This window comes from Triticum urartu, chromosome 7, assembly GCF_003073215.2.
Source record: "Triticum urartu cultivar G1812 chromosome 7, Tu2.1, whole genome shotgun sequence".
Taxonomy (NCBI): Eukaryota; Viridiplantae; Streptophyta; class Magnoliopsida; order Poales; family Poaceae; genus Triticum; species Triticum urartu.
In genome coordinates, this window is record NC_053028.1 from 82,542,420 (window position 1) to 82,614,508 (window position 72,089).

The 72,089-nt window shown below is 45.9% G+C and overlaps 1 pseudogene; it reads left to right on the top strand.

Moving 5' to 3' along the window:
* The first annotated feature begins 46,919 nt into the window (after positions 1-46,919).
* On the top strand, positions 46,920-49,055 carry LOC125518428 (annotated as a pseudogene).
* The last annotated feature ends 23,034 nt before the right edge of the window (positions 49,056-72,089 follow it).

Consider the following 72,089-nt stretch of genomic DNA (forward strand, 5'->3'; position numbering starts at 1 on the left):
TCGGACGTCATCATGCGAATGTTCTCGCAAACATAGTATGCACATAAATCATTCCCCGACTCCTGCTTCATGGCCTGTACGAGAATAGAGTTCAATCAGATAATAATTAATCAAGCATGATAATTAATGGTATTGAAACTAGAATTAAAGAGATTGCATGGTAGCTAGCTAGCTAGTACTACTTAATTAATTACCGTGGGTCGATACCAATACAGATTTTCTCTGAACAGGCCTGGAACATCTTTGATGAACTTTTGCCAAGACCTGCCGGCCAGCCGGCAAAGAAAATGAATAAAGGAGTTATTAATTAGTTGATAGCAGGACATATATATAATGATTGAAATTACCTGTTGACTATCCCCATCACGATTGAGTACTCTTTAGGTTTTTAAGCAATGAGTTCAGTACTTCAACTTTTCCTTCTTTAACTTTAATGTCTACCAAGATCCAGTGGTACCTGCATGCGCACGTTTGCATGTATAAATTAAGCGGGTATGTGCATAACACTCATCAACTAACCCTAAACCCTATACACTTATTAACATCTAGCTAGTAACAAAAACAGAATTTGTAGTACAAGACAGTGTGACTCACTGGAAGTTGTAAGGAAGTAGTATATCTGCATTGGTATTGATGCGCGTCAAGAACTCTATCATGTTATTCTCTACTTCTTGTTTATAATATTCATATGACCATGTCTCTTCATTAATGGTATTTGGGTCAATAAACCCAATGTCATAGCGTCCAGCTTTTCTCATTTCAGACATCTTCATCCTGCATAATACCACAGAAAAGATTATAGTGAGGATAATTGCAGGTAATGATCAACGAGAGCACTACAGCTAGCTTGAGACTTAAATTACAAAAATAAATCACTTACAAACAATAGCAACTGACGAAAGATTTGTCGAGTGCATCATAATTGAATAATTGAAACAGTTATGTATACTCAATAGACAGAGCTAGCTTATGGAAGTAATCCTCTTCCTTGACTTTCACCATGAGGGAATCTAGATTCTGGGTCTTGCAAATTTCCATGTACCATTGATGCAATTCATACATTCTCATTGGGAGGTTCTTGACCTCCTCGGGCTCGACCAAAGGTTCGCCGCGAACATATTTCCATTTTATTTCCTCCTCTCTAAGCGGAGACATGGGCTCGATCTCGAGGAGTTGTCCAACAGTCATACCGAGCATTTCAGCCTGCATTATATGCTCCTCAGTTATTACCAGATTGCCCAGCTGGGGAACGGTTTGCCCACATATATATAGGGCGCCAGTACTCTTATGTGTTGTTGGCACAACAAGGGGGGGATCGATTGCGCCGACTGTTCTCCCAGCTGGGAAACGGTTTTCCCGCATTTTTTGCCAGCTGCTTGGCTCGAGCTCGAGCTCGACTCCTTCCGTACTCGTGCTCGATGTGCCTTCCGGATTTGGCGCTCATAGTCTGAGTCAATAGGCTTGGGAGCTGGTGATCTAGCCATACGAATAAAGTGGTCAATCTTTTCCTCAGGCACTTTCTCCCTTGGTGACAGTGCCGGTTTCAGTCCAAAATGGGCATCCACTTGGGCCTTCACTATGGCCGCGTTTTGCTCCTCGGTCATGTCGAAAGGCCTCTTAGGAAGAGGAGCGAGGCTTGGACCATATTTATATCGCTTGCCTCCGCCTGTACCTCCTGTACTACCTCGACTCGTACGGCTACGCACCATAGTTGCAGCGGCTCTCTTCCCTGATTGCTGAGGTGGCGGAGACGGCTGACATGGCTGAGTTGGAGCAGGGGGAGTGGCCTGACGCTATGCCGGACTTGAAGCAGGAGGAGTGGCCTCACACGGTGTCGGACTTGAAGCAGGAGGAGTGGCCTCACGCTGTGCAAAACATGAAGCAGGAGGAGTGGTCTCGCGCGGTGTCGGACTTGAAGGAGGAGGAGTGGCCTCGCGTTGTGCCGAACTTGAAGCAGGAGGAGTGGCCTGCTGCTGTGCCGGACTTGGAGGAGGAGGAGTGGCCTCACGTCGAGGAAGAGTCGGATGACAACGCGGTGTCGGTGGCCTTCGAAAGATGATTTAATCCTTTCTCCATAGGATGATACGTTGTATGGCCTCTCCTAGTGTGTGCTCCTCGTCACCTCCAGGAATGTCAAGCTCTATCCCCGAATATTGGTCCACCACCTCATCAACCACGACACAAGCATAGCCGGCTGGAATCGGGTTGCAATGGAAGGTTGCTTCGGGGGGATTTGTATAAGCAACGGCGTCCGCCACCTTCATGGATATGTTCTTCATTTTGAAGTGTAGCTCACAGTTAGTGCTCTCCATGATGTCATCCACAGGGTATCTATCTAGCAGTGCGTCGCCCGGGGCGGAACCAACGCTACTTCTCGGCATGGATGGGATGGTGCTATCCAATGCTGGATCATCCGCTAGCTGCTGCCGCTGCTGAGACCCCCTTTCCGGGCTAAGTGAGTCGATCTGCTACTGCTGCTGCTAGAATTTGAGTGCCAAGTCCGCGTGCGCTGATTCTAGGCCTTGAAGATGTTCTGCTTCCTGCTTCCTATACTCCTCCTCCAGCTTCCTCTTCTTCTCCTCCTCCATCTTCCTTCTTGCATGGCTTCTGTAGTCGGCGTTCCATTCCGAAAAGCCCTCATACCACGGAACAACCTTCTTGCCTCGTGTTCTTCCTGGGTGTTCAAGATTTCCCAGGGCGCGCGTAAGCTCGTTGTTCTCTCTGTTGGGCGTGAACAGCCCGTTTCAAGCATCTTCTATTACTTCAAGTAACTTATCTTCGGCTCCTTTTAGACTTGCCTTCTTCAAAGCCAGGCCTGTCTTTGGGTCCAACGCCCCCCCCATGCGCATAGAACCAAGTTCTGCACCTGGGGGCCAGCTCTTAGTAACTGGAGTGACCTTTGCATCCAGCATCTCTTTCTCAGACTTATCCCACTTAGGCATTGCCACCGCATAGCCACCTGGCCCCAGCCTATGAAACTGATTCTTTTTTGCGGCATTGTCCTTGTTTTTTCTCGATCGTTCCTTAGATAATTCTGATTCCCTGAATTTCACAAAAGCGGGCCAGTGTTCTGTTTACTTCTCCAGTGTTCCCTTGAATTCTGGAATCTTCTTTCCTCCTTCGACGTAGATGGCCCATACAGTTTTCTTGTGGGTGTTGAATGCAATTTCCATCTTCTTAAGAGCTGCGTCCTTGACTTTCTGCACATCTGCATCAGTGAAATGATCTGGTAGGGTGAAATGTTCCATGAGAGATTCCCAAAGCATTTTTTTTCTCTATCGTCGACCCAAGTAACATCTGGGCGTTTCTTTGCTGGCTCTTTCCATTCTTGAATGGAGATCGGGAGTTGGTCCTTCACAAGAACTCCGCACTGACGAACGAACTTGTTCGCAATGTTCTTAGGCGCTAGTGGTTCGCCATTAGCTTTGATGGCATTGATGTTGTACTTTACGCCCTCCTTCAACTTTTTACCCGGGCCTCGCACTGTCCTGCTGCTTGTAGAAGCAGATTTGCTCAATCCGGAGGGCTGAAAGAAGAAAGATCGATTCATTAATATATCTTCAAATCAATTAAAACATGTGATGATCACCAGATGCCTGCTTATATAAATATACCTCGCCGGTCTCTGTTATTTCAAGATCAACATTGTCGGCCTCATCATAATCATAATCATAGTTCATGACTTCATCAATTCGGTCGTCACGATCGAATATCATATCATCACCCTCCCCGGTATTGTTCAGATATTCGGAGCCGTCATAGTCTCCATTCTGATCATCTGGCCCGCGAGGGCTGCGTATGATCTCGAACAGGGTCTCTTCTCCCTCTCTGCCGGTATTGTCCGCCATAGCTTTTATTTAACTAATCCAGAAGAAATATAAAACAATTTAGTATTCAAATTACAATGCAGGGATGCAATCAATAAGGAAAAACTGAATCATAGTACATAATATGCATCGTCTCGAATAATATATAATCTCGAATACATCGTCTCGAATAATATATAATCTCGAATACATCGTCTAGAATAATATATAATCTCGAATACATCATCTCTAATAATATATATAATCTCGAATACATCGTCTCGAATATTATATATCAAATACATCACTAGCTAGCTAGCTAATAAAGATCGAATACTACAGAAGAATCTAGGCCACTCGCGGTTCCTGAGGCGCGGGCGGTGGACACCCAAAGAGAAGGAACCATCACAGGATCATATCTCCGGTCATCTGCCCAAAGAACCTGCCAGGTATTGGAAAACCTAACGTCCATAGCAGCAATGTAGCGAACGGGTCGGCGGCGAGGATGCGGGCCGGGCATCGTCGAATACAAAAACTATATGCAAATGTAGCATTTTTTAAATTATTGGATTGTGATATCTTGTGTACAAATTCTAAATTTCTATAACTAAAATTATAAGAAACTAAAAAAATATCCATCATCGTCTAACAATTTGAAATTAATCTAATTCATCTAGCTAAAACTAACATTTCTAAAATTTCTAACATTTCTATATACTAAAATTTATAACATCTATTATATATAAAAATTATTTGACAGGTTAACCAAAAAAAGAGAATTATGCTAGAAATTACAACAAAAATTAGAAACATCTGACCGTTAATTTAATAGATTAAAAATCTACATCCATTAGATAATATTTAAGTGGAAAAAATTACCCACCTTTGCCATTACAATGCAAAAAACGTTTCTTCTATCATTTTCTTTTTTTCCTCCGCCGCTTGAACATCGCTGGCACTCAACGCCAGGACGTACGTGCACATTGATGCCTTTCTTATGCATGTGTAGAGGAATAGGATGCAACTCTCAATGTATTGATAGGTGCATATGCACAAGTATATATAGTACATAGGGCAAGTCATATCCTCAACTATACACAAGGAGGAGACTTGGAGTACAAGAATACATGTGCTAAATACATATCTCAACCCCCCCCCCCCCACAGTCGAAGCGACACCGTTGCTGACGCAGAGACTGGACCGGAATTCCTCAAAAGACGTCGTTGGCAAGCCTTTGGTCATGATGTCAGCAAATTGTTGGGAGGTGGGAACGTGTAGAACACGGACATGGCCAAGAGCCACCTGATCCCGAACAAAATGGATATCAAGCTCAATGTGCTTCGTGCGACGATGATGAACCGGGTTGGCGGAGAGGTTGACGACGGAGACGTTGTCATAGTAGACGATGGTGGCCTTCTCAACAGGACACGAGAGCTCGTGAAGAAGCTGACGAAGCCAAGAGCACTCAGCAACAACGTTGGCCACAGCGCGGTACTCAGCCTCGGCGCTAGACCGCGAAACAGTGGGCTGTTGCTTGGATGACCACGACACCAGGGATGGTCCAAGGAAGATGCAGTAACCCGAAGTAGATCGACGGGTGTCCGGGCAGCTAGCCCAGTCGGCGTCGGAGTAGGCGACCAGATCAGTGGCAGTAGAGGCGTGCAGAGTAAGACCAAGATCCATAGCACCACGGATGTAGTGGAGAATCCGCTTAACAGCAGTCCAATGAACGTCTCGAGGAGCATGCATATGCAGGCAGACCTGCTGAACCGTGTACTGAAGCTTTGGTTGAGTGAGAATGAGGTACTGGAGAGCTCCAACAATGGACCGGTAGAAGCCAGCATCTGGAGCAGGAGTACCATCAGTAGCAGAGAGCTTGGCCTTCGTGTCGACAGGAGTGGCGGCCGGTTTGCAGTTAAGCATGCCAGCACGGTCGAGGAGCTCATGAGCGTACTTCCATTGATGAAGAAAGAATCCATCAGGACGACACACCACCTCAACACCGAGGAAGTAGTGCAACGGACCCAAGTCCTTGATGGCAAACTCAGCACGGAGACGATCAGTAAGCCGACGAAGGAGCTCAGAAGTGCATGCTGTAAGGATGATGTCGTCAACATAGAGCAGCAAATATGCCGTGTCGGTGCCCTGGTGATAAACAAACAGCGAAGCATCAGAGCGTGTAGAGCGGAAGCCGAGTTGGTGAAGAAACGCTGCGATGCGCTGGTACCAGGCACGAGCAGCCTGCTTGAGCCCATATAATGAGCGTGAGAGCAGACACACATGATCAGGACACAGCGGATCAACAAACCCCGTGGGCTGCTGGCAGAAGACCTGCTCCTCAAGATGACCATGGAGGACGGCGTTGGAGACGTCCATCTGATGAACCGGCCAGGCACGAGAGACCGCCAACTGTAAGACAGTGCGGATCGTCCCGGGCTTAACAACCAGAGCGAAGGTGTGGGTGAAGTCCACACCGGCGCGTTGCCGGAAACCACGAACAACCCAACGCGCCTTGTAGCGATCAAGAGTGCCATCGGGATGAAGCTTGTGTTTGAAGACCCACTTCCCGGTGATCACATTAGCGTGCCGGGGACGGGGAACAAGCTGCCAAGTCCGGTTCCGCTGCAAAGCATCAAACTCCTCCTGCATGGCGGCCATCCAAAGAGGGTCACGGAGAGCGGCCCGAACCGAGGACAGCAGCGGGGAAGGAGCAGACGTCGAGGCAGTGCAGACGTAGTCATCCGCATAGCGGGAGCTCGGGCGAAAAATACCGGTGCACGAGCGTGTGACGGGGCCGGCCGTCATGGCAGCCGCGGGTGGCGGCGAGGCCGTGGCATCCATAATGTCCACAGGAGAGGCGGTGGCCTCCATGGCGTCGACGGAGAGGCAGGCCGGGCGGAGGGCGAGGCCGCGGCATCGGGAGAACCAGGCGACATCGGGGCCACGATCGCGCCAGCAGGCGACCGAGGCGGGGTCGGCCTGGGCGACCGAGGCAGGGTTAGCCTGGGCGACCGAGGCGGGGTCGACATGTCTCCAGGAGAGGTCGCGCCAGGGGAGGCCACGCCAGTGCGGGCCGGTCCAGCCGGTGGCCCAACATGCGGCCCAGCATGCATGGTGGAGGACCGGGGTGACGTGGGCGACGTCGACGCGGCTCGAGGCGACGAGGGCGTCGAACCGGAGGAGGGAGCCGCAGATGGCCCCGATCCGGAGGAGGGCGCCACGGGCGGGCTGGCCGGAGCACCCAAGGCCGGCAGCGGGTGGCGGCGTGGAGGACAACCCGCCGCAGGAGGGGAAGACGGCGCCACCTGTTCCTGTGCAAAGGGAAACACAAGCTCATCAAAGGACACGTGCCGGGAGGTGATGACATGGTGATACACGGGGTCATAGCAGCGATAACCCTTAGTGTTGGCCGGGTAACCAAGGAAGACACATGGAATGGAACGAGGAGCGAGTTTATGAGGTGTGGTGGCGGTGGTGTTGGGGTAGCAACGGCAACCGAAAATTCGGAGACCATCATAGGAGGGAGGAGTGCCATATAAGAGATGGTGAGGCACGTAGTTCCAGCGCGGACGGCATGGCCAAAGGTTAAGGAGGAGGGTGGCAGTGGCGAGGGCATCTGGCCAAAACCGAGAGGGCATGTAGGCATGGAAAAGAAGGGTACGCACACATTCATTGAGGGTGCGTAGGATGCGCTCGGCACGGCCATTCTGCTGGGAGGTGTATGGACACGTGAGACGAAACACGGTGCCGTGGGAGGAAAGAAGATGGCAGATGGTGAGATTGTCGAATTCATTCCCGTTATCGGTATGAAATGCGAGTCTGGGTCGCCCAAACTGTGTGGAGACATAAGCATAGAATGCAATGAGAGTGGCGGCAACATCGGATTTCCTACGAAGAGGAAATGTCCATGCAAAGTGAGAGTAGTCATCCAGTATAACAAGATAATAAAGATAACCAGAATTACTAGGTATTGGAGATGTCCATACATCGCTATGGATCAACTCAAACGGAAAAGATGCAACTGTGGAAGAGGAACTAAAAGGAAGGCGAACATGTTTGCCTAACCGGCAGGCTTCACAGGAGTGAGCGGCCGTTTTATTACATGAAAAAGAAAATCCTCTCATTATTTAACGAAGTGAAGAAGTGCTAGGATGCCCGAGATGAGCATGCCAAAGATCAACGCCGGCGGAAAAAGCTCGAGGACCACCTGGAGATGACGGCGACTGAACTAGGCAGAGGTCGCCGGGACTATCACAGCGGTGAAGAATCATCCTGGTGCAAGCGTCCTTAACAGAAAAGCCAACTTTGTCAAATTCCACAGTTACAAAATTGTCACGAGAAAGATTATGAACGGAAACTAAGTTCTGAATAAGATGAGGAGAAACAATCACATTATTAAGAGAAAGAGGTCGAGAGTTAGAGGGAAAGGGCGCAGAACCGACATGAGAGATGGGAAGACCAACACCATTATCGATGATGATGCGGGAGGGAGTGGAAGTGGGATGGACGGAGGAGAGGTTACTCGAATGAGCAGACATATGAGCGGTGGCACCAGAGTCCATAATCCAATCGCCGCCACCACCAGAGTAGGGCAGCGGATGCTGCAGTGCCGCTAGAAGGGCCGGGTCGTAGTAGGGGGCGCCGTACGCACCGTAGGAGGGCACGACAGGAGGGGCGCCGTGCGCGCCGTGGGCTCCGATAGGCGCGGTCAGGGGCGCCTGGTGAGTGCTCGGGCGAGGGCCAAGGATGCCCGGGGCGGGGGGCCGCGGCACGGGCATACTGTATGCATGCACGAGCCCCGTCCAGGGGTTATAGCCGCCAGCCCAGGGTGGCGGGGGCTGCTGCTGCGGAGCTTGACCGCCGCCTCCCCCCCCTTTGCCTTCACTGTGGCATTGACCGCCGAGACCGCGGCGACGGTTGCCGCCGTTCCCACCGTTGCGCGGTGGTTGGGGCGGCTACGGCACCGGCGTAGGGTGCGGGACGACCGGAGGACAGGGCGCCGAGGGTGGTGTAGAGGCGCCGGTGGAGAGGCCGGCGGCGAGCGCGGTGTGGACGGCGCGGGTGCGGAGGTGCTTCATTCGCCGCTCCTCAAGGCGAAGATAGGCCACCGCCCGCTCGTAAGTAGGGTTGGCCATGAGGGTGAGGTTGGAGGCGGTGTTGCCGAAGTCCTCGTTGAGGCCGGCAGTGAGCGTCAAGAGGAGAAGCTCGTCGCCCACCTTGAACCTGACGTCGTTGAGCTCGTCAGAGAGGGTCTTGAGCCGGAGACAGAAGGCGTCGATGGTGGAGTCATTCTGGTGACACCCAAAAAATTCCTGCTGCAAGAAAACAATCTGTTGAAGCTTGTGGTCTGTGAAGAGGCCATTGATCTTAGTCCACACCGTGTAGGCATCGTCCCCATTGCGAACGATAGTGTGGAAGATGTCCGGAGAGACGGTGAGGAAGAACCACCGGATGAAGGTGGCGTCGATGGCGAGCCAGTTGGCGTCGTGGGCGCCGGCAAAGAAATTGGCGAGACCATCCACATGATCACGAAGGTTGTACTCACGGAAGAGGAGATTGAAGTAGGTTTTCCAGGCATAGTAGTTGGCGGAGGCGTGGGAGAGGATGATGGGGACGTGATCGGAGAGGTGGATGTTGCGGATATCGGTGGCTTGGGGCTCATCGGGCTCGGACCCGTAGGAAGAGTCGAACGGGTTGCTAGGGGGTGCGCTGGAGGAGGAGGAGGTGCCGAGGGCCGACATGGCAGCAGGGGGATGACAGCGTGAGATGGGATCAGGAGGGGGTTTAGGGTTTTGGGAGGGAGGCAGCTCGAGGTGAGTGGCGGTGTGCGGCAGGGAGGGTGGGGGTGCGGCGGGCAGGGTGGAGGCGCAGCGGGAGAGGGTTGTGGTGGAGTGAGGGAGTCCTGGATTAGGGGGTGTTCGGGTAGCCGGACTATACCTTCGCCGGACTCCTGGACTATGAAGATACAAGATTGAAGACTTCGTCCCGTGTCCGGATGGGACTTTCCTTGGCGTGGAAGGCAAGCTTGGCGATGCGGATATTCGAGATCTCCTACCATTGTAACCGACTCTGTGTAACCCTAACCCTATCCGGTGTCTATATAAACCGGAGGGTTGTAGTCCATAGGACATCAACTTCATACACAACAATCATACCATAGGCTAGCTTCTAGGGTTTAGCCTCCTTGATCTCGTGGTAGATCTACTCTTGTACTACCCATATCATCAATATTAATCAAGCAGGAGTAGGGTATTACCTCCGTCGAGAGGGCCCGAACCTGGGTAAAAACATCGTGTCCCTTGTCTCCTGTTACCATCCGGCCTTGACGCACAGTTTGGGACTCCCTACCCGAGATCCACCGGTTTTGACACCGACATTGGTGCTTTCATTGAGAGTTCCTCTGTGTTGTCGCCTTTAGGCCCGATGGCTCCCTTGATCATCAACAACGATGAGGTCCAGGGTGAGACTTTTCTCCCCGGACAGATCTTCATCTTCAGCGGCTTCGCACTGCGGGCCAATTCGCTTGGCCACCTGGAGCAGATCGAAAGCTACGCCCCTAGCCATCAAGTCAGGTTTGGAAGCTTAAACTACACGGCTGACATCCGCGGAGACTTGATCTTCGACGGGTTCGAGCCACGGCCAAGCGCGCCACACTATCTCGAGGGGCATGATCTAGTTCTGCCTCCGAACAGTGTCCTGGAGGCCGCACCCGCACCGGTTCCGACCCTTAACTCGGAGCCTATTGCGCCGGTCGAGGATGAGCGGTTGGACGTCACCTTAGGGGCTGCGATCTCAAAGGCGATCGAGCCGAACGCCAGCCCCGCACTCTGCATGACCCGTGACTCCGAGGATCCGGACTCTCCCCCGGACTCCGACCCCCCTCGCCCCTGCCAATTGAATCTGATTGGGCGCCAATAATGGAGTTCACCACCGCGGACATCTTTCAGCACTCGCCTTTTTGCGACATCCTGAATTCTCTCAAGTCTCTCTCTTTATCAGGAGAGCCTTGGCTGGACTACGGTCAGCGAGGATGGGATACGGACGATGAAGAAATTCAAAGCCCACCCACCACCCACTTTGTAGCCACGGTCGACGATTTAACCGACATGCTTGACTTCGGCTCCGAAGACATCGACGGTATGGACGACGATGTAGGAGACGAACAGGAACCAGCACCTGTAGGGTGCTGGAAGGCCACCTTGTCATATGACATATATATGTTGGACACTCCAAAAGATGGAGATGGCGATGGAACAGCGGGGGATGACACCTCCAAGAAACAGCCAAAGCGCCGGCGTCAGCGGCGCCGTTCTAAATCCCGCCAAAGCAAAAACGATGATTCCGGCACGGGAGATAATACTACCCCGGATAGCGCCGAAGAACACCCAGCCCAGCAAGATTCGGCGCAAGAAGATGGAGAAGCCAGTCCTCATGAGAGTGCGGCAGACCGAGAGGTTGAGGATGATAACTATATGCCTCCCTCCGAAGACGAGGCAAGCCTCGATGACGACGAATTCGTCGTACCATCAGACCCCGCCAAACAAGAGCGTTTCAAACGCAGGCTTTTAGCCACGGCAAACAGCCTCAAGAAAAAGCAGCAACAGCTTAGAGCTGACCAAGATTTGCTAGCTGATAGATGGACTGAAGTCCTTCCGGCCGAAGAGTATGAACTCGAACGCCCTTCCAAGAGTTACCCAAAGCGCAGGCCGCTACCCCGATCAGAGGAGGAAGCGCCTACATCACCAGCGCACGACATGGCAGACCGGCCACCTCGCGGCCGCGACAGAGAGGCCTCTCGGCCCTCCACCCAAGCCATGCCCCGACGCCGCTCAACTAAGGCACGGGAAAATGCGCCAGACCTGCGAGACGTACTGGAGGATAAGGCAAGACAAACAAGATCGATCTACGGATCGCGCAGGCGCCCTACGACACGTGACGATGATCTTCACTCCGGATACAACAAATCCGGCCGGGCCGAACACAACAGACATAGCTCTTCCGAGCTGCGTCGTGATATAGCCCAGTAGAGGGACGCCGCACACCCGCTATGCTTCACGGATGAAGTAATGGATCATAAAATCCCGGAGGGTTTCAAACCCGTTAACATCGAATCATACGATGGCACAACAGATCCGGCGGTATGGATCGAGGATTATCTCCTTCACATCCACATGGCACGCGGCGATGATCTACACGCCATCAAATACCTCCCGCTCAAACTTAAAGGACCGGCCCGACATTGGCTTAACAGCTTGCCAGCAGACTCAATCGGTTCTTGGGAGGACCTGGAAGCCGCATTCCTTGACAACTTCCAGGGCACTTACATGCGACCACCGGATGCCGACGACTTAAGCCACATAATTCAGCAGCCAGAGGAATCGGCCAGGCAATTCTGGACACGGTTCCTAACAAACAAAAACCAGATAGTCCACTGTCCGGACGCAGAGGCCCTAGCAGCCTTCAAGCATAACATCCGTGACGAGTGGCTTGCCCGGCACCTGGGACAGGAAAAGACGAAATCTATGGCAGCCCTCACGACACTCATGACCCGCTTTTGTGCGGGAGAAGACAACTGGCTAGCTCGCAGTAATAACTTAGCTAAGAACCCTGGTAATTCGGATACCAAGGACAAAAGTGGCAGGACACGTCGGAATAAGCAAAAACGCCGCGTTAGCAGCGACAGCAATGAAGACACGGCAGTCAATGCCGGATTCAGAGGCTATAAATCCGGTCAGCGGAAAAAGCCATTCAAAAAGAATACTCAGGGCCCGTCCAGTTTGGACCGAATACTCGACCGCTTGTGCCAGATACATGGCACCCCCGAAAGGCCAGCCAATCACACTAACAGGGATTGTTGGGTGTTCAAGCAGGCAGGCAAGTTAAGAGCCGAAAACAAAGACAAGGGGCTGCACAGCGACGACGAGGAGGAGCCCAGGCCGCCGAACAACAATGGACAGAAGGGCTTTCCCCCACAAGTGCGGACGGTGAACATGATATATGCAACCCACATTCCCAAGAGGGAGCGGAAGCGTGCGCTACGGGACGTATACGCGATGGAGCCACTACAAGAAATATGTCAACTTGTGACCACCACTATTGGTGACTTAAAGGTCACAAATTTCCATTTGCGACCTTTTTGTGACCAAAAACAGAAGGTCAAAAGCTGGCGGTCGTAAACAGACTATAGCGACCTTCTCTGTGAGAAGGTCGTGGACGTTTATGACCAAAATATTCCTACTGTGGCGTTTTGGTCACTAGCAACCTCCCCAGGCCACGTAGGCATCCAGCGTGGCAAGCTGATGTGGCACAAGATTCAGCCCGGTCCGATTCGGCGTTTTACATGGGCCGAGCCCATTAATTTAGCCTTTTAGGGTTTTTTTTCCTTGTTAATTCTGGTCCGCTTCATGGGCCAAGCCCAACGTTGTAGCCTTTTTTATTGTTGGCCCGTGGCCTTTTATTATTTATTGCTTTTCTATTTTCGCCATTATATATTCAAGCTGGTCCCACTAGTCAGATGGGTCCCACTTGTCATGATCATCTCTCAAATTGGTCCCACATATCAGAAATGTACAAATTTGACAGATTATTTTCATAAGTGGACCCAATGGTCAAGTTTCCATTTCACAAGTTTTCAGATCACATACATAATAAAAAAGAACACATAAATTTCATCAAATATACCACTAAATAAATCTATTACAATCTTTACAACACATATATGCTAACAATATGCTACTCTTCACTAACTAGAACTTGACGGCTTCACACATCACGGCTTCACACTTGCTTCACACTTCACACTTGAGCATCTGTAAAAGAGGAACAACCACAAATTTAAATCTCAATTGCAGTATAGGCCATATGCAGAAGCAGTTCAAAGTTGAAACAACATCAATTAAACACATGCGCACAGAAACATAGGAGTCAAAATGCAGTATAGGACCAGGACAAGGAAACTCCTGTTATCAAATCAACACACAGCTTGTAGCAAAACAGCAACAGAATACGTTATAACGAGAGCATCATGCTGGAAAGAAACAGCACAGAAACATGTGGATATCTCATGTGAGCATCATGCTGTGGTTTTATTAAACAATGATACAGCAACAGAATACAATATCTTCAATGCAAATTATGGTACTTGTAGCAAAACAGTTTGAAACAACAACTACACAATACATTATAACGAGAGTAAGCTTGAATCAAACATTGACAGATTGCTGCTAGTGCATACTACTATGATTCACACTAGAGCAAATTTTCAGAAGAACAAATAATGAAAACTGTGCAAATGCTCAAGAACTGGTACTTGCTGTACCAGGAATAGGTACTTGCATACTGAAGTTTTCAGAAAAATAAATAACTGAAGCGATTATTCATGAACATGCATATTAAAGGAACAAGAACAGAAAATTTTCAGTAGCACTTGTCACTGGAATTCAGAAGCATTTATCACACAAATTCAGAACTGGAGGTAAGTGATGAGGCAGTAACGGAATAATGACCTCCTGCCAGCTCTCAAGTGGACGATGATCCATAGACAAGCAAAGTGCCAAGATTCTGGAAGAACAAAAGAATCAGTATAATTAATTAGATTCTGCTGCTAAGTGCCAAGTCTCAAGGAGGCCACCACACGGGAGCAGTCCTGAGAAGGAACAAAAAAATTATTAGTAACATGGCTTGGTTTACTATGCCAACCAAGTATCTCATATAACTGAGTATACTTCTATGGAAACTAAGCTCTTGTTTGACAAGTCCCAGCACCTACTATGCTAGAAAATCAAGGAATTTGTGCAAACGCCACATAGCGCGGTTGCAACTTCTTACTACCATATTTAAAATCCAATGAGTTATTAATCAAAACTAAACCATTTCATCAAAGAAAAGTGGAAACATTGATTAAAGTAGCCTGTGTGGTTATTATACAAATTACAGTCACCTACTTCATTAAGGAAATTATCGTTCTGCTCTGAATAGTATGCGCTTTAGAATTCCTATTTCCAAATATCTCTGTCAGCGTACTAATCACCCATTAGTGCAATAGGTACTCGTTGGTCCATATTTTTCCTTGGATTAAAGGTGACATAAGGAGGAAACATTGCGCAGGCACATGACAGTAGATGACTTAATTAGGTAGTACTAAAACGACTTGCAACACACAACAAGATTTGCATGAACAGGTAAAACCTAGCAAGTACTTGTACTGGGATGTTGTCCATCCAACAGAGACAACAGGATAGCAGTACACAAAAACATAACCATTTATTCAGGCTAAGCAAATCTTGACAGCAAACAATAGCCATGGTGATATGGGATACATCAATGCTTAGGGGATTAAATCATCATATTATTAGCTAGGGAACCATCAGTATCATAGAGAGAACATATATGAGCCGAAAGCTAATTAACCGAAAGTAATGCCCAGCTAGACCAAAAGCTGGATTAGTCGAAAGCACATATATGAGTCGTGCCGTCGAGTCCCGCAGCCACCAACTCGCGCCGCTCGCCGCCGCGGTCACCACCTTCTTCGTCGACGCGGCGGTGCTGCCAGACCTGCAAAAAACAGAGGAGGTGTCTGGAATCAGGCGACGGAATCAGGCGAATGGACATCAGACTTGCCAACTAATTAACTATAGCATGCTACAAAAACATTTCATTAACAAATTTGATTCAGGAACTAGCTTATTGAGTATGACAAAAATGCTTAGAATAAAAATCATTTCAAGAAATGCTGTAGTAGCTAAAAAACAAATGCTGGAAAATAAAAATAACGTATTTAAAAATGAGGCTATGGCTGGGTGCATTGGACCGGAGCATATGGATGTGATCCAGTCAAAAAGACCAGACACAGGCAAGCCATCGCTAGCAACTACGTAGTACTAGCAAATGGTACATGCTTCACATGTGAGAATGTACACAATTTGATAACTGATGTTATGCTCCATGCTCAGCCATTAAGATACATGACCCCTAGTTACTAAAAAAACTCATTTCAAACACAAGAACAGAAGAAAGTTTGGGAGCATGCAGTTGGATTTGCTGTGGAGCATGTGTGTGTAATACGTACTAGCAACGAAATGAAGTGTCGATTGGAAAATTCCCCATCGACGGGTGAGAGCTGAGAGGATGATTTTGAAGGAAATATGCCCTAGAGGCAATAATAAAGTTATTATTTATTTCCTTATAATCATGATAAATGTTTATTATTCATGCTAGAATTGTATTAACCGGAAACATAATACATGTGTGAATACATAGACAAACAAAGTGTCACTAGTATGCCTCTTCTTGACTAGCTCGTTAATCAAAGATGGTTATGTTTCCTAACCATGAACAATGAGTAGTTATTTGATTAACGGGATCACATCATTAAGAGAATGATCTGATTGACATGACCCATTCCATTAGCTTAGCACCCGATCGTTTAGTATGTTGCTATCGCTTTCTTCATGACTTATACATGTTCCTATAACTATGAGATTATGCAACTCCCGTTTACCGGAGGAACACTTTGGGTACTACCAAACGTCACAACGTAACTGGGTGATTATAAAGGAGTACTACAGGTGTCTCCAAAGGTACACATTGGGTTGGCGTATTTCAAGATTAGGTTTTGTCACTCCGATTGTCGGAGAGGTATCTCTGGGCCCTCTCGGTAATGCACATCACTTAAGCCTTGCAAGCAGTACAACTAAATGAGTTAGTTGCGGATGATGTATTACAGAATGAGTAAAGAGACTTGCCGGCAATGAGATTGAACTAGGTATGGGATACCGACGATCGAATCTCGGGCAAGTAACATACCAATGACAAAGGGAACAACGTATGTTGTTATGCGGTCTGACCGATAAAGATCTTGGTAGAATATGTAGGAGCCAATATGGGAATCCAGGTCCCGCTATTGGTTATTGACCGGAGACGTGTCTCGGTCATGTCTACATTGTTCTCGAACCCGTAGGGTCCGCACGCTTAAGGTTACGATGACAGTTATATTATGAGTTTATGCATTTTGATGTACCGAAGGTTGTTCGGAGTCCCGGATGTGATCACGGACATGACGAGGAGTCTCGAAATGGCCGAGACATAAAGATTGATATATTGGAAGCCTATGTTTGGATATCGGAAGTGTTCCGGGTGAAATCGGGATTTTACCGGAGTACCGGGAGGTTACCGGAACCCCCCGGGAGCTATATGGGCCTTAGTAGGCCTTAGTGGAAAAGAGAAGGGGCTGCCCAAGATGGGCTGCGCGCCTCCCTCCCTCCCCTAGTCCTATTAGGACAAGGAGAGGTGGCCGGCCCCCCCTCTCTCTTTTCCCCCTCCGCGAATCCTATTCCAACTAGGATTGGGGGGGGGGAATCCTACTCCCAGAGGGAGTAGGACTCTCCTGGCGCGCCCTATGTGGCCGGCCAGCCTCCCCCCTTTGGTCCTTTATATACTGAGGCAGAGGCACCCAGAAACACACAAGTTGATCCACGTGATCTATTCCTTAGCCATGTGCGGTGCCCCCAGCCACCATAGTCCTCGATAATACTGTAGCGGAGTTTGGGCGAAGCCCTGCTGCTGTAGTATATCAAGATCGTCACCACGCCGTCGTGCTGACGGAACTCTTCCCCGTCACTTTGCTGGATCGGAGTCCGGGGATCGTCATCGAGCTGAACGTGTGCTCGAACTCGGAGGTGCCGTAGTTTTGGTGCTTGATCGGTTGGACCGTGAATACGTACGACTACTTCCTCTATGTTGTGTCATCGCTTCCGCAGTCGGTCTGCGTGGGTACGTAGACAACACTCTCCCCTCTTGTTGCTATGCATCACATGATCTTGCGTGTGCGTAGGAAATTTTTTGAAATTACTTCGAAACCCAACAGTGGCATCCGAGCCTAGGTTATTTATGTTGATGTTATATGCACGAGTAGAACACAAGTGAGTTGTGGGCGATATAAGTCATACTGCCTACCAGCATGTCATACTTTGGTTCGACGGCTTTGTTGTACGCTTACGCGAGACCGGTTCCCCCGACGTGCTTTGCACATATGTGGCTTGCGGGCGACTGTCTCTCCAACTTTAGTTGAACCAAGTATGGCTACGCCCGGTCCTTGTGAAGGTTAAAACGGAGTCTATTTGACAAACTATCGTTGTGGTTTTGATGCGTAGGTGAGATTGGTTCTTGCTTAAGCCCGTAGCAGCCACGTAAAACTTGCAACAACAAAGTAGAGGACGTCTAACTTGTTTTTGTAGGGCATGTTGTGATGTGATATGGTCAAGACATGATGCTGAATTTTATTGTATGAGATGATCATGTTTTGTAACCGAGTTATCGGCAACTGGCAGGAGCCTTATGGTTGTCGTTTTATTGTATGCAATGCAATCACGATGTAATGCTTTACTTTTATCACTAAACGGTAGCGATAGTCGTAGAAGCACAAGCTTGGCGAGACGACAACGATGCTACGATGAAGATCAAGGTGTCACGCCGGTGACGATGGTGATCACGACGGTGCTTCGGAGATGGAGATCACAAGCACAAGATGATGATGGCCATATCATATCACTTATATTGATTGCATGTGATGTTTATCCTTTTATGCATCTTATCTTGCTTTGATTGACGGTAGCATTATAAGATGATCTCTCACTAAATTATCAAGAAGTGTTCTCCCTGAGTATGCACCGTTGCGAAAGTTCTTCGTGCTGAGACACCACGTGATGATCGGGTGTGATAGGTTCTACGTTCAAATACAACGGGTGCGAAACAGTTGCACATGCGGAATACTCAGGTTATACTTGACGAGCCAAGCATATACAGATATGGCCTCGGAACACGGAGACCGAAAGGTCGAGCGTGAATCATATAGTACATATGATCAACATAACGATGTTCACCATTGAAAACTACTCCATCTCACGTGATGATCGGTTATGGTTTAGTTGATTTGGATCACGTAATCACTTAGAGGATTAGAGGGATGTCTATCTAAGTGGGAGTTCTTTAATTAATTTGATTAACTGAACTCAAATTTATCATGAAACTTAGTACCTGATTAGTATCTTGCTTGTTTATGTTTGATTGTAGATAGATGGCTCGTGCTGTTGTTCCGTTGAATTTTAATGCGTTCCTTGAGAAAGCAAAGTTGAAAGATGATGGTAGCAATTACACGGACTGGGTCCGTAACTTGAGGATTATCCTCATTGCTGCACAGAAGAATTACGTCCTGGAAGCACCGCTGGGTGCCAGGCCTGCTGCAGGAGCAACGCCGGATGTTATGAATGTTTGGCAGAGGAAAGCTGATGACTACTCGATAGTTCAGTGTGCCATGCTTTACGGCTTAGAATCGGGACTTCAACGACGTTTTGAACATCATGGAGCATATGAGATGTTCCAGGAGTTGAAGTTAATATTTCAAGCAAATGCCCGGATTGAGAGATATGAAGTCTCCAATAAGTTCTATAGCTGCAAGATGGAGGAGAACAGTTCTTCGCGATGCTGAAAGCTGCGGAGGTAGAAATCAAGAAGGAGCATCAAGTGTTGATGGTCAACAAGACCACTAGTTTCAAGAAAAAGGGCAAAGGGAAGAAGAAGGGGAACTTCAAAGAGAACGGCAAGCAAGTTGCTACTCCAGAGAAGAAACCCAAACCTGGACCTAAGCCTGAAACTGAGTGCTTCTATTGCAAGCAGACTGGTCACTGGAAGCGGAACTGCCCCAAGTATTTGGCGGATAAGAAGGATGGCAAGGTGAACAAAGGTATATGTGATATACATGTTATTGATGTGTACCTTACTAATGCTCGCAGTAGCACCTGGGTATTTGATACTGGTTCTGTTGCTAATATTTGCAACTCGAAACAGGGTCTACGGATCAAGCGAAGATTGGTTAAGGACGAGGTGACGATGCGCGTGGGAAACGGTTCCAAAGTCGATGTGATCGCAGTCGGCACGCTACCTCTACATCTACCTTCGGGATTAGTATTAGACCTAAATAATTGTTATTTGGTGCCAGCGTTAAGCATGAACATTATATCTGGATCTTGTTTGATGCGAGACGGTTATTCATTTAAATCAGAGAATAATGGTTGTTCTATTTATATGAGTAATATCTTTTATGGTCATGCACCCTTGAAGAGTGGTCTATTCTTGTTGAATCTCGATAGTAGTAACACACATATTCATAATGTTGAAGCCAAAAGATGCAAAGTTGATAATGAGAGTGCAACTTATTTGTGGCACTGTCGTTTAGGTCATATCGGTGTAAAGCACATGAAGAAACTCCATTCTGAGGGACTTTTGGAACCACTTGATTATGAATCACTTGGTACTTGCGAACCGTGCCTCATGGGCAAGATGACCAAAACACCGTTCTCCGGTACTATGGAGAGAGCAACAGACTTGTTGGAAATCATACATACAGATGTATGTGGTCCGATGAATATTGAGGCTCGTGGCGGATATCGTTATTTTCTCACCTTCACAGATGATTTAAGCAGATATGGGTATATCTACTTAATGAAACATAAGTCTGAAACATTTGAAAAGTTCAAGGAATTTCAGAGTGAAGTTGAAAATCATCGTAACAAGAAAATAAAGTTTCTACGATCTGATCGAGGAGGAGAATATTTGAGTTACGAGTTTGGTGTACATTTGAAAAATTGTGGAATAGTTTCGCAACTCACGCCACCCGGAACACCACAGCGTAATGGTGTGTCCGAACATCGTAATCGTACTTTACTAGATATGGTGCGATCTATGATGTCTCTTGCTGATTTACCGCTATCGTTTTGGGGATACGCTCTAGAGACGGCCGCATTCACGTTAAATAGGGCACCATCAAAATCCGTTGAGACGACGCCTTATGAACTATGGTTTGGCAAGAAACCAAAGCTGTCGTTTCTGAAAGTTTGGGGCTGCGATGCTTATGTGAAAAAGCTTCAACCTGATAAGCTCGAACCGAAATCGGAGAAATGTGTCTTCATAGGATATCCAAAGGAAACTATTGGATACACCTTCTATCACAGATCCGAAGGCAAGACTATTGTTGCTAAATTCGGAAACTTTCTAGAGAAAGAGTTTCTCTCGAAAGAAGTGAGTGGGAGGAAAGTAGAACTTGACGAGGTAACTCTACCTACTCCCTTACTTGAAAGTAGTACATCACAGAAAACTGTTCCAGTGACACCTACACTACAAGAAATATGTCAACTTATGACCACCACTATTGGTCACTGAATGGTCACAAATTTCCATTTAAGACCTTTTTGTGACCAAAAACATAAGGTCAAAAGCTGGGCGTCGTAAACTGACTATAGTGACCTTTAACAAAAGGTCGTTGATCCTATGACCTTCTGTTTTGGTCGCTAGCTCTCTCCCCAAGCCATGTCGGATCCGACGTGGCAATCTGACGTGGCAAAATTGCGACCAATTGAAAAGGTCAAAAATTAGAATCGGCCCGGTCCATTTCGGTGCTTTAGATGGGCCGAGCCCATTAATTCAGCCCATTTTATGTTTTTTTTCAGTTAATTTTCGCTAGCTACATGGGCCTAGCCCAACATGGCTTTTTTTTTTCTAAGCCTTTTCCATTTTCTGGGCCTCAGCCTTTTTGCGGTCCATTTTCTATTTTTGAGACTTTTTTTGTTCCATCTTTGTCCAGCATTGTTTGGGCCAAAGCCTCTTCCAACCCATCAATATTTTCAGCCCGCTAATTCATAGGACAACATATAACATACAGGACACAATATTTCAAATAACAACAGGAAGCAATCTGCTACATCATATAACATACATAAAAATGTGATCAGCACCAAGTTTACAATTAGATAACACATACAGCCCAAGTCTATCACATGAGACCTACAAGTTCTGCTACATCATATTACACACAAATAGGATCAGCTCCCAGAACTAGCACACGTACAAGTTCTGCTACAAGGAGTTCGTTACTCCTAGAACTAGCTCAATGAGGTAAAACTATGCTTCATCCAACTTCTTTGTCCTGAATGAAATGCCAGCATCTGCACATTGTAGAACAAAATGTTTAGGGACAAAATAAAAGTAAATCGAACAGCAAAGTATCAAAAAAACCAAAGTATTAAAAACTGCAATAATTTACTCGTAGTTGGCAGGTACACAATACCATGGTTTTAATATAAAATACAGAGCAAGTGTTTGGCTACAACATAGAATGCTGTAAAATTTGTTGACTAGCCCTTAAGCAGTCGCATCTAGCTAGCCGATGTGGCAGCCAATGCAAACCCGAGCTAGCCGGTTGTGTCCTGTTCCTGTTATGTTAATCTAGCTAAGTAGGTTGGCTAGCCCTTGCCATTCAGGTCCATATTAACCGAAGCATACATAGACAGCAGATTTTGGCATGCTAGAATTCTTACGGCAAACAAGATTGTTTGTCCAGTAAATTATTCGTTAGGAACATCTCAGGTATACAAGAAACGGGATAATGATTCATTATCCATATGAGGGTGACCTCTGTGGTGCAGTCTATTGACGGAGGGTCTAGCTTACTACTGCTACTCCACATATTAAATTTTACTTAATAGAGCAAGATGGAGTAACCCAAAAAATTAACAAGGAAAGCAAATGTACTGCAAATGGCAGTTCACTAGAGATTTTGAAGTTAAAAATACTCCCAGGGGTAAACAACAATGACACGGACGGATTAAAGGATGGATGTTGTAAATTAATCAAGTAATTCTTTTTTGTTCTCATATTTTTCACCCTCTCGACACTGCCTAGACCACTTACAAGATGACAAAGTTAATTTTGCATAACACATATATGGATTCTCATCTTCTTCAGTAAGGGGGGCACAATTACAGCTAATTAAGCACGATGAAAGGGATCATCCAATTAAATTCCATTCTTATCTTCTTCAGTAAGGACAGGCAGAACATCCCAGCATATCTCAAGTTGATGAATTATTCTAGCAATAACCAACTTAGAAACATCCCTCGTTGTTCCATTTAATCTTACTACAAGATAGTAGAAGAATCACTCTTGGTGAATCAAATCATTACAAATCGAGCAATAGATACAGGAGGCACATCAAGCCTGGCCATTTTCATTTCAGTAATTTAGAAAGAGGGGCGATGGGGAACAGAACCTTGAGGCCCTGTTATGGGGTTGTGTCTGATGAAGGTTTGCCCTTTGGGGTGGCAGCTGCAGCTCCACCAGATGCAGCAGCAGCACCTCCAACTGGCACAGCGGCGGCAGCACCAATGTTCACCTGTGTGACATTTTAGATCATCTTTACAGAATTTTATTTATTTATTTAAGACACAAGCAACAAAGATCGTGTCTACCTTCGCATATATTTCAATAGCCTACTGCTATTGTCATGTATGTTAAATATGCAAGAGGTAAAAAACGACAGTTATGTACATCCAATGCAAACAGACTTATAGAGAAGAATATTTGGTCTATTTATTGATTTTACCAACAGGGTAAGTTGTGTTCTCTTCAATTTACTGATTTAATCTAACATATGAATGCTCTTCTGCACTGTTCCTAATAGAAAGAATCATAGAATGGTCTATACGGCGTTCATTGATGGAGAGTTGTAGACATGAAATGTGACTGCACTGTACATGGGAGAAGGTCATGTTTCCGTAAACACTCCAGCAACAGCAATGCAGGGCCTTCTTCTCCTGCCCGTTGTTTTTCTCCTGCGCTTGCTCCTTCTTCTCCTGGGCATGCTCCTTCTTCTCCTACAACAGTAGCAACAGCAGGTTAATGACAACAGTAGTTTGACAACAACAGCAGGTCAATAACAATAGCATGGGATGATCAACACTAAGCAGTCTGCTTGAAATCAACACAACAAGTGACTATAAGTATAGTTGTAGGCAATCAGAACTATTTCTATTGAACTTCAATCATAGCGGCGACAAACTGAACTACAATATTTATTTACAAGCGTAAATAATCTAGAACCAGTAGGAGGTTCCTCACAAGCAACAGGACGCACTAATCCTACAGAATGCAGAAACATTTAACCATTTAACCATTTAATCCAATCCCATCCAGGCCAGGGGAAGATTCTTGCAACTAACTTGTGGATCAGCAGGTGCAAAGCAAGCAAACAGCTAAGATTCCCAACATGCACAACTAGACAGAAAAAAAACTAGCATCACCCTGGCATCAGCCTGGCTAGCACAAAGAAGCAAGCTATAAGAGGCCTTGCATTTGATTAGCAACACACCTAATAAAACACACCACAAGTCTGCATTATGATACAGTACAGTAAAATAAAAAGACTGATAAGGAGAGCACAACTTCAATCAGCAATGCAAAAGGACCCCCTTGGATTGAATCGCTTGGTCAACAGCCTCGCATGGAATCTCGATCGATGAGGTGAAGTCGTCAATTAGAATCGGATGATGGATAGGGTCCCTCCTGCAGTCAAGCCAAGGAATTGGATTCAGCAGTCAGATCAGATCCATGGAATCATCCTTTTCATGTTGACAGTCAGAAAAGAAGAGAAAGGTTTGGAGTTTGGACAGAGACGGACCTCGGAGATGTAGATGTGGTCGTCGCAGTAGTCGGTGAGGCTGGCGAGCTTCTTGGGGTCGAGGAAGCGGGAGAGGACTGCGACGGCGACGTCGATGTCCTTCTTGGGGTCGAGGATGAATCACCTCTGTTTGGTCATGCCATGGGTGCGCCGCCACCGACCGGCACGTGATCGAGGACAGGATCCGCTCGTTCAGAGCCGGCGTCTTGGTCTTGGGGGCGGCGGCCGTGCCGCTGCCGTTGTTGGATGGCTCCTTGGTGGAGGCGGCGACCGCAACTTCTTATGAGGGAGCCATGGATGAGTGGTGGGAGGGAGTGGGGAGGGGATCGAGGGAGAGGCAGATGCATCTCACTGCGCGCACCGGATCTCGCCGGACAGGGGTCTTCGATTCCCGCCTGAGGTCGCCAGGATCGGGCGCCGGAGGTGGCAGCGGCAAGGGAGGAGTGGAGCGCTAGTGGATTGGGGATCGGGGAGAGAAACCCTAGAGGCGGCGGAGGGAAGAGAGAGAGGGAAGCGGCAGAAGGAAGGGTGGAGAGGAAGCCGATCTGGATCGGGGAGGGAGGGTTGGTGGGAGAGGGACGAGAGGTGAGCGAGAGACGCTGGATCAAGGGACTCACGGAGAGTGTGGACGGCTCAGATCGACTACAGGGGGGTGATCCGTGGGCTGCTTCCTGATTGGTTCAAAACATGAGGTATTTATTAAAATTAGCTCTTAGTGCTAAAAACAGGGGGTTTTGTGAAGCAACTAGCAAAATTATTTTTCAAATGGCATCACTAAAATTTTCACTTAGTTTATACCACATTTTACGGATGATCACCAATTTGTATGCAGCTTCGGTCCTTCTAGCTATTTTTGTTCATTTATACAAATTTCCATCGATTCGGCAGGAAGCGGGTAAAATTTAAACTGCAGGTGCCTCATATTTTGCTCTTTATTTTCTTTATTTTTTACAAAATTCATTTCTAGGTACATGGATATCTACTTAATCAGAGAAACACCAAAAAAAATCCAAGATTCCACCACTAGCTTGGAACGGTCATTCCCGTCGTTTTGACCGCGTTTTGATCAAATGATCAATCTTATGGCCACATCCATGGCATAGTTTGTTAAAATGATCTCATATTGTGCACAAGGGTGCATATTGGAATGGCAAACAATGTTGCCTAAGGAAGTTTTCATTTTCTTTGGACGAAAAAACCATTTTCCATTTTTCGAGTGCCCAAAAGGAGGTTTTTTTGTGAAGGACCTCCAAAATAATTGTTGCAAAATTGGACCGAATCATTTTTCTAAAATACTAGGCCATATTTAATGCACAATTGACCAAATGGTTGGGTGTCAAAAGTTTTGATCCACCTCTCGTGAAAAAGACAAATTTCCGCCGATTCAGCTGGAAGTGGGTCAAATTTGAAATGTAGCTGCCTCATAGTTTGCTATTTATTTTTTTAAATCATTTCTAGGTACATAAGTATCTATTTAATCAGAGAAACACCAAAAAATTCCAAGATTCAACCACTAGCTAGGAACGGTCAAGCCCACCGTTTTGACCGCATTTTGAAACGGGCATAAAAAAATCAAAAAAATTCAAAAAACCTTCGCATTGTGTCATTATATGTGGCCATGTTCCCAGGAAAAATAACAAACTTGTAATACGGCAATTATTTTAAAAAAGTATTCTCAGAAACGAGCTATCGCGTGTGGAGATCAATGGCTTTCAAGCCAAATGATCAATCTTATGGCCACATTCGTGGCATAGTTTGTTCAAATGATCTCATATTGTGCACAAGGGTGCATATTGGAATGGCAAACAATGTTGCCTAAGGAAGTTTTCATTTTCTTTGGACGAAAAAACCATTTTTCATTTTCCGAGTGCCCGAAAGGAGGTTTTTTTGTGAAGGAACTACCAAATAATTGTTGCAAAATTGGACGAAATCAATTTTCTAAAATACTAGGACATATTTAATGCACAATTGACAAAATGGTTGGGTGTAAAAAGTTTTGATCCACCTCTCGTGAAAAAGACAAATTTCCGCCGATTCAATTGGAAGTGGGTCAAATTTGAACTGCAGCTGCCTCATAGTTTGCTATTTATTTTTTACAAAAATCATTTCTAGGTACATAAGTATCTATTTAATCAGAGAAATACCAAAAGTTTTCCAAGATTCAACCACTAGCTAGGAACGGTCAAGCCCGCCGTTTTGACCGCATTTTGAAACGAGCATAAAAAATTCAAAAAAAATCAAAAGATTGGGAAACCTTCGCATTGTGTCATCATATGTGGCCAAGTTCCTAGGAAAAATAACAAACTTGTAATAGGGCAATTATTTTAAAAAAGTGTTCTCAGAAACGAGCTATCATGTGTGGAGATCAATGGCTTTCAAGCCAAATGATCAATCTTATGGCCACATTCATGGCATAGTTTGTTCAAATGATCTCATATTGTGCACAAGGGTGCATATTGGAATGGCAAACAATGTTGCCTAAGGAAGTTTTCATTTTCATTGGACGAAAAAACCATTTTCCATTTTTTGAGTGCCCGGAAGGAGGTTTTTTTGTGAAGGAACTACCAAATAATTGTTGCAAAATTGGACCGAATCATTTTTATAAAATACTAGTCCATATTTAATGCACAATTGATAAAATGGTTGGGTGTAAAAATTTTTGATCCACCTCTCGTGAAAAAGACAAATTTCCGCCGATTCAGTTGGAAGCGGGTCAAATTTGAACTGCAGCTGCCTCATAGTTTGCTATTTATTTTTTCCAAAAATCATTTCTAGTTACATAAGGACCTATTTAATCATAAATACATGGTTGGTGGCGATACGTCGAGGTTTGGGCGGTGGCCGAGGGCCCCAACTCTAGAGCGCGTAAACTCGCATGCCCGTCGCGTGGTCACCGTGTGACCGTAATGTTGCCATGTGTTCTGGGCGGCTTAGGCATGTCTAGTGGGTTGGGCACTCCCCAGGTTAGTGCTAGGAAGAAAATTACAACATAAGATTCTCACGAGAAGACCGATCGATGCTCAAACATGAATTAGCAGCCAAGTGTTTGATTAGCGGTACGGGAAATGCACATGGCCAATGGGCGTGAGTTTTGGCTGAGGATGATCATCTACTAAGGAGAATGTCTTCACAAACTTTTAGCTCAAAAGGAGGATCCTAGGTGGTACTTTCTTTGCAAAGTACCACGCTAGACAAAAATATGAATGTTGAAGTTGGGCTCAAAATAATGAATGGATTGAGCTGAAATTTTGTGGAGGATGGTTATTTGGGCATAGGAAAGCATTGTAGAAAATTGATACCATTTGGACATGCCAAAGTAGTACTTCCTTCACAATGCTCTTCTATGGACAGAAACTTGGGAAAACTAGTGAGAGAGATTGGTTGAATGAAATGAGCTCAAAATTGGTGTAGGTAAGTTAATTAGGTATGGTCATGCGCTGGTCAAATTTCAGATCATTTGGGTAAGCCTAGCTACTACTTACTTCACAAAGCTTATCTCGAGGTAGAAACTTTGGAAATTTCCCGAGAAAGATTTACTAGGAAAATTGAGCTGAATATTATCATGTGGCAATTATTTGGGTATGAAAGAGTGCCCGAAAAGTCTGAGGGTAATAAGAGGGGTCTATATAACACTTGCTTTGCAACGTGCCAATTTGGCCATAAAATATAAATTGAACCTGGGCTCACATAGATTATTTGACTGAGCTGAAATTTGGAGGAGGGTGATAATTTGGACATATGAAGGAACTGTATAAATTTCATGTCATTTAGAGATATAAAAAAGGTACTTCCTTCACAATGCTTCTAGGTGGACAAAAACTTTGGAAATTTGCCGAAGAAGATTTGCTAGGCAAATGGAGCTGAATTTTGTCATGCGGTAATGATTTGGATAGGAAAGAGTGCCCAAAAATTCTGAGGGCAATCAAGAATATATCAATAGCACTTCCTTCATAAAGTGTTGATGTGAACAGAATAGGAAAATGAATATTGTTGAATTAGTTTTGAACTAGCCAAGGAAGGATTTTTACATATTTGATGAAGATATGCCCCAAAGAATTTATGAGATTTTTTTGGGAATTTTGGGAATGATAGAAATATAGGTTGCTTCACAACCTAGGGCAAAAACTGCCACATGGACATGACACATAGGCAAAACTGATGAGATGGCGCCTAGTCATCACAACCCACCACAATCTACAAGGCTATGACCATCTATATTGGTCATTAACAACTAGAAATAAGGCAGCGGACTAGCACTGTTTGCTTTGTGACCATTTCGTGTAAGGAAATTACGACCTTTCTGACCAAAATGGTCGCAATGGTTTAGGGTTTGGAGCCCCCTGAACAGCTTTTAACCAATTGGTCTAAAATGGTCATAAATTTATGACCAATGCTTCGAGGGTCACTGACAGAAGGTCATAAGTTGACATATTTCTTGTAGTGCTACACCAGTTTGTGAGGAAGTCAATGATAATGATCATGAAACTTCAGAACAAGATACTACTGAACCTCGTAGATCAACCAGAGTAAGATCCACACCAGAGTGGTACGGTAATCCCGTTCTGGAAGTCATGATGCTAGATCATGATGAACCTACGAACTATGAAGAAGCAATGGTGAGCCCAGATTCCGCAAAGTGGCTTGAAGCCATGAAATCTGAGATGGGATCCATGTATGAGAACAAAGTATGAACTTTGGTTGACTTGCCCGATGATCGGCAAGCAATTGAGAATAAATGGATCTTCAAGAAGAAGACTGACGCTGACGGTAATATTACTGTCTACAAAGCTCGACTTGTCGCGAAAGGTTTTCGGCAAGTTCAAGGGGTTGACTACGATGAGACCTTCTCGCCTGTAGCGATGCTTAAGTCTCTCCGAATCATGTTAGCAATTGCCGCATTTTATGATTATGAAATTTGGCAAATGGATGTCAAAACTGCATTCCTGAATGGATTTCTGGAAGAAGAGTTGTATATGATGCAACCGGAAGGTTTTGTCGATCCAAAAGGAGCTAACAAAGTGTGCAAGCTCCAGCGATCCATTTATGGACTGGTGCAAGCCTCTCGGAGTTGGAATAAACGCTTTGATAGTGTGATCAAAGCATTTGGTTTTATACAGACTTTCGGAGAAGCCTGTATTTACAAGAAAGTGAGTGGGAGATCTGTAGCATTTCTGATATTATATGTGGATGACATATTACTAATTGGAAATGATATAGAATTTCTGGATAGCATAAAGGGATACTTGAATAAGAGTTTTTCAATGAAAGACCTTGGTGAAGCTGCTTACATATTAGGCATAAAGATCTATAGAGATAGATCAAGACACTTAATTGGACTTTCACAAAGCACATACCTTGACAAGATTTTGAAGAAGTTCAAAATGGATCAAGCAAAGAAAGGATTCTTGCCTGTGTTACAAGGTGTGAAGTTGAGTAAGACTCAATGCCCGACCACTGCAGAAGATAGAGAGAATATGAAAGATGCATCAGCCATAGGATCTATCATGTATGCAATGCTGTGTACCAGACCTGATGTGTGCCTTGCTATAAGTTTAGCAGGGAGGTACCAAAGTAATCCAGGAGTGGATCACTGGACAGCGGTCAAGAACATCCTGAAATACCTGAAAAGGACTAAGGATATGTTTCTCGTATATGGAGGTGACAAAGAGCTCACCGTAAAAGGTTACGTTGATGCAAGCTTTGACACTGATCCGGACGATTCTAAATCGCAAACCAGATACGTGTTTACATTAAACGGTGGAGCTGTCAGTTGGTGCAGTTCTAAACAAAGCGTTGTAGCGGGATCTACATGTGAAGCGGAGTACATAGCTGCTTCGGAAGCAGCAAATGAAGGAGTCTGGATGAAGGAGTTCATATCCGATCTAGGTGTCATAACTAGTGCATCGGGTCCAATGAAAATCTTTTGTGACAATACTGGTGCAATTGCCTTGGCAAAGGAATCCAGATTTCACAAGAGGACCAAGCACATCAAGAGACGCTTCAATTCCATCCGGGATCTAGTCCAGGTGGGAGACATAGAGATTTGCAAGATACATACGGATCTGAATGTTGCAGACCCATTGACTAAGCCTCTTCCACGAGCAAAACCTGATCAGCACCAAGGCTCCATGGGTGTTAGAATCATTACGGTGTAATCTAGATTATTGACTCTAGTGCAAGTGGGAGACTGAAGGAAATATGCCCTAGAGGCAATAATAAAGTTATTATTTATTTCCTTATAATCATGATACATGTTTATTATTCATGCTAGAATTGTATTAACTGGAAACATAATACATGTGTGAATACATAGAGAAACAAAGTGTCACTAGTATGCCTCTACTTGACTAGCTCGTTAATCAAAGATGGTTATGTTTCCTAACCATGAACAATGAGTTGTTATTTGATTAACGCGATCACATCATTAAGAGAATGATCTGATTGACATGACCCATTCCATTAGCTTAGCACCCGATCGTTTAGTATGTTGCTATTGCTTTCTTCATGACTTATACATGTTCCTATAACTATGAGATTATGCAACTCCCATTTACCGGAGGAACACTTTGGGTACTACCAAACGTCACAACGTAACTGGGTGATTATAAAGGAGTACTACAGGTGTCTCCAAAGGTACATGTTGGGTTGGCGTATTTCAAGATTAGGTTTTGTCACTCCGATTGTCGGAGAGGTATCTCTGGGCCCTCTCGGTAATGCACATCACTTAAGCATTGCAAGAAGTACAACTAAATGAGTTAGTTGCGGATGATGTATTACAGAACGAGTAAAGAGACTTGCCGGCAACAAGATTGAACTAGGTATGGGATACCGACGATCGAATCTCGGGCAAGTAACATACCGATGACAAAGGGAACAACGTATGTTGTTATGCGGTCTGACCGATAAAGATCTTGGTAGAATATGTAGGAGCCAATATGGGCATCCAGGTCCCGCTATTGGTTATTGACCGGAGACGTGTCTCGGTCATGTCTACATTGTTCTCGAACCCGTAGGGTCCGCACGCTTGAGGTTACGATGACAATTATATTATGAGTTTATGCATTTTGATGTACCGAAGGTTGTTCGGAGTCCCGGATGTGATCACGGACATGACGAGGAGTCTCGAAATGGCCGAGACATAAAGATTGATATATTGGAAGCCTATGTTTGGATATCGGAAGTGTTCCGGGTGAAATCGGGATTTTACCGGAGTACCGGGAGGTTACCGGAACCCCCCGGGAGCTATATGGGCCTTAGTGGGCCTTAGTGGAAAAGAGAAGGGGCTGCCCAAGATGGGATGCGCGCCTCCCTCCCTCCGCTAGTCCTATTAGGACAAGGAGAGGTGGCCGGCCCCCCCTCTCTCTTTTCCCCCTCCGCGAATCCTATTCCAACTAGGATTGGGGGGGGGAATCCTACTCCCAGAGGGAGTAGGACTCTCCTGGCGCGCCCTATGTGGCCGGCCAGCCTCCCCCCTTTGGTCCTTTATATACTGAGGCAGAGGCACCCAGAAACACACAAGTTGATCCACGTGATCTATTCCTTAGCCGTGTGCGGTGCCCCCAGCCACCATAGTCCTCGATAATACTGTAGCGGAGTTTAGGCGAAGCCCTGCTGCTGTAGTATATCAAGATCGTCACCACGCCGTCGTGCTGACGGAACTCTTCCCCAACACTTTGCTGGATCGGAGTCCGGGGATCGTCATCGAGCTGAACGTGTGCTCGAACTCGGAGGTGTCGTAGTTTCGGTGCTTGATTGGTTGGATCGTGAAGACGTACGACTACTTCCTCTACGTTGTGTCATCGCTTCCGCAGTCGGTCTGTGTGGGTACGTAGACAACACTCTCCCCTCTCGTTGCTATGCATCACATGATCTTGCGTGTGCGTAGGAATTTTATTGAAATTACTACGAAACCCAACAGATTTTGCATGGGAGGGAGTGGAGTGGTGAAAAGTGTACAGTGATGCTCAGATTGTCAGCTTTGGCATAGCAGAATGCAAACTGAATAAAAATGACTTAGTTCGTCCACTTGAATAAGAATAGCATGTCTTGAAGCTACTGGCGCCCACACACAGATAATGTGTATAGAAATGGTAGCTAGAAACTGACCCAGTACCATGTGAATGATATTTATAGATGATTCATGAAACGAATATGCCCCCCTGAATAGTTATTAACAGGACTTAAAAGTGTATAAGAATGGTTCAGCTTTCATTCTAAGATGTGTGCAACATTGCCATCCTTCAAAAGGAAGCTACAGGGAGTCTCAAGGAAATTAAACCTGCAAAGAGGCCGTGATGGAGTCACGAGGAAAATGTGCAGAAAATACTACAACCACATTTCCTCATTTCACCATCACATATCCACATCCCCTGTGCAGGTGGAATTTGTCTTATCCATCTTCATAGTGGCTCCCTTACATGCCAACCACACTCGCACCAATAAACCTTGACGCAAATATGACTGTAGCATATACTCTATACCACAGTAGCAATCAGTGGCAATCGTGCAACCAAGTTGAATAAACTGGAAACCCCTAAAAATTATATGTAAATGGAACCAGTGATTGTCATAGGCTCCAACTTCTCCACACGTACACCTCAACTAATTCTATGAACTGCTGAACTAATGGCACGACTAAGTAAGGCCCAAACGAGGCTTCGATCTGAATTTGGGAGCAGTAAACTGCTGATTCCGAACGAGACACGTGCACACATAGCTCAGTGGAATTGAGCTACGCAGGACTCAAATCCGCGCGACGGGAACAACTGATAACACTATGCAGATGTGACGGGAAATTAAGAAACAGAGAACACCTAGGTGCTCCAGTGGAGAAAAGCAACGTCCAGGAACAGAATCGGATAGTAGATCCTTGCATACATCTAAGAAGTAAAGTTGAGGTTCTCACGTTGTGGTCGAGGAACTTGAGGAGATCGAGCGGCACGGCGTGGTAGCGGTCGTAGACGGGGCCGACGACGGCCTTGACGGTCCCCTGACGTAGTCGACGCCGGGGCGGAGCGGGCCGGCGCCCTGCTTGGCATACGTGTAGGCCGCGGCGACCAGCAAGACAGCCTGCGCGGCCGCCTGCTGCACGAACTCGAGCTACCTCAGCCTGGCCTCCTCCTCCTCGGGTGTCGTCTCCACCATCACATCCTCCTGCACGCGCGCCAACAAACCACAATCAGCACCAAATCAAGGAAGATGAAGAACTTTTTTGATCGAGTCGATTTCGCTGCTAGGGTTTCGAGGATTCGGTGGATGTATTTGGCGACGCGATCTTGTTCCCCATCACCGCCGTGGTGCCCCTCTGCCTCCACCGAGAGGGCGGTCACACACGCGCCCATCTCCACGGTTCAGCGAAGGATGGTGAGTCCGACGACGCGCGCAGTGGATGGGCGCGGGAGAGGGTGGAGCAGCGGCGCTTGGGGGGTGGGGCTCGAGCTCCGCCGGAGGGAGGTGGCCGGCGCACGCAAGAATGGAGACGGAGGTCGGGGGTGGGAGGGCGCGTGGTTCTGACTTGGATTGGATCTGGGAGGGAGAAGGGGGCAGCGGCGACTGGAGTGGGTGGGGATCTGAGTTAGGGTTTGGGTGGTTGGACTGCGGGTGGGACGAGGGATGAGAGGGTGAGGTGGGTGTGGGCCGTTGGATCTGTGAGTATCTGACGGTCTCTGATGCTTGATCCGCGTGAACATGTCCAGGACCAATCAGAAGGAAGTATAGGCTTTGATGATGTTATGACCATGTAAATTGGTCTTAATCGATTAACAATAAGCAAATAACTACGAGTCAGCCAGATGATTTTGTCTAGAAATCATCCGCCTAGCTAGCCGCCCGATCTGCGCATTGGCTATCATTCGATCACATCAATATGTCACGACAGCACTGAGCATGAAAAAGCTCCATTGCAGCGTCGAGGAGATCCAACGCAGCACCACGACGCCCGGTGGTAAGTTCCCTTCTCTTTTTATGACAATGCTTAAGTACGGTTCCCTCAAATAACTAGAGGTAGTTTCATACTAGGTGGGATTTTCGACGATTCACTACGAAGCGGGTCAAATTTTAATTACAGCTGCCTCATAGTTTGCTCAAATGATTCCATATTTCGCACAAGTTTGCATCTTGGAATGGGAAACAATGTTGCCTAAGGAAGTTTTCATTTTCTTTGGACGAAAAAACGATTTTCCATTTTTCGAGTGCCCAAAAGGAGGTTTTTTTAAGGACCTCCCACATATTTGTTGCAAAATTGGACCGAATCATCTTTCTAAAATACTAGGCCATATTTAATGCACAATTGACCAAATGGTTGGGTGTAAAAAGTTTTGATCCACCTCTCGTGAAAAAGACAAATTTTCATCGATTCAGCTGGAAGCGGGTCAAATTTGAACTGTAGCTGCCTTCTAGTTTGCTCTTTATTTTTTCCAAAAATCATTTCTAGGTACATAAGTATCTATTTTATCAGAGAAACACCAAAAAAATTCCAAGATTCAACCACTAGCTAGGAACGGTCATTCGCACCGTTTTGACCGCATTTTGAAACGGGCATAAAAAATTCAAAAAAAATCAAAAAAATGGGAAACTTCGCATTGTGTCATTATATGTGGCCAAGTTCCCAGGAAAAATAACAAACTTGTAATACGGCAATTATTTTAAAAAAGTGTTCGCAGAAACGAGCTATCACGTGTGGAGATCATTGGCTTTCAAGCCAAATGATCAATCTTATGGCCACATTCATGGCATAGTTTGCTCAACTGATTCCATATTTCTCACAAGTTTGCATCTTGGAATGGCAAACAATGTTGCCTAAGGAAGTTTTCATTTTCTTTGGACGAAAAAACCATTTTCCATTTTTCGAGTGCCCAAAAGGAGGTTTTTTGTGAAGGACCTCCCATATATTTGTTGCAAAATTGGACCGAATCATTTTTCTAAAATAATAGGCCATATTTAATGCACAATTGACCAAATGGTTGGGTGTAAAAAGTTTTGATCCACCTCTCATGAAAAAGACAAATTTTCGCCGATTCAGTTGGAAGCGGGTCAAATTTGAACTGTAGCTGCCTTCTAGTTTGCTCTTTATTTTTCCAAAAATCATTTATAGGTACATAAGTATCTATTTTATCATAGAAACACCAAAAAAATTCCAAGATTCAACCACTAGCTAGGAACGGTTATTCCCGTCGTTTTGACCACATTTTGAAACGGGCATAAAAAATTTAAAAAAATTCAAAAAAATGGGAAACCTTCGCATTGTGTCATTATATGTAGCCAAGTTCCCAGTAAAAATAACAAACTTGTAATACTGCAATTATTTTAAAAATGTGTTCTCAGAAACGAGCTATCACGTGTGGAGATCAATGGCTTTCAAGCCAAATGATCAATCTTATGGCCACATTCATGGCATAGTTTGTTCAAATGATCTCATATTGTGCACAAGGGTGCATATTGGAATGGCAAAAAATGTTGCCTAAGGAAGTTTTTATTTTCTTTGAACGAAAAGACCATTTTCTATTTTTCGAGTGCCCAAAAGGAGGGTTTTTTGTGGAGGACCTCCAAAATAATGGTTGCAAAATTGGACCAATTCATTTTTCTAAAATACTAGGACATATTTAATGCACAATTGACAAAATGGTTGGGTGTAAAAAGTTTTGATCCACCTCTCGTGAAAAAGACAAATTTCCGCCGATTCAGCTAAAAGCGGGTCAAATTTGAACTGAAGCTGCCTTGTAGTTTGCTATTTATTTTTTCCAAAAATCATTTCTAGGTACATAAGTATTTATTTAATCAGATAAACACCAAAAAATTCCAAGATTCAACCGCTAGCTAGGAACGGTCAAGCCCGCCGTTTTGACCACATTTTGAAACGGGCATAAAAAATTCAAAAAAAAATCAAAAAATTGGAAAACCTTCGCATTGTGTCATTATATGTGACCAAGTTTCCGGGAAAAATAATAAACTTGTAATACGATAATTATTTTAAAAAAGTGTTCTCAGAAATGACCTATCATGTGTGAAGATTCAAGGCTTTCAAGCCAAATGATCAATCTTATGGCCACATTCATGGCATAGTTTGTTCAAATGATCTCATATTGTGCACAAGGGTGCATATTGGATTGGCAAACAATGTTGCCTAAGTAAGTTTTCATTTTCTTTGGACGAAAAAACCATTTTTCATTTTTTGAGTGCCCGAAAGGAGGTTTTTTTGTGAAGGAACTACCAAATAATTATTGCAAAATTGGACCAAATCATTTTTATAAAATACTAGTCCATATTTAATGCACAATTGACAAAATGGTTGGGTCTAAATTTTTTTGATCCAGCTCTCGTGAAAAAGACAAATTTCCGCCGATTCAGTTGGAAGCGGGTCAAATTTGAACTGCAGCTGCCTCATAGTTTGCTATTTATTTTTTCCAAAAATCATTTCTAGTTACATAAGGACCTATTTAATCATAAATACATGGTTTGGTGGCGATACGTCGAGGTTTTGGCGGTGGCCGAGGGCCCCAACTCTAGAGCGCGTAAACTCGCATGCCCGCTGCATGGTCACCGCATGACCGTGGCGTTGCCATGTGTTCTGGGCGGCCTAGGCATGTCTAGTGGGTTGGGCACTCCCCAGGTTGGTGCTAGGAAGAAAATTACAACATAAGATTCTCACGAGGAAACCGATCGATGCTCAAACATGAATTAGCAGCCAAGTGTTTGATTAGCGGTACGGGAAATGTACATGGATAATGGGCGTGAGTTTTGGCTGAGGATGATCAGTTACTAAGAAGACCGTCTTCACAAATTTTCAGCTCAAAAGGAGGAGCCTAGGTGGTACTTGCTTTGCAAACTACCACACTGGACATAACTACGAATGTTGAAGCTCGGCTCAAAATAATGAATGGATTGAGCTGGCATTTGGTGGAGGATGGTTATTTGGGCATAGGAAATCACTGTAGAAAATCGATACTATTTGGACATGCCAAAGTGGTACTTCCTTCACAAACTGTTGTTCTGAACAGAATAGGAAAATGAATATTTTTGAATTATTTTTGAACTAGGCAAGGAAGGTTTTTACATATTTGACGAAGATATGACCCAAAGAATTTATGAGATTTTTTTGGGAATTTTGGGAATGACAGAAATATAGGTTGCTTCACAACCTAGGGCAAAAACTGCCACATGGACATGACACATAGGCAAAACTGATGAGATGGCGCCTAGTCATCACGACCCACCAAAATTTACAAGGCTATGACCATCTATATTGGTCGTTAACAACTAGAAATAAGGCAACGGACTAGCGCTGTTTGCTTTATGACCATTTCGTGTAAGGAAATTACGACCTTTCTGACCAAAATGGTCGCAATGGTTTAGGGTTTGGAGTCCCCCGAACAGCTTTTGACCAATTGGTCTCAAATGGTCATAAATCCATGACCAATTCTTCGAGGGTCACTGACAGAAGGTCATAAGTTCACATATTTCTTGTAGTGAGCCAGTCGCCCCAAAGTTCAACCCATGGTCCTCCTGCCCGATCACTTTTGATCGAAGGGACCATCCCACTAGCATCCGCCATGGCGGCTTCGCCGTATTGGTTCTCGACCCAATCATCGACGGATTTCATCTCACAAGAGTCCTCATGGACGGCGGCAGTAGCCTGAACCTGCTTTACCAGGATACAGTGCGGAAAATGGGCATAGATCCCTCAAGGATTAAGCCCACAAAAACGACCTTTAAAGGCGTTATACCAGGTGTAGAAGCCAACTGTACAGGCTCAGTAACAATTGACGTGGTCTTCGGATCCCCGGACAATTTCCGAAGCGAAGAGTTAATCTTCGATATAGTCCCGTTTCGCAGCGGCTATCACGCCCTGCTCGGACGAACCACATTCGCAAAGTTCAATGCGGTGCCGCACTATGCATATCTCAAGCTCAAGATGCCAGGCCCTCGAGGAGTAATCACGGTCAACGGAAACACCAAACGCTCCCTCCGTACGGAAGAGCACATGGCGGCTCTCGCAGCGGAAGTACAAAGCAGCCTTCTTAGGCAATTCTCCAGTCCGGCCGTTAAAAAGCCAGACACTGCCAAGCGCGGCCGGAGTAACCTACAACAAGACCGCCTGGCACGTTCTGAGCAGGCGTAGCAATGCGGCCCCAACCCCAGCCCTCGTGACATAGCGAAACCAGTGCCTCGCGTACATAACTACGCCTTTGAAATACCATGGGCAGAGGGGAAGGGGTACAATAACGGCACACCCAAAATACGGCTTAAAACATACTAGGGGCTGCCGGATTCTTTTTTAATTTCTTCTTACTTTCAGGACTCCATACTTCGGAGGACTTGTTCGGCAATTCGACTGCCGCACAAACGATGCAAGATCCAGGGAGGTAGACAAGCCATGCCGCATTATGGAACTCCCAGGCGGTCTTTGTTACGAGCAGTATACCTGTTTTGAATACAATTCCGCGGCCTGCCCCTGGTCAGGACATGTTAAATAGTCCTCTATAAACAATGCGTAGCTTTTTGTCTATTTTTTGCATTATCCTCTTTTCATATATATGTTTATTAAATAACATGAGTGCACCCGTACACCATGGTACGGCAAACATGCCAGGGGCTTCAGTACCCCTCATTATGGTGTGAGAAGTTCGTACACTTTCACAAGTGCGGCACCCCGAACTTATAGCACTATATGCATCGGCTCCAAATCATGATTTGGGTCAATAGTTGGGTTTGCCCGGCTCCTATGTTTTGGTGCCTTATGTTCCGCTATATCGGCTAAGGTAGCACTAGGAGAACCACTGCGATTGTGCCCCGGTTCAGCTGGGTTAAGCACCTCAGTGGAGAAAGCTAAAACTGACTGTCATGATGAGGCGAGAGACCGGTCGCTGTTCGAGAGGTTTTTTGAGTCCCTAAAGACTTATGCCGCTTCGAGCGAGGAGCTGGCTTTATCCGGCCAAGGCGTGGATAGCGCCCCGAACTCGGTCTTCCGAACTAGGGGCTTCGCCGAAATTTAAAATTATAAAGTTCTATGGCTAAGTGAGAGTGTTCAAGAATTATAGTCCAATTGCCTGGTTCGTTGTGCTGAGCGCCTCCCTCGAAGGACCCAACCATGGGAAAAAGAGCACTCAGGTTTATCCCGAACACCCCAGCACTAGTGGCACGGGGGCAGAAGCCGACGACTGGCCATCTCTCAATTTTTGGTAAACGGACGCACAGAAAATAATATTTTAAATTCAATAAGCATTGCTTAGCGCATATGAACAAGTTTTCAGCGCACAGGATAAACACGAGCGAGTTCATTCAAAAATTACATCCTTGGTACATTCATCCGCCACAAGGCGGGCACCTGCAAGAACATCCTTGTAGTAGTTTTCGGGCTTGCGATGCTCCTTCCCCGGCGGCGGCCCGTCCTTCACAAGCTTCTCACCGTCCAGCTTACCCCAGTGCACCTTCGCACGGGCAAGGGCCCGACGGGCACCTTCGATGCAGACGGAGCGCTTGATGACCTCGAGCCTCGGACAGGCCTCCACCAGCCGCCGCACCAGCCCGAAATACCTCCCAGGCAGGGCCTCTCCGGGCCACAGCCGAATTATGAAGCCCTTCATGGCCTGTTCGGCCGCCTTGTGGAGCTCAACCAGCTGTTTCAGCTGGTCGCTCAAGGGCACAGGGTGTCCGGCCTCAGAATACTGAGACCAGAACACCTTCTCTGTCGAGCTGCCCTCTCCAGCGCGGTAGAATGCGGCGGCGTCGGATATGCTGCGGGGAAGATCTGCGAATGCCCCTGGAGAGCTCTGAATTCGGGTAAGTAACAAGTAGTTTACTTTTATATTTCTGCTTTGCATAAAGAATGCCTTACCCGCTGCTATCTTCCTCATCTCCTCCAACTCTTGGAGAGCCTTTTGGGCTTTGGCCTTGGCAGACTTGGCAGTCTCAAGGGCCGCCGCGAGCTCGGATGCTTGCGCCTTTGACTCAAGCTCCAAACTCTCATGTTTTTTTCATGAGAGCCTAAAGCTCTTGCTGCACCTCACCGACCTGAGCCCCAAGTCTCTCTCGCTCGGTGCGCTCCGCGGTCGTTTTCTTTTCGGCCTCAGATAGCGCCTGCTTGAGGGTCGCCACCTCAGTCGTGGACCCTACAATCACGTCTTTTTATAGGCACTTTTTCTGTAAGGTATTTCTTACCTTCTTTCTCCTCGAGCTGCCGCTTGGCAAGGCCGAGCTCTTGGTCGGTCCGCCCGAGGTCCTATTTCAGGACACCCACCTCCGCAGTCAGTGCGGCGGTGGATAGCAGTGAAGCTTGCATCCGCATATTGACTCTTTTTTGTTAGACTCCTACGAAATTTAATAGATCCTCTATTCGGCTTTTCTTTCCGAACGCCAAACAGAGAATCAGGGGCTACTGTCTATGCGGTAATATTTTGACATATTTTTACTTACCTCGAAGCCTGTCAGAAGGCTAGCGCAAGCTTCAGTCAGTCCGCTCTTGGCGGACTGAACCCTCTGGATCACCGTACTCATGATAGTACGGTGCTTCTCGTCGACGAAGGCGCCGTCAAGCACCTCCAGCAGATTGTCCGGCGCCTCCGGTTGGACGGAGGCCGCTGGCTTAGAAGGCTTGCTCCTCTTGGAAGGAGTTCGCCTACCGCGGTCCGGAACTGTTGAAGATTCCGGCACGGTGTCCGGCTCAAAGCCGAACTTGGAGCCCTGGGGGCCCTTGTCCCCTTCACTCCTGGAGTCCGGGAGGTGGCCTTGCGGCTCCTCCAGGACCACCTCCTCCTGCCCCACTTGTCGCGACGCCACTTTGGCGTCGTCTGCAGTGCGAGGGGAGACAGCGGGCGGAACTGAGTTCACGTCCGATGAGTCCAGGGAGCCGCCCGATGATTCGTTGAATTCGGCCCGGGGCGGGCTGCATAATTACGTTCGACATTAGGGGAAGCTGTGCAACAAAGGAACATCATGAGTTACTCTGATATCCGAACTTATGATTTCGCCGGACGCTTGGCCCTGTTTGGCCACTCCTCTTCGCCCTCTTCGGTGTCGGGGGAGTAGTCCAGCGGAGGGGTCTTCCTTTTCCTAGACCCCTCGGCCTCCCCCGTTGGGGCGGCCTTCCTCTTCTCTCCTCCCTCCGCTGGGGGGGAGAGTTTTCTTCTTCCTCCTCCTCGTTTTCACGGGAAGAGGGCGTCTCGGACTCGTCGGATGACGAATCCGACACCACCATGTCACGGGCGCTCTTTCGAGTCCCCGTGGTCTTGTTCTTCTTGACCTTCTTCTCCGGCACCATATAAGGTACCGGAACCAGCAGCTTCATTAGGAGAGCAGGGGCTGGGTCTTCGGGCAAGGGAGCCGGACAGTTAATTGGTCCGGATATCGCCTGCCAAGCCTGTCAAAGATAAGGGAGTTTAGATCCCACATAGAGTCAAACTGTGAAAGGAAAAAAAGAGCTTGATATCCTGTCAAAGGTGAAGATAGCTTACCTCGCTAGCGTGACGCTGCGAGCTGTATCCGCGGTCCTCGGAAGCGGATGTTGGAGCCTCGGTGCCTTTGATTAGCACCATCCAAACGTCTTCATACGTCGTGTCGAAGATCCTGTTAAGGGTTCGGTGCTGCGCTGGGTCGAACTCCCACAGATTAAAGTCCCGTTGTTGACACGGGAGGATTAGACGAACGAGCATGACCTGGACTACATTGACAAGCCTGATTGGCTTGTTTACCAGGGACTGGATGCATGTTTTCAGTCCGGTCACCTCTTCTTCGTAACCCCACGACAGGCCCATCTCTTTCCAGGACATAAGCCGCATGGGGGGTCCGGATCGAAACTCGGGGGCTGCGACCCATTCCGGATCGCGTGGCTCGGTGATGTAAAACCACCCGGCTTGCCACCCCTTTAGGGTCTCCACGAAGGAGCCCTCGAACCATAGGACGTTGGCCATCTTGCCCGCCATGGCGCCTCCGCACTCCGCCTGGCTGCCGCGCACCACCTTGGGCTTGACATTGAAGGTCTTGAGCCAGAGGCCAAAATGGGGGCGGACGCGGAGGAAGGCCTCACACACGACGATAAACGCCGAGATGTTGAGGATGAAGTTCGGGGCCAGATCGTGGAAATCCAGGCCGTAGTACAACATGAGTCCCCGGACGAATGGGTGGAGTAGAAAACCAAGTCCGCGGAGGAAGTGGGGAAGGAACACTACCCTCTCATGGGGCCTTGGGGTGGGGAGAAGCTGCCCCTTCTCGGGAAGCCGGTGCGGGATGTCCTTGGAAAGGTATCCGGCCTTCCTTAACTTTTTCACTTGGACCTCCGTGACGGAGGAGACCATCCACTTGCCTCCCGCTCCGGGCATTGCTGGAGAATGTTGAGGTGGGAAGTGCGGGCTTGGGCGCTGGAGCTCGAGTGCGCAGGAGATGGATAGGCAAAGGAGGAAGAAGGCGTAGGTAAAAAGGGTGGATCCTTATCCCCTTATATGGGCGGATGCGGTTATGCGTCCCCACCTGCCTAATAAAACTCGCTTGCCTCCTAAGCGCCATGGTAAATGGCGCGGTTGGGTTACCCACGTCCGTATTGATGAGAATCCCGTAAAAAGGGCACACGATCTCTGCTTTGACAAGACGTGCCAAGGAAACCGCCTCGCAAAACGTGCTGAGGTGGAAAAGTAAAAATGATTCGAGTAAAGGACTTGGCCGTAGTGTGATGACGCACTGCGGAATACGTCAGCAGATTTGATTTGTGTTAATATTATTCTCTCTATGGCAATACGTGGAAATTTATTTTGCTTTGCCGGACACTATTCTTGGTGTTTACAATCTTCTATGAAGGACTTGGAGGAGGAACCCGCCTTGCAATGCCGAAGACAATCTGCGCGCCGGACTCGTCGTCATTGAAGCCTGGTTCAGGGGCTACTGAGGGAGTCCTGGATTAGGGGGTGTTCGGGTAGCCGGACTATACCTTCGCCGGACTCCTGGACTATGAAGATACAAGATTGAAGACTTCGTCCCGTGTCCGGATGGGACTTTCCTTGGCGTGGAAGGCAAGCTTGGCGATGCGGATATTCAAGATCTCCTACCATTGTAACCGACTCTGTGTAACCATAACCCTATCCGGTGTCTATATAAACCGGAGGGTTGTAGTCCGTAGGACATCAACTTCATACACAACAATCATACCATAGGCTAGCTTCTAGGGTTTAGCCTCCTTGATCTCGTGGTAGATCTACTCTTGTACTACCCATATCATCAATATTAGTCAAGCAGGAGTAGGGTATTACCTCCGTCGAGAGGGCCCGAACCTGGGTAAAAACATCGTGTCCCTTGTCTCCTATTACCATCTGGCCTTGACGCACAGTTTGGGACCCCCTACCCGAGATCCGCCGGTTTTGACACCGACATGGAGGGAGGGAGGAGGCGCGGCGGCCGGGGAGGCGGCAGCGGCGCTTCTAGGGCTGGGGACCGAGGGTTAGGCTGATACCATGTAGAGGAATAGGATGCAACTCTCAATGTATTGATAGGTGCATATGCACAAGTATATATGGTACATAGGGCAAGTCATATCCTCAACTATACACAAGGAGGAGACTTGGAGTACAAGAATACATGTGCTAAATACATATCTCAACAGCATGCATGCATGCATTCGTTCAAAAAAATGATGTGCTATTCCCTTGATATATGCATGCATGCACTCAACTAGATAAAAAACTTATATGCATGCCTGATCGTGTCATGTTCTCTGTTGATGAGTAGACACTAAAGGCCCAAACCGGCAAGAGGTGACACTTCTGGCAGCCACGTATTGCTTGGGATATTTTCCACTGTAAGGATTCCTCCTTCACACCTCGCCTCGCCAACTTTCTATCAGCGCATGACAAACTAGCTTCACCAAAACTCTAGATCTATTTGTGTCACACCTAAACTCAACGACAACACCCTCACAAGGGAAGATGGCACTATGTGTCGCCATTCCCGAGTCCAAAAAGGACATGAGTTTCAACCGGAACCATAACACGAAGAGGTGAACCACATATACAGTTGATCCTTTAGCGGAGATTGATCACGACTTATCAATTTGTTTTGATGGTGAGAAACTTTAGGGAGGATTTATTGATCACTATTATATACTAAGAACTTGACAGGCTAACCAGAAAAAAAGATAAATTGATAGAAATCCCCAAAAAATAGAAGCATCTGATATTTAATTCTGTAGATAAAATGATTCAATTTGAAGATGAATAAAATAACCGGGTAAGCCCTCTGAAAGAAAGATTGTCTCTAAGCTGGACAATATTTTCCTAAAACATGTCGACTCTAACCCCAAAATCAATTTTGTACTCAATCCAGCTTTTTACAAGCTAACACCACCTATTTTCCTGATTCGATATGTCCCTTCCGAATTGCACACCTGCAGATGGGTTCACCAAAGAAAAGAAATATGCTAGAAATCTCACAATAATCAGAAATATCGGACCGTTAATTTAATGGACAATTTTTTTATAACCATTAGATTAGGATTAAGTGCAATAATTACCCACCACTGCCATTACGAACAAAAATGATCCTCCCAAACCCTAAATTAAGTTTGTCTACTAAAATTTACCCACCCATTCCACGATCCTCCCAAACTGTAAATTAAATTTATGAATCTATCTCCCATGCGTGCCTCAAAAAGCCTATAGTAGCTGTCATCCATCGTGTTAATGGCTTCAACGTCGCTGGCTCTTATGTTGCCAGAGCCTCTTTAGGACGCATACTCTCCGGCCAGGTGCATGGAGAGATTCAGCCGACCAGCGCTTTTCCGTGAATTACATGCACATACGGATAGCTAGCTTGCAACGGAAAAAGCTAGCTAGCTGATTGCAGCTGCCATCTTTCAGGATGCGGAGTATGTGAGCGCGGGATCACATGCTCTCGGTATCGGGCCCGTTCAGAATAGCTGTGTGATTCGGAACATTCAATGCAGCAGTCTGACGGATGGGCCATGTGGGGGGTGGGAAATTAGGGTATACGCCAATATACAGACCTGACAGATGGGCCATGAATGGACGGAGGGGCGGACGGCGTTGAGGGAGATAGCCTGAGCCGTGGCTCGAGGGGTGGCGACCATTCCGATCTGTGGATCAGGTCCGGTGGTTTCCGCTAGCCTCTGACAGCGCGCGCAGTTAATGCTGAGGGTCGGATGGTGGGCTGGTAGGTGTGGTGAAGTTGGATTTGTCTTCCACCCCAGGAAAGAGAAAGGGTGGAGTGGTTGATTGCGGCGACCAGTATTGCTTGTCCGGCGACCTCGCACGCGCTCCGGTGACCATGGAGTTCTTGCTGCAGCCGATAAACAGGTTAGAATCTGCTCCATTAACCAATATGCACCAACGCTTTTGACTGTGGGGTTGGCGGTCCGATCTAGAATATGGCGCTGATAAGTTTGTGTCAACGACCCAGAACTCTGCTTGAGGAGGTGAATGATAATAACGGCGCCATGGAGCCTGTGCGGTTCCCAGTCGCCGCGGCGGCGGAGGTTGAGCCTCCAGCACCGGCCGCTTCAAGTGCTGACGCCCAGATCTGTCTGCCGGAGATAGAAGCTGCGGACATGCCACAGTGCTTCGAGCACTCAATAGAGCAAATGGACCCTAAAGCACCAGGCTGGACCCAAAGGTATTCTAGACTATGGCATTTTAATTCCATGAGATCTCATTACTGCATTTTTGACAGCAGAAACTGAATGATTCTGTAAGCATGCTCTGAATGATTTAGTTACTATAAAGTTGAGGTCACCGTAGACAGGATGAACTGAATAAGTTTACATATCGAAGTCCCTTACATGGAGATGCGTTTACAGAATTGCGTATTTTGGTGCAAAGGCTTGAAATATATAAGCCTGTAAATATGGAGCATGCGAAATTGCAAATAAGTTAATTGATTCATAACAATGAATGTTTAATGGGTCATTTGTGATCATGGTTTCATGGGTTACAATTGTTGTATTCCCTGTAATATTAGACTCACCCCCTGATTGTTTACTCTGCTCTGAAAGCAGAGTGCGTGTAGGTGCCGCCGCTGAAGGCAGGGCCCCTTGCTCGGATAGGGTCACGGAACTGGAGAAGACTGTGAGAGAGTTTGTGGAGACTCCAGGGGACATAGTGATCGTCCCAAAGATTGGGACAAGTTTCGATAGTCTAGGTGAAGCTTACGAATTTTACAACCTGTACTCATGGGAAAAAGGATTCGGGATTAGATATGGGAAAAGCAGGTTAAATGTGAACCGGACAAAGTGCATGCAAGAGATCGTATGTGGATGCGCGGTACAGCCAATACTTCAGCATATTTTGATAAACATGGTCTTTTTCCGTGCATTCTAACTGAATATGATGCTCTGTTTATTTCTTCAGGGGAAGCCGATTGTTGAAAATACTCGTTCTTGTCGATGTGAATGCCCAGCCCTCATGAGATTACTCCGATCCAAGGACAACGGGTGGTACATAGCTGAGCATCGAGATGTGCACAACCATGCTTTGACACAAACCTACGGCCAAACAATACAGTGGCTGTCACACAAGCATATTGATGTCTACAGCAAAGACCTGGTCAAGCAGTTGCGACAAAACAATGTCAGCCTCGCAAAGGTGTATAGCATCATTGGTAGCTTCTTTGGGAGGATGGAGAATGTACCATTCACGAAAAGAGCATTGAGAAATTTATGTGGCAAGATTAGCCGTGAGCAGTCCGAAGATGATGTCAGGAAAACAATGGAAGTGTTCCAGGAGCTGTGTTCAACGGATCCACAATTCACATACCGGGTTCAAGCTGACAGTGAGGGCAGAATAAGCAACTTGATGTGGGCTACTGGCAACAGCAGGCTGCAGTACAACTTCTTTGGGGATGTAGTTACATTTGACATAACTTATCGGACAAACTTGTACGACATGCCGTTTGGTTTGTTTGTTGGGGTTAACAACCATTTTCAGAGCATCATATTTGCGGGGGTGCTAGTTAAACACGAGATAGTGGAGACATTTGAGTGGGTATTCTTGGAGTTTGTTAGGATAATGGGTGGCAGGGCGCCGCAAACAATCCTGACTGGTAAGGGACTTTCCGTATTATTTAGATTGGTTGGAAAGTATCTTTTTAATTATGCAAGTTTGAACATGAAAAACTAATGACTGTGTGATTCATAAAATGCAGATCAAAACAAGGCGATGGAGGTCGCAATTAGTAATATGTTGCCTGACACGGCTCACCGCTGGTGCAAGTGGCATGTGCTTAAGAAGGCAAAGGAATCGCTCGGCCCATTATACTCAGAAAAAGTGATTTCTGACCGGAGTTTCACAAGGTTTTCAATCACATGTTAACGATAGATGAGTTTGAAGAAGGTTGGAAGTACCTCATAGAGAAATACAACTTGAAAAATCACGATTACATGACCAACTTGTACGAGATACGTCACAAATGGGCAAAGCCATTTTTCAAGGGTGTATTCTGTGCAAAGATGACTAGTACCCAACGGAGTGAAAGCGCAAACCACATGTTGAAGAACTATGTGCGTCCTGGATGCCCAATGCATATGTTTGTTAGGAAGTATATGAGTTTAATCTTTGACAGGGAGTCCAAGGAAAATTACGAGGAGAAGCGGACAGCAATCGTAAGAAGTATCCAAAAATTAAAATACATACTACTACCACTTATGTATAGCTGTTGAATTGTGAACTTATTTATGGATGGTTTGTTTTGCAGGGGAGGCCGCTTATGCGAGCTAATATGGCAACCAAAAGGCATGCTGGGCAGATATACACCAGAGCCATGTTTGAACAATTCGGTCATATACTGTACGAGTGTGGCGCATATCAAGTGGAAGAGATCGAAAAGGGTAAAGAGTATGTTGCAATACATACAGATGCTGCGCGGAGGGAGAAATGGTGCAGAACTTCATACAAGGTGTCTGTTCTTGATGGAGGAGAAGAATTTGACTGCAAGTGTGGTCAGTTTGCACACATGGGGCTGCTGTGCAGCCATATACTGAAGGTGAAGAAATATGTCTGATATTATCTGTTGCTAATTGTTAGCTGGTGAATTGTATCAAACAAGTAATTCTGATGTTCTATTGCATGTTGCAGGTGCTTGACTTCATTCGTGTGACAGAAATACCAAAGAAGCATATTGTGAAAAGGTGGACAAGGGATGCAAGAGACATACTTCCAACACACCTGGTGCAGTACCAGAAGGACAATGCTCAAGAGAACCCATTTAGTTTCCGGCACTACAATATGTACATGCAAGCTATGGAGCTTGTCCGGATGGGGGACTCAAGTGTGGCAGCTTACGAACGTTTGACAGAACTGTTCAAAAATTGTGTATCAGAGATGAAGCCATTCACAGAAATACGGGATGGGCTGGGGTTGGAAGAGAGGTTAGCTGGCAGCATGAGGGTTGCGACCATGGTACAATCAGATGGCGATTTGTGCGAGGGTGTGGATGGTTCACATATGAACTACCAAGATGCTCGCAGCAATTCAGCTAATGAGTCCGGTAATCGGATGCAGAACTTGTTAGCACCAGCCAGGCGGAAGCAGGTGGGCAGGCCGACAACAAGCAGGGAGAAGGCCCCATATGAAGGTTTAAGTAAGCGAACAAGGTATTGCGGTATTTGCAGGCAGCAAGGCCACAAATGCACCACCTACCCGGAACGCGGGGATGTACCAAAACAGCCACGGAAGCCAGCGAGATGCAAGAACTGTGGAGTCGAAGGTCATCGCAGGAACAACAGTCAGAAGGTTGCAGAACTAAGGCTGAGGTGATTTGTATGCGGCCTGTGTGGTGAGAGCTTTCATAAGAAATACATTACTTTACAATGCATGCAGTCTGTAAAGTCTGGGTGTAAACCAGTGTTTGTTTTCGAATCCATGTAATAGAATTTGGTATGTCTGTTTGGAATGCGTAGACTGAATTTTCTGAAAATGTACTGAAGGTTGTCAGTTACCTATGATAATGGACAAATGTTTGCTTCAGAGATGCTCCCCTTAGAATGCAGACGTCTGCTATACATGTGTGATGTTTATGGTTGCTGCCCAAGCTAGATTTCCTTGGACGGCCAATTGAAAATCAACTAGAATGTAATTTTGTGTCCATGCCATGTGTAAGCCAACCTGACCTTGACCCTTCTGACCGAGGGACAACAGTAAATGTAGTGGACACATGTCGTGCCTGACGCTGAAGCCAGCCGGGCGGGCTTCCACTTCGAAATTCAAACCTTGTGGGCGGGATGTGGGCGGGATGTGGGCATCCGCGGCGTACAAAATGGGCGAGGGGGGCTAGCTCTTGGAGCACCTCATAGCCATTCACATTTTAAAGAGACCTGATGGGAGCTTCATCAGTTTCCCATCCTGCCTCATCGTTCACAGTTACTGAAGACTGCTCAAAGGGTTGCAATGGATCGATCCAGGTACATTCTCTTTTGGTTCCCCTGCCTTGAATCAAGCGTGATGGTGGGACTAGTAGTGACGAAAATGTGTTTACATTGCAGGTGGCTGCTGCGTCAGAACCATCCGTTAACCAGGGAGATGGTGATCTAGATGTGATTAGCGATAACTCAGGCATCTCCACGGTGTCTGTGCAGGTGCGCATAGTGAACCAGTTATTTGCATAGGAAGTATCTAGCTCGCATGCATAGTTAATGAATTCTTATTTGCGCAAGATAGCGGCGTGGACGAAGTACCAGTTCAAAATGAAGCAGGGTAGCTGATCCTAAACCAGAAGATTGAAGGGGGTGTAGCAGCAGAGGAAGCGTTCGGAGAGCACGACCCTGCTGCTAATCAAATGCAGTCTTCCCTAAAAGAACCCATGAAAGTCAACTTAGCAGAGATTGGAGATGTGGAGGAGAGTAATCGGCATATCGCCAAACGTGCTAGAATCAACCCTGTATCTGAAGTGTAGACCGCATGTTGTTTATCCAGAGTAGGCAAAGATGCCTTTGCCGTGCTAATGGCGTATCTACCGACTAAGTACTGTGGTCCTCTTAAGTGTGTTTGTAGCTTCCTTCCTGGTTGATGCATGGAGTAGTAAACTAAGTAGTATGGCTTGCAGCAGTGGATCTACTTGTATGTGTTATTGCTAATTAATGTGTGTCAATGTGGCTCATCTCTGTTGTATGATGCTAGCTGTGTTTTGGATGGGCATGTATGCCTGGTGTCATTGGATAGGCCATGATTGATTAAATTAGTGCATCCGACCCGTGCGGTGGTCCATAGTAGCCATGCAGATGGTGATTACCACGGTGCATGGATTGGTTAAGCATTAAAAAAATGCATTGTGCACAGGTGCTTGCATATGCATGCATTTGTCCTTACTTGGGGTTGGCTCGGGAGAAAGGTCAACAGGAGTGGTGACGGCAGTGGAAAACATCCTCTGTCCTTGTCTTGTTGCATTTTTCGAGCTGGACCCCCCACTTAGGAAGTTTCTTTATATAGGGGTACATGCAGTGTGGGTGCTGGTCCTAAAATATACAAGCAGTATGCAATAAAGCGTGAACCCACAGATGTTTGCAAAAAGTACGGCCAGCATGGCATGGAGATCGGCATGATTGATGCATGCAAAGCGGAACGGCGACGTATGTAGTTCACCTCATTAATCAGTTGGGCGAACGTTCACTAGTAGAAAAATGTTCTAAAGGCCCAAGTGCATGCAACGTAGATGTTCTGTCGCTCAGACGGCGTGGCGCGTGGATATTTCCCGCCTCTCGATTCTAAAATGTGTGGTGCTGGGAGGGTTCCAAGCTGTACCTAATAAAAAACCACCTCTGACGAGCAGTAAATAAAGAGTGGGGGATGGGTAGCTGGAACAGTGGAGGCAGAGTGTGCTGGTTTTAACCCCACCCCACGGGCCGCCCCCTGCTCATTTCCACCAGCGAGCACTATGAGCCTTTGTTCTAGGTTTGGATGGTAGCAAGCAGAAAGGGGAAAAGACCAGATCTGACCTGATCTCCGGTGGACAGCTGAAGCAACCGCTGCCTTTCTGGTAAGCTTGTACCCGCCTGGCTCTTTCTTCCTCATACTCTGCCGTCGGCCGTGCTCCGGCCATTATTTTCCTCTTGGCATCGGTTCTAACTTCCTTGCTTACTCCGTTGTGATCCGTCCCCTTATTTTGGTAGCTAATCTACATGGTTGTCTTGCTCCGGTTGACCTTTTCGGCGCGTACATCGAGTAGATAATCTAGGGGCCTTCCCGTACGGCCTTGGTTCTTAATCTAATGCTAGTAGTGCTATCCAAATGGTAGGAAGAACTAACGCATCTGAATGTGTGATTGATCTTTGCAGGTCATCGGGTGACGATGGCCAGGCCTCCGAGATCGCCGAAACGACGAAAATCCGGTAGCCGCAGCCGCAGCTGCGACCGCCCAAAGAAGAGGAGCCGGTAGTGTGGTAGCGAGGAGATGGCCCTGGCCAATGCAAGGCGATGCGAGCCAACGCTTAGATCCATGTTCGTGACCGGCTGTTTCCTAGGGTTGGGTACCTTGTTTTACCATGCAATGGAGCCAACCGGCATGGCCGGCTTGCAGATATGCTGGGTCTATAGATAGGGTTTTCACTGCTGACTTGATGGGTAGAGTTAACACTCGAACTAGGACATTGCGAATGCCAGATGGACAAGTTAGAACAATCACTGATGAAGATGTAGTTAGGATCTTAGGCGTACGTGGTCATGGGAGGATTGTGGAATTTGGCACACCCATGTATAGATCTACACTTGTTCAGAGAGTCAGGGGGATGCTAGGGTTGCGAGGTAGAGGAGGCTTGAAGGTCTCGGACCTAGAGTATGTCATTAGTAGGCTAAACCCATGCTGCATGAATGAGCAAGAGACCATAGCATTCACAGTTGCTTCGACTTTGCTAGCTGTGTCCACTTTGTTAGGCCCTAGACAGTCGGTTGCAGCAATACCAGAAGAGATATTGCCCATTGTCCAAGACCCATGGGCTATAGGGGAGTACAACATTGCACGGTACTCAGTCGACCTCGTGATGACATCTGCTGAAAAGTACCAAGCAAACGTAGCAACTGGAGCTAAGGTGGCTATCATAGGCGAGCATTCACTTTTTCTGCAGGCAAGTCATGTGATTTGGTAGCACATTGGTTAAATCTATTATTGAAAATTTATGTGCGCTAACACTGGAGTCTCCCTCCTTCATTTGCAGTACGTACAAGTGGACTGGGTGGATTATGGGCCAGCAAGCCTACGATCGAATCTCCTGCCAAGAATTTGTGCTTACTCTTATCCACTAGTGAGGAGATTAATCCAGCTAGAGAGGGAGAACCCAGGATACCCGGTAATTGCACTATTATTTTGATGAGAGACACAATCGTACAATGATGAAAATGATGAAAATGTAAATGTGTTTTACAGACCAGGCCAGAAGGATACATGCTGCAGCAAGTATGGATGTGGCACCCTCTAATGGCAGCTACAGCTAATTCGGTAAAACAGAGCAAACTTGAAGTATTGTCGATGTCATGATGCTTTAGTGTCTGCTTACTAATAATCTTCATTGGCAAACTTTCAGCTCTTTGCAGCAAACAATGGAAATGCAGGAGTTGGAGCACATAATGGCGATCCAAGCTTGGGCAGCGCCAACATGAACACGGGAGGTGCCGAAGAAGGAGCAGCCGAAGGGGAAGGCAACTTGAGTGGTCAGAACCAGACCATGGCCACACTGACAGGCGTTGCACAGACTGACGCTGAAGAACATATATCAAATGATATGCAGCTTGCTATATGGAATCAAGGTTTTGTTGTTGAGGAGCTTGGGAGCGATTGTACCGAACCAACAGGTGGGCACTCAGGACAGCCGTAACATTGATGCACTATGCTATGAATGAGCAAGAGAATCTGAAATGTTAGTTTATTGATAATTGCCTTTCTAAATTTGCAGTTTCAGTGTATGACTCGTATGACGAGGCAGATGTAATTACTAATGAAGGTGTCATTGGTCAACCTGGCTTGCTGGCTATTATCAGCGCTGAAAATGGCCACATGCAGAACACCAAATCAACTGCTCAGTCAGAGGATGAAATGAGCTTTGAAGGGTCCAGGTCCCGGAGCCAGGAAAATGGTATGTTTCGGACAAACTTCAACTAAAAATTGCACTAGTTGTTCTTCACCCCGTTGCACGGAACATGTGATTGTGATTGTTGTTCAAATAACTTTTGTCCTTTGTGTACTATGTGCAGACTGTGATGGATACGATTCAGCATCTAAAAATGAAGAAGAGGTTAATCAGGTTGCAGCCGATTTGCAAGGTGGGTGCGACAAGTTAACGTTAGGATCGGCAATATCTGTTTGGTGGTACCATTGTACATAGCACTCACTACTTACCAATGTGTTGCAGTTAGAGAAACGCAAGCCGTTAGGGATCGAGAGCAACCAGTTGTAATCAATGAAGGTGGTTATGAAGCCAGAAGGCAGAGCCACATCCGGCAAATTGATGCAGAGGATCCTGGCAAAAGTATATTAGAGGAAGATAGCGAATTTGAATCATCAGATAGCGAAGACGATATGAAGACTCATTATGAACGCATAGGAAGGAACCATGCAAGAGTTCTACAGCGTGAAGGTGAGTTCAAGCATCTAGGATTCGGAATGAATGCATGTGGTGTGTATGCATGCTTTGTATGACTAACAAAAAAAATTATTTAAACAATGCAGAAAGTCAAGCTGGGAAACTAGGTCTTCCGCGTCCACCTGTCATTAGCATACCAGGTAAGAGTGCGACGTAAAGGATAAAATGAGTTTGTTTCGTCATGCCCCATTCGTGACCCACCATGCTTAATATAGATTGTGATGGCATTGGACAGAGCTGGCAGCACGGACAGATGATTCACCGCGCTTGCGGATCGCCGGACAAAGCACGGTAGCACCACCGGTAGAGTCCAGTGTCCCAGCTCTTCAATTTGCATCGCCAATAGATTCCAGAGTGCCATTGGTTCAGTTTGCACACCCACTAGAGCCCAGTGTCCCAGAGCTTCATTCTGCAGGTTGGTGCAGCAAATATATCAGTCAGTTGTATATGAGCAGCAAAGATATCAGCAAAAAAATCATTTTGCACACCCACCAGCTCTTCAGTTTGTACTGTGCTAACACGTGGAATGTGTTTTGTATTGTAGGTCAAGCTGTAGACGGTGGACCTGAACCAACCAGGCTACATTCTGATTCACCGATGACACCAGCAAATGCAGTGGTCGGTAGTGGCGTTCTAGATTCGGCGGAGTATGTGGTGGATCCAGAACAAAGGGCAGACGACAACTTGCACGTTGGCCTCATAAGGAGGTTCCTGCAAGCATCAGCAGACATTGAAGGTTAGCACCGCCGAATGACCATGTAAAAAGTTCTTTCACATGAACACAGGAATGGAATTGTGGATGGTTGACATAAATGAAAATGTTTGATTTTGCAGCTGAAGCTATTTTGATGGGTATGGGGGTGCGCAACATGATGAATGCCGTGCTCATAGAAAGTGCCCAAGAAGAGATTGCAACAGGGCAGGTAGACATCGGGACATTATCTCCGGGGTCGGAAAGTATGGGGGCTCATGATGACATGCTTGGAAGATACCATGACAGCCTCATAGAAAATGATCCTGTTGAACAGATGATAATGTCACCTGATGGCCTATTTGCTTCATCAGTACAGAATTTGTATGACGCGAATGGTCAGTTTAGAAATAATGATCATTGCAGCAACCAGTAGACAAATATGTGCAAACAAACCTAACGCATGATCTTGTTGCAGAGATGGAGGTTCCATTCATTGACGTAGTTACGAGTGTTCTAGTATCACATAATGAGGTTGATGGTGAGGCTCCAGGTATGTGAGAGTGGTGCGAAAAATGTAATCTGTGTACAAAGGTAAACGGACATCTAACCATATTGCATGTCTTATAGTGGTGTTCATTGACTTAACCATAAGCACTCCAGATAGAGAGGTTGAGACAGGGCCCGAGCTAAATGGTATGCGTTTGTACAAATAGTCATGAAACCAGTGTGTACCTTACAACTTGTAAAAATGATGATATTGTTTTGGCAGAGAATACTTCAAGAGTGGATTCTGTTAAAGCAGAAGATAATTCAGGCAACACTGAGTGTGACCGAGCATACCCGGGAGGCCGTCGAGAGATGATGCCAGCTTTGCCAACAGCAGGTGAGCCCCCTTGTTTTCTGCTAATGTTCATACCAAAAGTGTGCATGATCATACATGATAATGTTGTTTACTTCTTGTCCACAGTGAGTGAGGTCAGAGTAGACGTGGCGGCACCACTGAGCAATATAGCTAGGCAAGGAAGCATGGGGAACACACATTGCATGAAGTTTCAGACGACAATAGATGGTAAGTGTTTTGCATGAGATAATGTATGCAACTAAATTGGGGACAGTGTTCATGAACCAGTTGGTGGAAGATTTGATTTACAAATTTGTAGGGATGGCATTTGTTGGATCATCGCCACCACATGAATACCATCCAATGGCAGCAACAACTGTGATTGAACCTGTGCCGGCTGGGACCAATGAAGCAGGTGTTGTTGCTGCTGGTGTACATATTGGCCAGGGGGCGTAGATTCAGAATTTCAAATTGTCATGTTTGTCCATTATACATGGCAGGTAGAGGATCAGAAGGAATCCGAAGGCGACATAAACGGAGCGCAAACAGAGGGAGCCGGCAGTGCCGACAAAGGAGACGTAACTAGAGATCAGGCAGGCAGTCATCCTCGACACGAAGTTCAGATCAAAACGGTGGGAGTGGTAACGACTCAGACCAAAATGGGTTGATGGCACAGCCAGGGAATGGTGATCATGTTCAAGGTTCATAGACAAATCAAATCCAATCTTATTTCAAGTAAATCAAATTAGCACTAGGCTGACTAACTATACTGCTTGAACTTGTACGAACGCGACAAACTGAAACGATGACAGCTCGAGGAGATGTTTTAATAGCACAACCCGGGAATGATGAGCGTCGTCAAGGTTTGTAAAAAAATTAAAACTCAACTTATACCAACTAAGTCACATTAGCAGAGGGCTAACTAAAATATAATGCTTGCTCTTCCAGCTACAGGGAAAACTGAAACGGTAACAACTCGAGGAGATGTCCTTCGAAGCAGCACGGGATATGTCTTTCTAGGGATTACAAGTGAGTGAAAAACATTCCCTAATGATGGAGAACTGTTGAGTAATGCGATGACACGCATTGATCTTGTATTTGAATTGATAGTCAGGGCAGCCGGAGAAGGTTCTGGAGCAGGGGCTACTTCTGCAGGTGGTGGGTATGACTTGAATCCACCTATTGGCAGCTCTGGGCATCATGAAGGTGATTAAAAATCTCAACCTTAATAAGCTGATGAATCCTGCTCGATTCTCTTATTATAGTGCGTGGATTTGCAGAACCGGACCAAGCAGAACCAGTGACGACTGGCGTAGGTGTAATTCAGCGAATTGCAGGACATAACTTCACGGGGAATACAAGTGAGTGGAAAACAAAACCCAACCTGTAACCACAACTCAGTAAAACGGTCTCATGCCATATCTTATTCGCGCCATCTATATGTACTTACAGTCAGAGATGTTGGAGAAACATCGGCAGCAGGGACTGCTGGTCTGCATGGGCAGCATGCTCAAAACGAACATCCAGCGACGAATGATGGACAGACAGGTTTGTTACCAGTGATATAAAATACATACCTACAGGTGAATCTGTACGGGGGAACATAACTACATCTAATTTTGTAACTGTGATGTCTGGTGCAGTGAATGCTGGTGTAGACAGGGGGGTAGGAGTCGTATCAGGGCGAATGAATAGCAACATGAGGTTGCGTGTTGGCATGGTGAGGACCATAGTGAAAATGGAAATGGATAACAAGGGAGACGTGTTCCCCGGTAAAGCTGGTCTGAAGCATGAGGAACCCCTTGCAAAGAATGTTGTGGAATTCTGGGACAAAATGTGCATTAGCAGCTCAAGGAATCGCAACCGGTAAGTTAATTTCCTAATCGAGTAGATCACATGAAAAAACTTGGGTATGTTATTTTGCACGGCTGTTGAATTGTGTGTTTCGAACTTGCAGGAAATGGTACAAACACCTGCCACCTTACCTGATAGTGATGTCAGGTGAGGACTTTGTGAATGAGTTTGGCCCAGAGGGACACCTGACAACAGTCGGTTGGTCAGCTGTGTCAAGGATGCTGGTGTACAAGGACGGACAAATGTACGGTGACTGGGAGATCAGGTGGCGACACATATTTGACTTGCGATTTGTGGTGAGTGTGTACTTACATGTCATAAACCATGGCTCGAATTTGAAACACATGGATACTTACTTGTTGTCCCTTTGCATAGCTCGCTCTTATGTACAGGTCTTATGATTTGGACTTCGAATTCATGGATACAATGATGAGCTATGAGGCGCTCGGGTATCGACTGCAATGGACAAAGAAGGTAGCCCGTCAACAAATATACTAGCATGAGCTTATATGAACGTTGCTGATATTATCAAATGTGACAGATTGAACAAGAATATATGTTCTTCTATTTGCTATGCAGCTCATGCTCCCAGTCCCAATGATGGAAAGTTGGTCGCTATATGTTGTGGATGTCGAAGAGAGGACATTGTTGGTCATGGACCCATGTGAGACTTCAGAGCCAATTGAGGAGATGCAGTACAAGCATGAAGACAATGCAAACTTCATCCTAGCGGGACTTAGGCGTTGCATACATGAGAACATCCCTGGGTGGTATGTGCCGGCTCAGGGCTGGACGATCAACTACAATGTTGGCATGCATGAAAGCTGCGAGATGTATGATGGATGACCACATGTTCGAATTGTAAAAAATATAAATTTTGCCACAAACAAGTTCTAACTTATTTTCATGTGCTCGTGTACAAGCAGAGAGGATAGCTGACTGCACATTATCAACTATAGCAGGGAGTACACCGGGCTATATCTTCAGACTCAGCTAATCCCGGTGAGCAGACGACCTTAACATTTATTCATCACTTGAAACAAAATATGCGAGCATGTCTAAAAATTAGAAGTGCTAAATTGCAGCGGCGCCTAAACTACCTGCGGCAATCCATAGCATATGAAGTTATCTCAATGAGGGGCAATGTGGGTGAGCTGCCAGACTTCATGGTTGAGGAGGTGTTGCCATTCTAAATGCTACTAGATGGCAGCATCCTTTTGGAACGCAAATCTTTGAGACGGTCAGAGAAGTGTTTGCGTATAGGTGGATCTGGGAATGTTAGTTGCCACCCCACAAATTTGTGGTGTGCCAATGGTTCCTATATTTCACGGGCGATACAAAACTGAAGACAGAATGGCGCCGAAGAAGGGATGCAATTTAGCTTCCACACCCCATTCAACATGGGGGAGAGGGGTGTTTAAGACATTGTTATCAGTACCTGGCTGCCACGTCTAAGTTTATTACCAGCTAAGTTTGAACTAGACTTGTATGCTGGTCAGTTATGTAATATCTGGGGTGTGTGTCTCCGTTGGCTATGTAAGACATATGGACACCAAGTATTTGCGAATGTAGACATAGTTGGTATTAGTTTAGTAATGTTAGTGAGATGGTTAACTTGACGTGCATTGTTGTGCTGATTAAGGAAAAGGTTTGCTCTAGTATTGCATTGGCATAAGGTAAGATATATGTGGCTATGGCATATGGTGAGGCATTCCAACCTTAGGCTCACTTGAAGCTCCAAACCGTAACACCATGTGCAGATGAATGGCGGGGCACACTGACGAAAATATATGTGGTGATCCTGGCACATGAAAGAAACACACCAATAAACATGAATATTGCACTATGCCTAAGTTGTTGGGTGGGAAAATGTAGAAGAAATGTTTGGTTGCAACATGGTTCCCAGGTTAGGGAATGGTTCCAACGTGACTTAAGGAATTACATTGAATTGTTGTCTGGTTTTCCAAGTTGGCCTTAAGGGTCCTGCGAGGGAGAGTTGATTGTTTGAGGGGCAGCTACAAAACAATGAGGTTGGTTTGGCACAAAATTGACTTGTGTACTTACGTTGGCACGTCTGGTTTAGATAAATTGGTAGTATATCCACATTGGAAAAATGGGTAAATTGCGTAGAAAATTAAAGCATGCATATTGCACTTTCACCATCGAACAATCCACTTCAGAAATACAGCATGGTTTAGGTGCTTGACTGCGATATAATAACTATAACAACTGATTGGAAACATCACCTTGGATCACACACCGGATGCGGGGGCTTAAGTTGTAAGACACTTATTATCAAGTGGCTAGATTGAAAGACACATAAATATAGAAGGGTGGCTCATTCTGATTCAAATATGGAGTCTGACGGTGCAAGGAGGCGCCAAAGAGTGTCGCGTGCGTGGGAAGAGAAATTGCCCTGCAACTTCATGCACTCGTAAAGCGTTTCCCGCTTTGTCTTTGATATGGTGTGCTGCAAAAGATGATATTCAGAAATTGTAGTGAGCATATTGATGTTGGCAGAAAAATCAGTCTACACAGGGCACACCAGTAGCTTTCATGTGAGACATGGTTGAGCGACAAACCTTGGTTAGCGGCAGCTTTAGCTTCTTGCCGTCGAAATGGCGGGTGATGTGGACAACGCAAGCACCTGTTTCATTTCTGGCACGGGACAAAATCACAATTAGATAAGTAACAAGATCGTGGAGGTGGCGCTGAGTGAAAACAAGGAGGGTGGATGAAGAATGTACTTAGTGAAAATGCCATCGGCAAGAGCAGGGAACTTGACATTCCATCTCTCTTTGTTGACAGGCCACCCAGCATAGTTCTCATCTAAGCAATTGAAGAGGCCATCGTGTAGCTTCCAAGCAATAATCTCGTCCCTCTCATGAGTGGTCAGGGGTCGGCTTTTCCTGTGGTACATCAGATCGATAACAAACATCGTGCGGGTGACCATGTCCCAAAAAATTACAATCCATCCTTCGGGGCGGGGGACGGGCATGAAGAACTGAATAGAAGACAGGAAGCATAACTCCAACAGGAAATCGAACTAAAAAACAAACATGAATTCGGCGTTGCTAGTACACAACTCTTACCAGCAGAGCTGATGTGTTGTCATACTTAAGCGCATCCGCCCCTAATGCTTTCTGGATAGACAGCGTATGGACACAATCATGATCTGACAATACCAGCGTCTGCATTTAGAACATATCCAGCATCAGTATAATAACAAATGAAAGCAAGGTGTTTTTACATGTGCATAGAAAATGGTATAGCTGACCGAGAACTCTGGTTCAAGTGGATGCCTCCATGTTAGATACGGCGAGTGTTTGTCTGCTTCCTGATCAGCCTGACGGTACCTTCTAATAATCACTGACATCAGCTCGTGGTCAATCGGCTCGTCTTGAACCAACTGCATTCTCATCGCTGCACCGGTTATTCGTAAGAACCTTGGGTTCTCATGCACAAGGAAGTTCCTGTGAGTTAATAGAATATGAATGTGAATCGTCTCGACTGAAAGAAGCTTAACATCATGTATCATAATGACTTAGTTTGATATAATCACCTAGATAGCTCTCCTGGTGGTGCCGTACTGAAGAACCCTTCCAACTGTTCAGACACATAGGGATGAGGTGGGCACGGTACAACCCCCCTGATCCATGGGTTAGTTTGGAAACCAGCCCTGTAAACGTATTTTCTTCCTGGAAGCACGGCTGCCTTCTGTCCAAACACCGTTGTACTGCCATCGTTCGGAAGGTCAATAAACAGTTCACTTACGGACTGCAGGGTTTGCCTTGCAAACAGAATAATCTATTCTGTCATGGCTGCGACTGCTACTTCATCATTGCGCGCCCGCTTGTTCTGCTGCTATTCTCCCTGATCATCACCATCAGACCTAGGGCGGGACATGGCACCTAAACAAAGGTGTGACTTGTCATCAAAATGACTTAGCGGGGCATGTAAACGGCCCTACATTGCACCATGTAAAACCAAAGAACAACAGAGGGAGTTACAAAACAACAAACATGGAAACCTTTGCAAGCAGACATGTCGAGCCTAACGCCTGGGATTTTCGGGCCAATAGGAGTCTGAAGTTCGACCCCTGGGCATGGCTGAATTGCTCTTGCTGGACAGTCAGTAAAACCTCGAGCAGCACAGCAAATGCACCTCTTGCTGATCGATGTCATCAGCTTGTCAACAAACTTAATCATGTCTGCCTGCACATTGACACGAGCAGTGTTGATTTCACGCTGGCATTTGGCATTCTGCTCCTTTAGTATGAAACTCAACTCGTCCTTGACCTGCAGCAGCATAAAAGAACGCCACTAGATACAAAATCAGAAATGCATGACATGAACAGACACATGTCCAACTAAGCACAAAATCACAGAATAATGTCGGAAAAATGCCCCGGTGTAGTAAATCATACCTAGCTAGGGTATTGGGTACGCATATGCTCTGCAAAATCAATTGGCCCGAGCGCTCGTAGAGGTGTCTGCACATCCATGAGGTTGACAGCTGCAGATGATGATGCATGCACTGACTCCTCCCTGTCATTCGTTGGGTTGCCGTGATGCTGATCCATATTACCACCTACTAGTTGCTTGTTGGAGCTTCTCTCAGTAGAATCTTGGATGTTGCTGCGTCCATAGCATATATCATGGCCCTGTCGAATCTGCCATGAAGACATGAGTGTCTTGTTACGAATAAAAAAACATAAAAACTGTTGTCAGCCCCACTTGATAATCTTCCATGGTTACCATGCATTTTGAGTATGATGCAGGGCCCTTCCCAATGTCGGTTGCCATGGTTATCATGTTTCTGGTGCTGTTTTGGTCAAAATCACTAATCCGAGGAAGGGCATTATGCTTCTTGTTGAAAAGTCCCAGGTCAACGTTGTCGAGGAAGAAAATTTGTAAAGAAATTGTTTACATGCCAAGCATGTGAATTAAATGGTTTGCACGATTTTTCATTGCGCCTGAAAGGTAAAATTAGACCATTACTTGACAAACCTGCAAAAACAAGTGGCAACCAACCAGGTTGATGTTCGGGTTGTTGGCCATCATGTCATTCTTAAGCCGCCTGACTCCCTCGAGCAAAAACTCCAGTACAAACTCACACCAGTTGAATTGTGCAATATTCTCCGTGTTTGCCAGCGCACCCCAGTAGTCTATCGTTCCATAGTCATGTTTTGTTCTGGGTGCCAGCACATGCCCCATCACAAAAATGACGAATGCAATCTGGAAGCAATCCTTCTCTAGCTTGCTGGACGTCTCGAAAATGTCACGCAAAAGGAATTCCTCGGCAGCGCGTTAGGCTATGCACTCCTGTCCTATCCATCCCTAGTGTGGTTTTAATAAATCTTACAGCTTCTGGCTTAATGAATCCATCACGCCCTTTAACATTCCGGTGTCCACATGGTATGCCAAACACATTGTGTATGTCCTCCGCAAAAAACTTGAGAATCTTGGTTTCTGATAGAACAATTGCTCGACGCTCGACGCATACCTTGCTCATAGTCCAAGCACTGAACTTGAGGTTAAGCTTCTGGAGCATAGGCAGCTTTAACATTCCACCGAACCCAATTTCAGTAACAAGCCATCTCTTGTACTCATCGAATGTCTCGATTACTTCTACGGCTTTCCTAACTGAAATTCTAGAAGTTGGAGTAGGAGGCGGCTGTGCTTCAGTAGCAGGCAATGGCTGCTCATAATTGTTGGCTTCTCCAGCATCACCCAGGACTGCCGCTCCATCACTACTACCAGCGTCAGACATGATGCCTACATATGAAATGTAATTGTGCTCAGAGCATATATAAGAATCATGAACTTTTTCGAAAAATCTGGAGGGTACAACTATGCTGAAATTGATTCAGACAATGGCATGGTTCTCGTTGCTGAAGATACAAACTGTGCTGAGATTAATAGTTGGTGAAGCACATGTGCCTGGTCCGCCTACGAACAGATCTCCAACTAAACTAGAAAATGCATGTTTTAAGAACCCACTAGGTGCAGCGCAATTACATGATGGTAAGCAGACCCGGAAAAACGAAACAACATATCCTATGGGAGCTTGACCCATGCGACAGATCCAGATTTGGGGATCTTCCCATTTGAACTAATATGATGGACTAAACAGATGGATAGTTAAGGTGGGGGAGAGGGCAGGGGAGGGGGGATGGATTTGAATAGATCGAACGCATACCTGCAAATCTTCCGAGGATACAGTGGGTTCGCCGTCGGCCAAAGTAGTCGCCGCAACTGCTCGGAAGCAGCAGGGAACCGGGGAGGCGATACAAACGAGGGGCGCTGGGTGGGTGCGTGTGGGCGGCTTGGTATACAGACTAGAGGTAGCTGTCGTAGCTAGTATGTGGACTTTATTTCATCCGCCAACCGTGCCGGTCGCAGGCCGCGCTAATTAAAAACACTGTTCGCACACCTAATTGTATCAGAAACGTAAAACTGCTGAAATAAAAAAAGATGAACGATTGATACTGCCGGGTAGTAGGCCATACATTTGCATAACAGAAAATAACTGGCCATACATTCATTACTCGGTTCATGACATATTACAACGGGCTTACACTAATAGCACGCCTAAACAGCGCTTTGCATACTACGGGCACACCTTCATAATTATTCCAAGTACTCCGTGAACATGCCCACCATCTACCTGCTAAGCAGGAATACTACTGTGACCAGCGCCAGCAAGATCAGCACTCCGACAAACAGTATGGCTCCGTCTAAGAACACAAGAACACGGAGGGCGGCGGCGGATGTGCCTCCTTGATTGACCCATGGCTGGGCCCTGAAAACTTTGGCAACGGCTGGAACACTTCCCATCTGCTCTCCGACAAGAACCCTGAGGTTCAGATAAGATCCCGCCTGGCTACTTCCGTGCACTGGCTGCTGTGCCGCCCCTAAATGATAGCTCATCTCGGCAAGGTACTCGTCCTTGGTTCTCATGTAGTTGCAGAGCCTGGACTGAAAAACAAATCGAATCGGCAAAGGAAGAAGAATGTATTAGATGTTTGGAAAACACGAGTAGATCGAGAACTGCGAGAATGGGTCGTACTCACGTCCTTGTTGACGCACTTGTAGAAACGAACGCCTGCATTCTGACCCGCCCGAGCAATCCAGGTGAATACCCGGCCGCCGCACTGAGGGCAGCTGATGAGTGGTGGGAGCTTCTCGAAGCCGCTGGAGGATGATGATGCAGACATGCTCTCCGGAAGGACAAGTTCTACTAGACTGGGTTGGCTCACTCGCAATATCAGCCGATGGGGAGATGGATCTAGAACTATAAAGAGGGGAGGGATGGGAGGAGTATTGCTGGAGAAGATTGGTGCCTGCCACCACTAGTACTCATAAATGAGCTAAACGGCTCTGTTAGACCAGAATGTGCGACCAAACGGCACACCCCGTCCAGTCCCGTCTGATCCGCCACCAAGCTAACTGACGGAGTTACCTGTGTGGTGGGCCAACTCCTATTTCGGGAAATAACAACACCATCAATATAGCTACCGCTAAACCCATTGCGGCACAGATCACGAGGGAAATAAGTGGCACAGATACCGGGCTCCTGTGAGCTCGGGCTCACATGAGTATTTTCGCATCTTTCACTGCTACTAAGAGCCCCAACATGGCCGCCGCTTCGGTACCAGCGTGAAGGTCGCGCCGGATGAGCAGTTCATGGTGTTCTACGTAGCGATCTTAAAGACATGAAGAGTCACCATCAACATGTGCTAGCACACTACAAGTATGATTTGTCGGCTGTAAGAGCAGGTTAGCTTGATTCTTTCCTTCCTTACAATCCCACTCCCCCTTATAGCTAGCCTGATCTGCCTTCAATTACCAAAATAAATAAATGATATCACGAATACATCTTCCTACATGCATGAATCATGAGCCTCAACTTAACATGAGCAGATAGGCCGATAATTATGTTTATACAGTAAAATTCTATGGTCAACAGATCTTATAATAAGTAAAATAAATTACCCAACTTTGCCTTGACAGACGACCGTGAAAGTGTCCCAACAAAAAAGCAACGTAGCTTCCTTAATTCTCAAGAAGTATAAAATGCATGGTTCGCTGCTGGCGGTGATACATCGTTGATGCATCCAATCAGGTACGTCTTGCTCCCTACCCTAAAAAAAGGTACATCTTCCTCCCTCAAACCCTAATTAATTTGATGGACGTGAAAGAGACAGATTAGCAAAGAAGAATTGGACCTGCCCTCATCTTTGCACACGGCAGATCGACCCGCAGATTGGTCGAACCTGGCGGCAAATACTAGCTCGCTACAGTTGAATGCATGCACACTAGTAGAAAAAGGGTCTAATGTGAAACTCATTAGTCCCGGTTTGTAATTGAACCGACACTAATGTGACCATTAGTGTCGGTTCCAACGGCCAGGCGGGCGGCGCTCATTAGCACCGGTTCGTGGCGAACCTTTAGTACCGGTTCGTGCCACAAACCGGTACTAAAGAGGTGGTGGCCTTTAGTACGGGTTGGTGGCTCCAACCGGTACTAAAGGGGGGGTCTTTAGTATCGGTTGGAGCCGTCAACCGGTACTAAAGGTGGTGCGCTGCCACCCGCGGTGCACAATGTTTAGTCCCACCTCGCTAGTTGAGACGAGCTCGCACCGGTTTATAAGCCCCGCCGCGGCTACCGTGTCGAGCTCCTCTCTAAGCAGGACTTTGTGGGCCTATTGCAAGTCTTCTGCCCCTGTGGGGCCTACTGGGCCGTACGGGCCTACATCGTGGCCCAACTCTAGATTGGGTTTCTAGTCGTATGCAGGCCATGCCGGCCCAGTAGGCAGGCTGTTTTTGCTTTATTTCAAAAATAAAAATAAAAAAAGCCTTACCAACCGGGACTAAAGGTCCCCCAGACCACGGCACGCCTCGTGCCATGTGGTGGGCCTTTGGTCCCGGTTCGTGTTGAACCGGGACTAAAGAGGGGGACCTTTAGTCCCCACTCTTTAGTGCCGGTTCCAGAACCGATACTAAAGGTCGTTATGAACCGGTATTAAAAGTCGTATTTCTACTAGTGGCATGAGCGCCTTCAGAGGCACGCATGTACATGCCAGCTACATCCCATCCAGCCCTATAATTAATGAAATTCGTTAAATTCATTACCGTGCAATCAGTATAACTACTTTTTTAAAGTGTTACTCATTTTATGTACATTTATAGTTCTGAAAAGCCCTATAATTAATAAAATTCGTCAAATTCATTACCGTGCAATCAGTATAACTATTTTTTTACAGTGAATCTATCTCTTTATCCTGCATACATTAATTCACATATTATATTATAAATTAGTTACAGGTGTATGAATCTTGATTATACAAAATTGTGTCTTCAGTTAAAATAAAGAGTTTCAAAAGCTTTTAGTCAATTTCTAAATAAATTGGTCTGAATATGTGTTTTTTAGAGCACCATGATAAATTACGTATTTTCAGGTAAAAACAAACTACTTCATCATACATCAAATACAAGCACCCCAGTGGGATCATCATGAGAAAAGATGCAGCATTTCGAGTTTCCCTAATCCTTACACACTGCCGTACGTTTGCTTGCCAGACCATACTAGCTTGTAGTAATGTTTTAAAGTATGTTATATGGTTTCAAAAGTTTATTTTTTGTACACATGTTCCTATTTGGAAATTAGAGTCCACCAAGTGCAATTTTTCAACAAATATCGCTATGTTAAGGAATGGTGCTATAGTATTTTTTGTAGTCAATTTTGTTTCATAAGACGCTTGTTCATAGGTACCACCCCATATTTTACTTTCAGATTCAGGACCACGCATGCTTCCTGTGTTTATTCAGACACACAACATTAATGACAAAAAATTTCATGGAGGTTTCCGCATTAAGATATACATCATGTAGACTTGGTAGATATGCCACGTTAGTTTTTTCCTAGAACTTTAATCTTGCTTGGTGCTTAATAATCAACTGGAATGATGTTTCAAAGATTTTCCAAATTTACCAAATCTACCTACACATGAAAATCCCTATAATACATGCATGTGATACTACTATTTAATGTTATGTGCCAAAATTCTTATTTTAGCAAGGGGAAACACAAGGAGGTATGGACTTCTTCTTCTTCTTCGGGTTATTTTAATTCTTCTTCACATGATGTGTTTTCAGCAGCTGAAGTGCGGCCAACATGAAAAAAAAGAGGGATAGTTTACAGCTTTCTCACATCATATGTTGACATACGATCTCTATCAACTTCGTTAATACGCAAGGAAAATATTGAAAATGTACTGTTTTGCAATTTGTTGTCTTTTCATGTTTTACTTACTATATTTCAGATGCCCATACTGGGAATTAATGCAGTTTTCCTGCTACCACATCCCTTTGTATGCTTCACATGTTAATGAAAATCGCAACAACATGAATTATTTTATGAGTTTTTGTTGATGAATAGCCGACAGGCCGCTCTACCTGTGGTTGATGCATCCAATCAGGTACAAATAACAAAAAATAGAAGTTTTACATTGGATCAATGAGAAAAGAAGATGATGGCGGCATGGCTATTCGTTTCCTTGCTGACCTTACTTGCTGGTACAAGATCCTGCGTGTGCAAAATGTATCAGATATGCATTAACATTTGTCTGCTTGAATTTCAGTTGTATGTGATTATGGTGTTATGTTCCATCCTTATAGGACCAGTTTGAATAGCAGTACACGTGTGCACACTATCGTGAAAATGGACATCAACACTACATTTCAAATGCACAGCATGTACAAAAACAACCGACACATATTTCCAATCTATCACATAATTCACAATGAGGATGCAACTAAATTTGTGCAGCACCAATATCATGATAGACGAGGCTAGCTTGCACATACACTAGTAGAAATATGACTTTTAGTACTGGTTCGTAAGGACCTTTTGTACCGGTTCTGGAACCGGTACTAAAGAGTGGGGACTAAAGGTCCCCCTCTTTAGTCCCGGTTCAACACGAACTGGGACCAAAGGCCCACCACGTGGCACGAGGCGCGTCATGGTCTGGGGGACCTTTAGTCCCGGTTGGTAAGGATTTTTTTATTTTTATTTTTGAAATAAAGCAAAAACAGCCCACCTACTGGGCCGGCACGGCCTGCATATGACTAGAAACCCAATCTCTAGTTGGGCCAGGATGCAGGCCCATACGGCCCAGTAGGCCCCAAGGGCAGAAGACTTGCAATAGGCCCACGCAAAGGCCTGCTTAGAGAGGAGCTCGACACGGTAGCCGCGGCGGGGCTTATAAATAGGTGCGAGCTCCTCTCAACTAGCGAGGTGGGACTAAACATTTTGCACTGCAGGTGGCAGCGCACCACCTTTAGTACCGGTTGGTGGCTCCAACCGGTACTAAAGGGGGGTCTTTTGTACCGGTTGGAGCCACCAACCCGTACTAAAGGCCACCACCTTTAGTACCGGTTGGTGGCTCCAACCGGTACTAAAGACCCCCCCCCCCTTAGTACCGGTTGGAGCCACCAACCCGTACTAAAGGCCACTACCTCTTTAGTACCGGTACTAATGAGCGCCGCCCGCCTGGCCGTTGGAACCGGCACTAATGGTCACATTAGTGCCGGTTCAATTACAAACCGGGACTAATGAGTTTCACATTAGACCCTTTTTCTACTTGTGATAATGTTAGATGTATGCGATCGAACCTGGCGGGAAGAGAGAGAAAATGCTTTAATTTATTAATAAAAACGTGAGTTATCTATGCATATAATTAGCAGGTAAACAATAAATGGATAACACATATTTAAGTATAGAAAAACACCAAATAAAACTATGTTTGCACAAGTCTTATATTTGTAAATTTCATCGCACTTAGTTATAATTTTTCTTTAGATAAATTGAATAAAATGTTTTCAAATTTAAACTTTATAATTTTCTAGCCCGCGCATCGAGTGGGCCACTTTGCTAGTTTGTATAAAAAAACAGAAAAAGCCTTTGACATTATATTATAACTAACATGTCTATATACTATTTGATATTAATCTAATCAAATTAATTAATTCACCTAAAACTTTGTATGAAAAACAGAAAAACTAAAAAACTAAAAACTAAAAACAGAAAAATTGTCTTTATGTGTGTGTGCATGTAGTGTGTGTGTGTGTGTGCGTGCGTGTAGTGTGTGTGCACGCGCGCGGTGACGGCGACGGCGAGGCGAGGTCGATCCAAGGCGACGGCGGCGACGGTGAGGCGAGAGGACGGCGACGTACGGCGCGGGACGTATGGTGCGGCGGCGCGACGGGGACGGTGACGACGGGGACGGCGACGGCGCGCGGGATGGGGGCGGCAGCGGCGCAGGACGGTGGGGCGGCGGAGAGCGAAGTGGGAGATGAAAAACTGAATTTTTTGAAGTGTTTCTTATATAGGAGGCACCTTTAGTACCGGTTGGAGCCACCAACCGGTACTAAAGGCCTGATTTGGCCAGGCCAAGCGGCGGGAAGCGCACCCCCCTTTAGTACCGGTTGGTGCCATGACCCGGTACTAATGGGGGTGCGCTGCCAGGCGAGGGGCGCAAAGTTTAGTCCCACCTCGCCGGGTGAAGGGCAGCCGCACTGGTTTATAAACCCAGCCGCGGCTGCTCCTTCGAACTCCTCTATAAAGCAGGCTTCTGGGCCTAACTATGGTGCGTTGCCCTGTGAGCCTGTTGGCCCTTCTGGGCCTGAATTTCCACACCCGAGGTCTGGCAGGCCCACTGGGCAGAGCCCTAACAATTTTTTAAATAGTTTTTTTCTTTTCTGCATTATTTATTTTCCTCTATTTATTTCTGAGTAATTTTTTATATAGTTTTTTTCATTTCTGCTTTATTTATTCTTCTTCTATTTATTTATGAGTAGTTTTTTTATACAGTTTTTTCTTTTCTGCTTTATTTATTTTCTTCTATTTATTTTGAAAGAGATTGTACAGTTTGTAGACGAAGTGCATCCAGTTTTGGCCGTGACCCTCTCTACTTTTTTGCACATGCTATGCCGGCGAAATGATGATACCATGCCAAGTTTCAACATTTTCATAGTTCATTTGTAGTGCTTTTCAATTTCAGGGCCATTTAGCTCAAAACAAATCAGTAAATGCATTAAAAATAGCAAATTATGTCAGAAAGGGTTGAAAGTTGATGATGTGGCTTTGAATGGCGCCTGCTGAACGCAAAAAAAAGTCCGGAGTTGTAATAAGTTATTAAAATTTTGAATTGCCGGTGTAACAGATGAGTTTTCGTCCGAAACCCTGATACTTCGAAAGAGATTGTCCAGTTTGTACATGAAGTGCATCAGGTTCTTGCCGTGACCCTCTCTACTTTTTTGCACATGCTACGCGGGTGAAATAATGATACCATGCGAAGTTTCAACCTTTTCATAGTTCATTTGTAGTGCTTTTCAATTTCAGGGCCATTTAACTCAAAACAAATCAGTAAATGCATTAAAAATAGCAAATTATGTCAGACAGGGTTGAAAGTTGATGACGTGGCTTTGAATGGCGCCTGCTGACCGCAAAAAAAGTCCAGAGTTGTAATAAGTTATTAAAATTTTGAATTGCCGGTGTAATAGATGATTTTTCGTCCGAAACCCTGATACTTCGAAAGAGATTGTCCAGTTTGTACACGAAGTGCATCCAGTTTTTGCCGTGACGCTCTCTACTTTTTTGCACATGCTATGCGCGTGAAATGATGATACCATGCAAAGTTTCAACCTTTTCAGAGTTCATTTGTAGTGTTTCTCAATTTCAGGGCCATTTAGCTCAAAACAAATCAGTAAATGCATTAAAAATAGCAAATTATGTCAGACAGGGGTGAAAGTTGATGATGTGTCTTTGAATGGCGCCTGCTGAACGCAAAAAAGTCCGGAGTTGTAATAAGTTACTAAAATTTTGAATTGCCGGTGTCACAGGTGAGTTTTTGTCCGAAACCTTGATACTTCGAAAGAGATTGTCCAGTTTGTACACGAAGTTCATCCAGTTTTTACCGTGACCCTCTCTACTTTTTTGCACATGCTGTGCGGGTGAAATGATGATACCATGCCAAGTTTCAAGCTTTTTAGAGTTCATTTGTAGTGTTTTTCAATTTCAGGGCCATTTAGCTCAAAACAAATCAGTAAATGCATTAAAAATAGCCAATTATGTCAGACAGGGTTGAAAGTTGATGATGTGGTTTTGAATGGCGCCTGCTGACCGCAAAAAAAGTCCGGAGTTGTAATAAGTTATTAAAATTTTGAATTGCTGGTGTAACAGATGAGTTTTCGTCCGAAACCCTGGTACTTCGAAAGAGATTGTCCAGTTTGTACACGAAGTGCATCCAGTTTTTGCCGTGACCCTCTCTACTTTTTTGCACATGCTATGCGGGTGAAATGATGATACCATGCCTAGTCTCAACCTTTTCAGAGTTCGTTTGTAGTGCTTTTCAATTTCAGGGCCATTTAGCTCAAAACAAATCAGTAAATGCATTAAAAATAGCAAATTGTGTCAAAAAGGGTTGAAAGTTGATGACATGGCTTTTAATGGCGCCTGCTGAACGCAAAAAAAGTCCGGAGTTGTAATAAGTTATTAAAATTTTGAATTGCCGGTGTAACAGATGAGTATTCGTCCGAAACCCTGATACTTCGAAAGAGATTGTCCAGTTTGTACATGAAGTGCATCCAGTTTTTGCCGTCACCCTCTCTACTTTTTTGCACATGCTATGTGAGTGAAATGATGATACCGTGCCAAGTTTCAATCTTTTCAGAGTTTATTTGTAGTGCTTTTCAATTTCAGGGCCATTTAGCTCAAAACAAATAAATAAATGCATTAAAAATAGAAAATTATGTGAGAAAGGGTTGAAAG